At 41.3% G+C, this 60,948-nt stretch overlaps 1 protein-coding gene across 2 annotated transcripts; it reads left to right on the forward strand.

The window, feature by feature from the left end:
• Window positions 1-20,642: 20,642 nt before the first annotated feature.
• Window positions 20,643-47,898, forward strand: esrrb (estrogen-related receptor beta). Of its 2 annotated transcripts, none has more exons than XM_072365863.1 (6): window positions 20,643-21,045; window positions 26,590-26,715; window positions 32,385-32,495; window positions 32,954-33,115; window positions 41,441-41,710; window positions 44,684-47,898. In XM_072365863.1, the coding sequence occupies exons 1-6, from the start codon at window positions 20,649-20,651 to the stop codon at window positions 44,926-44,928; spliced, it is 1,311 nt and encodes a 436-aa protein (XP_072221964.1). In that variant the 5' UTR covers window positions 20,643-20,648; the 3' UTR covers window positions 44,929-47,898. The 2 variants fall into 2 exon arrangements, with proteins under 2 accessions (XP_072221964.1, XP_072221965.1); XM_072365864.1 differs by having other exon boundaries at window positions 26,590-26,706.
• Window positions 47,899-60,948: the final 13,050 nt, after the last annotated feature.

Raw genomic sequence — 60,948 nt, forward strand, 5'->3', positions numbered from 1 at the left:
ATCAAATCCTGCAGACAACCAGGTCAAATTTGACTCTTTATTACAGATTATCTTCCCCTCACACCATTACGGTACCATCCTAAGGTATGGGCCATGATGGAGCAGTTAAACATGAAAGCATAGCCGAGTGCCACTTTGATTGTTACATGTTCTCTTTCTAGCTGTTTACAGTCCATACTGTACGCCCCTTTGCTCTAGTCTTTAGACACCACCTTCTCATTAATCCTGGCTCTTGTGTCTGTATGCAGCCTGATGACAGTGAAGTCTGGAGGCAGTGTTTTTGATCATCTTTCTCTTTGGCTTCTTTTTGTGGGAGCCCTCTGGCTTTAAGGTACCACCTCATTAGGCTAATGCATGATGTAAATTTGACATTCACCTGTTTGAGTGCTCATCAGCTTGTCTGGACTTAATTCTTAGGGCTCACAGGCCCATATGTGAATAGATAAAATAAACTTTTCATTGCCTAAGGATTTTCCTTGGTTTCATTACACTCATGTAAGCTCTTCCTCACAAGTGGTGATATTCTAATTTCTTATCTTTTGCATACACGCTTCTGATATGGTTACAAGCAGCTAATATTTGTTTTCCTTTTTAAATGTTGAATGTATTTACTCTTTTTTTGAGGGGGAGGATAACATCTGCTGGATAAAGATTAGCTCTGAAGTTTTACGTAGAAAACCTTTGTACTAGCTCCTGCATTGTGGGAAAAGGGCATTGATAGGAAAGCAGATAGGGCTGATCAATATGAAGTGCAGTTTTCTCCGCAGGCCTTCTTTCATATCTCCTTCTTGTTTGTGTTTTGAAGGGGTCCGGGTAGGGTCTGGTAAAGTGGTGGCGTGGGCGGGCTTCTGCCCCTTTATCAATCAGGATTTTAATTACACACGTCTAGGGCGACAGCTAGATTAGAAACCAATCGACGCTATCGGCCACAAAATCTAATTACTGTTTATTGACAGATAAGGGCAGGCCCCCTTCACTTTTCCAAATAAGATAAACCTCCCCCCTCGTACACAATGAAGAGCAGCTCATACTGTCTATGAAAGACTATGATAAGTTAACCCCCAAAAGAAAACTCCTCTGCTCTTAGACTTTACCTGCACAGACTTGTCTGTTATAGATGGCACAGGGAGGGAGTCAACTCACACCGCTCCTTTAAAATGTGTAATTTTGTAAAAGCAGAAGCTTTTTGATAATACAGTACAGTCAGTGTGGTGACCAATAATTCCTTTCAGGGAAATTCTTGAACTCAGCACCGTAACCTTTAACCTCATGTCTCATAAACTGAAGTTTCTCCCTTTTTGTAACTTCTTCATAAATCTTTGGGGTCTTAATGATGAGTAATGGATGACCTCTAACCCATTAGTGTGCACACAGGTGAGCCAACATGTCTCCTGCAGACATACGTCTCCCCAGAGGACAGTCCATCCTCGCCTTCCACAACGTCCTCCTCTCTCTGAGCTCAAAACTGCCCCTCCACAACCCCACCCATATCAGGCTTTTTACAGCCTCCGTCACCATGTGATGCACTTTGCCTTTAAAGCCGAGAATCTGCCTCAGGTAAATATGGAGTAAATGATTGGATTATTGTTCTTTCATTCGGCTGTGTAGTAATGGCTGGATTATAAACATTGCAGAGTATAGATTTCCTGTCAGATCCTATGAGTCAGACATCCTTATCTCATTTCCAGACTGCCGCTCCACCCAGCGCGACCATCTCCCAGTCTGGGAATCTGTGAGAGAGCGGGGACCCCATATACATTCATGCACACACACACTCACATACAGAAAAAAAACACGGGCCGACTGAGAACCAGACAAGCACACAGTCACGAACACACACATATATGTAAGACAGTGAGAGACAGAGACAGAGAGACTGTCACCAAGCAGAGCACAGGCACTCCAAAGTCCATTCGAAGATTTCAAAAACCACTTAGGTCTGCTGTCCATATTTGTTAAGCAAGTAAATCTAAAGAACCACAGTGCACTGAATTCAAAGAAAGAGGAGAGCCAGCAATGTAGAGCACATGAGAGCAAGGGGGAAAGAGAGAAAGATGTCTCCGAAATGAAATTTAGGTAGGGGTGGGGTGGTGGGACAGGGGCTCTGGACCACCTGATTTGGTTTCAATTGAGAAGAAAAATGTTTGGGTTTGAATTATCCTGCATTTTTGACCACGGCTGGAGATTGATGCCTGATTTCTCTGATGCCTGGACATCATATCAGTGGTTGCGTCTGATTCGTTTCATGTTTTTTTTTCCCCCTCTGCCTGCCTCTCTGCCTCTTCACTGAGTGTCTTTTCAGTGGATTACCAACAGTGTAATTGAGTTAGGGAGCTGTGTGGACCAGCAACTGCTGCACAAACATGCTTTTGTTGGAATCCATCAAAACGCTCAGCAGCCCCACAGTATGCAAAGCCAACAAAACAACGTGTGCTAAAGCGGTATTATAAAAATGCTACATGCTCACCTTTTTTTATGTAAATATTGACTCTGATTCTAAGGCTGTGATAACAAAATGTGGAGCTTTCATTCTTTCTTACTGCTTGAGAGTTGGTGTAATGCTCCTTTTCAGAAAATTGTTGAAATATCCAACGTTTTTCTGTTTTTGACTAAATTAAAACTCAAGGATTTAAACCAGTTCTCTTTCTCACACTTGAAAAAAACAACAACATTGATTTTTTTTTTTTTTTCAAGAACATTTTTCTTAAAATGTTTGAATAGGATTGATAATTGATTACATAATCAAGAGAAAAAAATCCTTAATCCCTTGCAAGGTTGTGAATTAGCATTTTAAAATCTCAGTTTTTTAATTTTAGACTTGCACTGACCCTTGAGCTGGACTTGAAGCAGGTATGCATTCCAGTACTCTGGCCATCTTACATCAAAGTTCCAGAAGGTGTTGGATGAAACAATAGAAAGTGCTGTGCAGTCCATCGTGACTGGTTCCGGTCTCTATTTAAGCTCATCCAGACCTACAGTAAAACTGTTTTCAGAAAAAGTTGACAGAATCTTACTTTCACTATCAACAAATCTCTTTAATCTCAGACACTGAAAAAGCTCTAAACCCGAAGTGTGAACCATTATGAACCAATATGACAGATCCTTTCAAGCCTAATGTAAATCTTCACATTTGAAAAGCTCCAACCTGGGAACGGTTTGAATTCGACTTTCCTGTGATAACAAAAACAGGTGCTGATTATTAAACACTGAATCCAAGTTTAAACATCAAGCAAAATGCTTGGTGTAAAGACTAAAACAGCAACTCCATAAAGTCCCTCTCACTATCCATCTATTCACAATAGGTGATGATAAGTTTCTGGCAACCCCTCACAGACCTTACATCTTACTGTCTCATTTAAAACTCCCACTTTTACAAGAAGATTGTTTATGTTAGCCAATAGTAATTCCCTCTTTGAACTGTTAAATTTGGCGGTTTTGTCCTTTAAACACAGAGTAGCTGAGGGGTTGCTGAGAGTTGTTCATTTGTGGTCAATACACAGTGAACTGAACAGGATTGCTGTTGTCATTCCTCAGTTCTGAAGCTCTGTGCCATTACATTTATAGATTTTCTCTTTGATGGGATAATTTGGTCTTTATATCTCTCACAAATGAAGTGATCCTCAGAGCTCCGTGCACAGCTCTGTGTGCAGGTCCCATTTTCAAATACAGTTAATTGCATTTGAAAAGAATCAATGATACTTTCGCGGTGACAATATCATTCTTTTAATGTCACTTAATTTCCTCAGCAAAATGATTACATCAATAGGCTGGAACCCATTTCTATCTTTCAGCATGAATTAATCTATTAAGGACAATAATTACACGTTTGTAATGGATAGGTTTTTGTACTCAGCATTAAATGCAGTCAAGTCTCCATTGTGCACCTGGTTGTTGGCACTGTCCTGACTGTCATTCATTCAGATTATGAATTACACTATCACGCTGAGAAAAAAATAAAAATAAAGGTACCTCTGATGCAGTTCCTTTGTGGTCTAGTGGTGAAATAGCCCTCCCTCTAGTGGAGATGATAGAGTTGCTTGCTGCTGTCAGCCAGCTTTAGGCTCCAGTCCGCAGCTGAGGCAGTCAGTCAATGCTTTAGAGGAAAAGAGGACAAAGACCAAACTGTTTCAGCAAAACTAAATCTTTTTATACCATTTATTATGAAGTAAAAGGCTAAGAAGGATGGTCAGGTGCAGTGCCTAAAACCATGTATTTTCAAATTGTCTTTACATGTTCATGTTTTTGGGGGGGCTATGTGGTGCAACCACACTGAAAGTTAATCCAAAACAAGGTGATGAGTGAGGGTGGCACAGTGGCATCCACCAGGAAATTAAAGTTCACTATTATAGCGTAAACACCATTGACGTCACCATCAGGAAACTGCATATTCCCTACACAAATGTAATATATCTGCTGCAAAATCCAAATCAAGTTTGCGAAACGTGTAAACGCCTGTTACGTGATACAGTAACTGTGATCTCTGCAAACAGACGCGACGCTGCTATTGTCCTGTTATTTATTCATCAACAGTGGAAACGAGCCGGCTGCCGTGCTTTTCAGCCGTTTCATGTCTGCTATCACCTGCAGTTTCCTCAGGTGAAAGCCCACCCACCACATCCCTTGGGGTGGTGAGCAGAGAGGCCAACTTAACCAAATGGGAGCCTAACACTACTTTCAAGTCTTTAAACAGCTGCTACAAACTGACAAAAAGGGCATAAGCAGAGGACGCGCTGCCACATTTATAGTAGACTATAACTGAGAAGCAGCTAAATAATAATAAATAAAAAAATAGAGTATATGTAGCTTACCCTCAAAATCTGGTGGCATTTCTCCTAACACAGAAGAAAAAGCAGATGTTGAATTCAGACTGTTTCAATAATAACTTGTGTTTTTCTTTTTATTTCTGGCAACTTTTCCAACTTGAATCACATTTGACCTGGCTCACCGGTGTCCGGCTTCCTGCTGCCAGCCGGTGGTGGTGTTTGGTTTAGCCACAGGGCGCACGCCGGAGGAGGAGTTGATAGTGTGGCTGCGTAGAGTGACAGTTAAACGGCGCGCTCAGACGCACAGAGCCACACCACCTCCACCACCACAACCTGGAGACATCACGTCCACAGTGCGCTGTGCCCAGCCGGGGATGTGACATGACTTGTCCGAGTAAGGTACACATTCATCAGCCGTTTGTCTTCCAGTCACACAGCCGACACATAATATTCAAATTTTCTCTGTTTTGTATCTTTTGTTTTAATTCAATAATTTCTAGAGTTTGAAGTTAGTTTGAGCTAAGGTGTCACATGCAAATAACATCAGTTTGCACGCGGTTTAGATCTAAATTGAGGTATTTGCAGTGCACGCGGACGTGCAACACTTTTCTTCTGGGAACAGTGACTGAATTATGTTATCGATTAGATTATTTCTGTATGCAGTTTATGGGTTGAATATCTTGACATTAGGCCTGGCTGTTGTAAGAAGAATGTCTTGGCCAAACTGTTAAATGCAGACAGTTGTTGTAACGTTGCAGTTTTAGTCTCAAAAGATTTAGAAAAAACGCTTTTGTTGACAGGTTTTTGAGCGCTTTTATGGTTTTGGACCAAAATTGTTATCACATGACAAAAATGGTATATTGAATAAAATGGTCTTGAAAACTGAGGAGAATATGTTCACTCATAGGAACCAAAGTTTAAGGTTGTTCAGCTGCCCCCACACTGGGTAACTTTGTAATGTGTGTGCTTCTGCAAAGCTCAAGTTCTTTATGGCACTTTTGGACTAAAAGGGAAAAAAGGAGTATCAATGACACAAATAGATGCAATTTTGTATGCATGCTAACAATAAATACATCTCTAAATGAACAGTGCTGAAAGCTTCATTGTTTAAAACCCCTTAAGTGAATCTTTTTCTTCTTCTTTTCACAATCTTTTATCTTCTCTAAATGTGCTACCAATGCATGCACTGCACGTAAACAAACACAGGCACATGTGAAGTGTACAGATGAAGTAATTGCAGACAGAAATCTCAATCATTAAAAACACAACAACGAAAAACATCATTTAACACGTTGTCACACTTTGTCATGCCACATGTGATGGAATGTTTGCTTACCACAGGTCTATTAGATAATCTGATAAATGTGATTTGTCAAATGAATTGTTATCAAAATGAAAGCACTTCATGTCTGTCATGAGAAAGTACCAGTCTGCTTAGAGGTAACCAGGCATCCTGACATCAATGTGACTATATTAGGTGTGTTCTGTTTTGGTGCATTTGAGACCTATGGTACTGTTTTGAAAAAAAAAAAAAGAATAATTTTGAAATAGTTTTGATTTCTTATCAATTTTGAAATTCCTAAAGACATTTTTACAACCTGAATGATCGAGATTTAAGTGTCTATGTAATTCAGGGCGATATAGACTGTGTCATAGGGTATATCAGTGTATAAGCTTGTCTTGTTTCACCTTATTTTTTAAAAACATATCACATATTGAAGTCTTTGAGCTGTGTTTGAGTGCAATTCTATTCCCCTTTATTTAATTAAACTGATTTGTTATCAGTTTTAATTGGATTTTCATTTATTTAGCTGCTGTTTTGTCACAGAAAAGAGAGCAGATGCTGTGTGATCTGTGCCACTATGGAGGCACTATTGCTGCACATCAGTAGGCCTGTGATGATCAATAGGGACTGCGTGATGTTTTTGAATTGATTATAGAAACGTGAGCCGATGAATGGAACTGGATTCCTCTCCAGGGGTTATGCTGTTCCTGTTCAGCAGAGAAAACTGAAGAGCAGTAGAGCGACGCAGCACACCTTTTTGCACGAGTCTTGCTCTCCTACCCACTCTCTTGTATTTTTACTGAAGAGGCTGAAGAACGCTGTCAGGCACCTTGTGAGTTTCTGAGAATTGGGCAAGCTGCTGTTTCTTCTTGCTTGACTCAGCCAAGTGTCAAGATGCCATGGTAAGCTCTGTTCCTATAATGTGGGGATACAGTAACACGGAGACCCTCACTGACTGTGAAATGCTATCTGCATTCTCTACATTCTTACTGAGCTTGATCAACAGTGAAACACAGGCGGTTCTAAAGCTGGGGTTAGAGAAGACAGAGCTGGATTTTCTGCTGCTTTAGAAGCTGATGGGCTTTCAGAATATGAGTTATGGCTTGAGCTCATCCCTCACAGGTGGTGAGAGGTTCACAATGGTCCCTCACATGCAACACCCGCAAATGGAGCTAAACGGCACAGCTCAATAAATACATTTGCTGTCCTTGGTGGTTTGAAAGCTATTGCTTTTTGAAAGTGAATTGCAGAACATGCACTCAGCTGCTTGCTGGAACTTTCTGTAGTGTGGCTTCAGTTGGAGTCAGATTCAACTTTGTTATTTAAGGGATTGACAAAATTTTCATCCTACAGATGCAAATTTGTCTGTAAGTTATTGTCAATGAGGTTCGGAGTTGTAAAGTTCTGTGTTGATGTGAGAAAATATATTTTGCTTTGATTTTTCCTGGGGTTGTGTTTAGTTTATAGAATTTCCCAAAAGCTCGAGAAACTTAAAGAGATGTGTGGGTACTGGAAGTTTTTTTTCATTGTGAAGTCAAAATAAAAGATATATTTTATTATATGATCAGTTTGCAGCATCATTTCATAAACGCTATGCTACCTATTTGAATTTTTAAAATCCAGAATCATGTCTCCTTTATTTAATTGAGATGGAAACTTGTCGTGTTCTCCTAGTTGCATCTCTGTTGTTCATGTGATCGGTTGTTTTGTCTATGTGTGTGTGAGCAATGTGTTGTGCATAGCGGAGTGAGTGTTTGGATCCCTCCTCCCCGGTCCTCCGCCGGCCCCTCTGTCGCTTTAAGTCCTGCCCCTCAGAGCCAGCCAACAGCAGCTGTTCCATATTCATCAAGCCCTTGAGTCTTAAAGAGCCCTATCCCGAGCATGGAAAGAGTCATTCCTCTCGCTCGCACTCTCATGCTCTCTCCATCTTAGCGCTCATCCCGCAGCTGCCTGCGCTTCTCTGTCTCTCACCCCCCTTTTACCTCTCCGTCTATCTGTCCCACCCCCTTCACCCTCACCCCCTGTCTTTCTCTCGTTCTCTGTCATATACACACACACATTCACTTACATACACTCTGACACACACTTTCGCTCTCTCTCTCTCTCTCTCTCGCACTCATATATACATAAACACACATACACAACACACATGCTCATGCACGCACACTCAATCCATCAGAGTCCGACATACCTGTGCAGGCTGGGGGGGAGCGGTGCTGGAGGGGCTTTTCGGCAGCGTTGTCTCTGAGGGTGCTGTGCTATCATTTGGGGAAGAAGCGGGTCTCAGTTGTTTTCTCTTTCCTCTTCCTCTCATTCCTGGAATGCTAAAACTGGACTGATGGACATTTCAGAACTTTGTCTTCCAGACCCTCTCAGCTATCATAACCAGTAGGTGCACATTCTTCTCTTTCTGGCTTTCACTTTTCTTTCTAACCCAGCTGTTGTATTGCACTTTATTTCTAAGCTGTTTTCTTTTTTTTTCACTCATTCTTTCCTAATTTCATTCTTCATGCTCTTTTTTTATGTTTCTTGAACCATGCTTGACACTGAACTTTTCCCCTATTAACACTGATGTACTGTCTTTCCCTGATTTCTCCCTTCACACACTCGCTACACCAACTCTTACTCCTAAATTTGCACTTTCTTTTGTTCATTCTTTTTAAGGATTTTATGTCACAGCGGACTTGACACTAGAGCAACAGAGCAGGTGCAACTGTGTACGTGTCTTCAGTTATTATTATGCGGGCACATCATGTGTGCAAGTATTTATGAATATCATTCAGAGCATGGCTAATTGATTTACCTTGCACCTCTGCAAACTGTGTGTTTTTATTTTTCCCTAAAGAATACAGGGTACCTGTCCGGTTGGGTTAAGAGCTTGTTTGCTGATGGCTTTGTTGTTACAGCCAGTTGTCCAGACAGCATGAGAATAATATTGTGAGGAGATGAGATTAATGTGAATCCGTGGAATTGGAGAGGATAAATTGCACGGTGTAATATATATTTGTAGCAAGGGAAAGACAAGTGAGTGGACCCTGTAACCTCAGTGAGCCGATAGGTTTGTACCAGTCAGCGGCACGCCAGGCAAGCTGCTGTCCTAAAAGCCTCTGGCTGCTGGGACACTCTGGGCTTACAGTGCCTTCATCAGGGAACTTTGTAAATCGACCAAAAACTTACACTTAGCACAAAATAAATTATCTTTAGTTATGGGAAATATTTATTTATTTAATACTTTTGAAAAAAATGTTTTTGTATGATACAATATTTATAAAGACATTGCATGAAATAAAAAATTTTGGGTCACCATTATAGTTAATTTCACACTAATGTTTAATAATTTTTAATGACATTGTTGACGTGTGCAGAGTAAGTCTTTTGTGGAGAGCTTATTATGTGTTAAGAGACATTTTCAATACCTCCACTGGATTTGGACAACTTCAGTTTTCTGCATAAGAATCTGTAAAAATTGGTTTAAAATGATAAAGTCCTTTCTGCCTTCTTTCAAATGATCTCATATTATCAAGTCTCAACCTTAGTAAGGCTTCAGGTTTTAATTTGTTAGATTTTCCAGCAAAACAAACATTTAAATGCCTTCATAAAACGGTTCACTGTCAGGATGGAGAGCTGAATTCTCTTTGTGTAAACTGCTTATCTTCACACATTTGTGGAGTTGGTTGTGCTTTAAGCTTTAATCACTGCAAATTCAATAAGTCATATAAAGAATGGGTTAGAATTTTAAACATATAAGCAAATATCTTTTTTTCCCCCCTAAAAAAGTGATAAATGTTCACTTTTCTCACTGATACACCTATCATACAAAATCACACACTCAACAGCAGCTAAAGTGGGAATTTCTGTTATGTGTCAGATGGTCTGAGTTTAAATGTCTTTGTTATTTTCTTGTTTTTCTTTTTTTCTGTGACTCCTAATTTGGATGATATATCCATAGATATTTATATTCATACTGAAACAAATCTTCACACCACTCCGAAACATACAAACACTTTAAGATGTGTTCTCCAAGTTTTATTTATTATCCAACATGTGCAGTTCAAATATGTTCATTGGACACAGTGAAAAATGAAACACTGTAACTTGTGATATGTTTTAAGTTCAGATTATTTGATTTAAACGTGTTTCAAAATTCAGAAACATGCTTTTGTTTTTTTTATATTACTTTTATACCTAAAGGTAAAGCACATAATCTTAGATTAATTAATATAGAAGTTATACATTTCTCGAGGCAAAATATTTTTCAGTAAAATACCACCTTTTATGACACTGATATTTATTTTTGATGTTAGTCTTTGCCCTGTAAACATCTGATACTCATTTTCAAATTGCAGTGTGACTAAATTTAGTAAATGTTTTTGATTTATATGAAATGATAGGAAATAGGAATGAATTTCTAACGACTTCTTAAACAAGAAAGAAGTTGCATTTTTGGCACCCCGTGTTCATAATATTAGGTTTACATGAATGTCTTCATACTTTTTAATAATGTTCAACTGAAAATTGACCCTTTTAAAAGTTTCATTGTGAGCAGCTGTTTGTTGTATGAGTAACATCTGCCACTGCTCATTTGTCAGTCACTGTAATTGCTGTCAGTAGATATGTCGTATCATTTATATATTTTAAAATTATTAAAGAAAAAGGATGTCATATTTCTAGAAGTAGAAATAATTACCACTATCCAGATCACATAAATACCTACCAACTGTTTATTTGTAGGATCTCTACAGCACTAGCTGTCTGATTGAGCTGTGACTCTAATAATTGTACTGCAGCTTCTTAGTGAGAGCTGGATGATGCTTGGAACAGAGGATTAGAGGAATGTATGTGCTCCATGTAATAGGTACAACATTAAGGTGGAATCACTCAGTTTACACAAGGACACCAACACTGTCTGCGAATTAGATGGTAGATGAGTTCTTTTTAAAAAATATAGACACACTTCTTCTTGTTTCTTTTCAAACTGGCGGCAGAATTAAGCTCGTGTTAGTTTTTAGGTGTTCAAAGGTTTCACTGAAACGGTTCTTTCATTGCCACTGGATTCTTGCTCATTTCACTCTGTTAATGTTACTTTTGCTCAACTAGTTTAACTCCAGATAATTATTTGTTCTTGTTGTGAGATGAGAAGTGTGTATGAGTGTGTACGAGTGTGACGGACTCATTGTGGACCTTGTATTGTAGCGGGTGCTTACACAGTTAAGAGGTCAGTTACGGCTGCCAGAGTGAGTTTCTCAGTGCTTGCTAGAAAACAGAAGATTTGAGCGGCAGTGAATTAAGATGTGACTCTCATTTCTAAATATTCTGTCAACACCCATGCTTTCCTTAAGCCCTTGTAGAGCCACGGTAATAAACTAACAAGGCTATCCAATTTCCCTCTGTGAAATAAGAGCTTTTTGATGTATTTTTAGAGAGGCAGAAAGAAGTTAGCACACAGTGATGAATTAGATTTCAATTTATTTGACTTCATTCCCAGCTTGCTGCATTAGAGCTTGCAAACACCCATCTCTAGCTGTCCGTCCACTTGATTCTTATTAGGTTTCAGAAAACAAGGCGAGGGAATTGCATTAGTGTATCTTAAGTTAAAAGCTCTTTGCTCTTTGACCAAGTGTTTCATTGTTATTGGGTTAATCAGATTTTTGCTGTCTTCATGGAGATGCTATCACAGACTAGAGGCAGTGGTGGGTAACCAAAGCAGCCGCACACAGACACTATCCAGATGGGATCAGCTTACGGTAATTTGGTTTCAGAATACATTACCAGAAGAAGCTTCTGGCCGAGAATGGCCACCCCGCTATGAGCCAGAAGCTGGTGGCCTCTGTAGCTGCAGTGTGGAGCCCAGCCTTCCCACCTGTCTCACTCCCACCCTTATCTCTTAGAGCATTTGGGAGATGATGGGATGTGTGTCTTTAAAAGAAAACCTTTTGTGCTTAAGTTGAATTTGTTGCCCGATTCTAAATGCTTCTTCCTTGTATCAACAGGGCTTTGTTGTCCAATTCATTAGAGAGATTCCTGAGTCCAATGGCCACGCTGGAGCCCTCTCACTTCTGGTATCTAGTATGATTACTCTTACTGTAAATATGTCACTCAGCTCAAGCTGAGCTGGGGGAGCATGTTGTCCCTCTCCAGAGTGAATGGGGATGCAGAGTGTATTGGCAGTCTGTGGTTGGTCATTACCCTGTAGCTCCAGAGGTCTTCAGGTTCATAGATGTTGGCCTGGCACTCTGTCTGGCTTTTAAGGAGCTGCTGCATCAAGCACCTTACTTTGATGGTTTCCTTCCTCCAGTCATTTACTGATAAAATAATAAGTAGAATATTCAGACATATCTATTTATTTCTAGGTGTATTTGTCCCTCTGGCCTTAGACTCTATATTGTCAAAAATGTATGTAAATCTAGTCATATTGATGATCAGCTATTCCTATGCAGATAAACCAACATGACATACAACTCACTGCAGAATAGACTAACTTTTTTTTTATATTATTGGACGGTTTTGAAATATGCCAGCATTGTCATAACATGCTAAATCTAGTGAGCTAATGTTTGACCTTTACACCTCTTGGTCATTACCTGCCTCTTTAGTCTATCTCAAAGCATCTACCTGCATGGAAACCACCAGCCATCACTGCATGCATCCCTCCTGATTTCTCGTCCATGGTAACCTTGGACACCTCCACCGCAGTGTGAGAATCTGTTTAAAAATAACCAGGTCCATTAGTCTATAAGGATAATGCTAGCCTATGTGGGCTCTCATGCCCTTGTGGCAGCAGAGTGCTATCACTGACACGGTGCGTCAGCACTTCTTCCTGTTGCTTCAACATTGAAGGGCTCCTCTTCATTCACTCACACATGCATGTATGCAGGCATTCATACATACACAAACAGCAGAACACAGAAGCTGAGAAAAATAACTACTTCGAAAAAATAAAATGTTAACAGCGGTATTTGAATGGTGCACAAGTTACAAGAAAGCACAAACGGAAAACACGAAAAGTGACGTTACCCATGTTTCACGTTTCATGGAAACAATTGTTCTGTGACTCTTTGAGGCAAATTCCAGGTCCAGTAATTTACACTTGGTTAGAAAATGTGATGTAAGGTGGGTAACTATATGGGTGTTTATCAGTGAAGGCTATTGGTATTGAGCGGTCAGTTGTTTGAAGGTTATGTTTCAGAGCAGTAATTGAAATGCAAAATAACATTAGGATCGATGGTTAGCTTTGTTTATTTATGAAATCAATATTGAAACCGTCCGTCACAGTAGCAGCCCTGATTCTCACTGACAGCTTCACCAAGTCTCCTATGCATGGCCTGGGTGAGCCTCGCCTCCATTACAGCATTTAGACCAAACACAATTTTTTTTTTTTTTTTTGTCATCAGTCTTAGGAAACCCTTATTCAAATATTTTAGACTCAAATTTTAAAATACCAAGTGCATAGCTGGAAATAAATCTCTCGTGCATGATGTCATCAAATGTTGTAACAAAAAAATGTCTGATGCTGTGTGTACACTTTGCTGTGTTATAGACGTGCTTCTGAGAGGGTGTGCCCCATAACTTATCAGATTTATCCAGAGAATGCGATCAAAGATCATCCATCAACCTACAGAGGGAAAGTTCATCATTGTTTTGCCTTAGTCTGATTCCACATGTCGAAATTATTGGCTCCTCTGCAAACCTTTCAGTGGCTCAAATAAAAAAAAGTGAACTGAAAATTAAATTTCATTTCAATCAGGTTATCAGGCTGGGTTCTGACTCTCTTGTAATACAATAATTTAATCTGATAACAGACAGATTTCGGAGTATCAGAGTGTGTGTTTGCCTCTCAGTGTGTGTTCACCTGCTTGCAGATTATACAACTGTATACTTATGTGTGTGTACTTGCCCGTTGGTCACAAAACATGTTCACATTAAACTGTCTTCTTATGAAACCACCCTACAGCACTAAGTGGAATCAAATGGTCACATTGAGTGACTGGCTGTTGAACCCGCGACACTACATGTTGTGAACGCTGCATTGCACATTTAGATGGCACCCCCCACACACCCTCACAAAGGAGACACATTAATTCAGGAAATATCCCCAAAGTTTAATTATTGCTGAATGGTGTGGTGGTGGACACTAGTGTATAAATCAGTTAGGCCTACCCGCCTTTTTATGACCAGCACTATTTATGGAGAATGTGTGGCAGCTGGTAGAGATGAGCCTGTAAAAAGCTAGAGGCTATTGCTATGACTGTGTTGACTGCTGTGGCGTGTGACATTCATAACAATAGAGTTTTTTTGAGTCATATCAATTAATTGAGAAGTAGTTTAAAATGTGTGCTTCAAACAGCAATCTAAAATGTAAGAAATCAAGTTGCATTTTCAACTGGATGAACATGTTATATCATCATTTTGATAATAGTTGTGAGCCATGATGACACAGTGACTGTGAGCCTATGCAAACATTGACACATCTGATGGTGTTTAAATCATTCCGGCTGCCTGATGAACCTTCAGATTTTGGCCCGTTAATTTTGAAGGGTATATTTGTGTGCGTGCATGAATGTGCTAGCATTTGTGTCTGTCTGTTTATATTTGGCTCTTCTTCCGATGAAGAGGATAAGTTATGGGGGAGGTGGGATTGCCTCTTTGTTTTAAGCAGGTAGAGTTTCCCCCCTAAACAAGGACAGCCTATCGGAATAAGATTAATGAAGTAATTTCATGCATGGCTCTATGCCTCAGCCCCCCTGTATGCACAGTGACTGTGTCTAAACCTGTGATTTACATTGAACAGTGTCAAATAGCCTTAACCCTCTATGATAATGTTTCTTTCTGTTAGTGATAAACACTCATAGTTTAAAAAGGAAAAAAACATACAACGTACCCCCTTTAACCATCTTGGATCTGTTTTGACTCAAAAATTGCACCAAAAAATGTAAGTACTTTTGAATATTAGACTGATGTTTCCGTTATTCATCATTTAAAATCCCATATTTATATGTTAGTACTATACCTTAGAGTACATGAGATTATTTATTACATGAGAATAGCAATCTAATTGACCCCAAATCATTGAAGATATACTTATGATGGCATTATGATCAAAGACTTTATAGGAAAAGCAATGTCTTGTAAACGTTACTTTACAATTCATCACATGATTTGTGTGACTGAAGAGAAAATGACACTTTGATACTAAAATGTTATGCTGCCTCAAAAATTGAAGTACAAAACTTCAAGTTTATGTGATCTTCCTTTAGATTATAAACGGAATAGGACAAAGAGATTACCCGTCAAAAGAAAAGCAATTTAGAGTTAAAACATTTATTGTAAAGGAAGACTCCCTCTGTGTCAGTATTGCAAGGGAATGTATTGTGATATTGCTGCTAGTGTATAAGTAACTTATCACAAAACACCAGGTTGTGTCTGATGCCATTAATCACACCAGTTTTCTTGTGACAAGCTTTGGACGAAACTGTTTTTAATGGTCATTTTTGCCAGTTGACTATAATTACTTTTTGTAGTTATCAAGAGCCATTTATGTTGTTAAATTATACCATGACTGTGCCACATAATGGGTGTAATAAAAACTAATCTTTTCTAATGAAAAGGCAGAATTAGAAATTTGATCCCAAATGTACTGCATGGCAGACTGGAATTATCCCTGAACTTTTTTTAAAAAAAAAACATACAGTATGATGAACTGTCCAAGTCTACAGAGAGCTTTTCCTCTGGGTTTGCATAGACGATTGTTAACTCCTTGCTCTCCATACCAAGACAAGTCTCTCACATCCCCCACTGACAGTAGCTCTGTCATTAGCCAGTTGCTTCCCTCAACATCCTGAAATCAGCCCCTTATAAGAACTAGATCTGCCCAGTGCGGCCCAGACAGTTTACGTCAGACAAACAGCAGCGCCTGTATCACAAGAGGCCTTCTCTTTCCTGCCAGCAGCATCTCTTGAACAGGAAGGAGCGGGGGGGATCAATAGATGTGATCTGCTTCTTGGCCAGCTCTATCTTGTGGTGCTGTCGGAGCATGGGGCTCATGTTGTCATAGTGGAGTGAGCTCATAGCTTTATAAAGACTACAGTGACATAGCTGTGAAGCAGCTAAATATAATCCTCTGCTGCGGCCTGAAAAAAACTTAATTACCCAGGCTGCAGAACAGCATGCACCCCCCCCACCAAAAATGGTAACCCTGCACTAGCCCCTAGCCTTCCCCCTATCGATCTGGGGCCCCCGCTCCCCATTGGTACAATAAACACTGTTTTCTCTGTCTTTTCCCTCTCTTCTCTTCATGTATCTCCTTGCTTAATTTCTCTTCTCTTTTTCCTTTCTGTCTCCTTAACTTTGCTTTTGTTTGCCTCCATAGATCTGAATGTCATAAATCTCTGTCAGCGTGTCTGGCATATCCGTTAATAAAGAGGCTCCTCCCCTCTCTTCAGGTCCCCCCCTCCTCTCAATCTTCTCTCTGCCAGACCAGGACTAATGAATGAGAAACTCCAAAATTAGGGGCCTCTCCCTCATAGATTAGAATTGGTCCCTCTGGAGAGCCGGGCTTGCCTCCAACCAAACCACAGCCATCAACCAACTCTCCTACCCTCCCATATTTCCATCTTTCATATTTTGTCTGGTGCACAAACACACTTTCAGACATAGTGTTTATAAACTCATGAGACAGACACACACACACCCATGCACATTGACCCTAGAGTCTAGCCCCTTATTCCCCTGATGGTCATTAATCTTGAACCAGTTTCACAAAAAGCCATCCTCCATATTTTAGCCAAGTGTGTTTTGAAATCTCCATCCTTTCCTTTCTCCCAAGGGCCACGTAGGGCCTCACCAACCCCTCCCTGATCTTCAAACCTTTTTCATTTACATGTTCCCCCTGTGAGAACACACACGGAGCGCCTTAGGTGGCATACAAGCTTCTAAATGTATTTCAATGACTTTTGTGGGGCTTTTCAAATTTTGGTCTATGATGTCCCAAAAATGAGTCCCTGGCTGTGTGTGTTGGAGCAGTAAAAGGCCCCAAGAGGAGAGGTCAGCATGGCAGCTGCTTGTGGGTTCTGGATGTGGTAGGGAGGCTGAGCCGGGCTGAGAGGAGGTCTTTCAGGAGCTAATTGAGTTCGTCCTACCAGCGCTGACTCTGGGGCTAGTGGCTTATCAGGCCACATTGCCTGAGGCCCTCGAGACAGATCTGCCCCTACTGAGGCATCTGATATCACCATCACCCTGCCTTCAGATGTCATCCCCCACATCAACCCTTTCCCTGTCACTTACGCAGTCTGATCAGGTAGCAGGCATGTCACACTCTAGGATGGGGTGAGCAATTGTTGTAAAATGGTGTTTTTAGCTTCTGGTGGCCCTTTTGAGTAGAAAAAAAATCAGAAACGTACTTATTGTTGGGCTGAATTTCGAGTACAAGTTTTTTTCTTGTAACTTAAACATGAAACAGATTGAGTGCTGGAGTCACACTGAGAACAGAAGATGTCAGTGTTCTCCTGAAGTGGGTGGGTAGCTCTCAGCTGGAATACTTACAAATTGGCTCGATTAGATCCTGAATTTTCTACATTCTTATAACACTGTCAGCGAATGTTCTGAATTTTGCTTGCAGGCGAGGAAAGCGTAGAGACGAGAGAGCTCCACGGTTCTCCTCCTGAACAGCGAGAGTGAGACAAGCTGCCAGATCGTTAGGCCAGCTAATCCTGGTCACAGCAGCACCAGTGGAATGATATTAGGGATCTGAAATGCTGTTAGGAGGGCCAGGTGGAATCAGATTAAAACCAAACTGCGCAGTGTGCGTTTGTGGGCCCATAACCTACTACTCAGCATGAATTTTGATCGGTACAAAGGGAACAAAAGGAGGAGGAACAGAGAGAGAAAAACGAGAGAAGGGGAGATACTGTGTCTTAGAAGAGCACTGTTCCTTTGGGCAGCCAGGCAACAGAATATAAAAAAGCTCTTACCTCGAGGAAGGAAGGAAGAACTATAGATTTTTCAGCATCAAGTCTCAGATAGTTCAGCAAACCCTTTCCTGTCTGCTCTGTCTGTGTAGCACACAAGCTAATTAGTACCTGCCCCACATACTGAATTATTTATTGGGACTATTGCTGCTGTCAAACTATTTAATGCTCATAATTCATTTTCCCCATACAGTTGTATTTATAGATTTAAATTGGACCTGTCCCACTAGAGATTACGAATATTTATAGAAATATTTTAGACTATTTGATTAATACACCAGGTTTAAGTGGTTACTATTCCCTCAGTATCATTAATCAATATATGCAGGCTTGTTAAAAACATAAGCATAGCAGTGGTATAATGTGTCATAGCAGAATGAGTTAAGGGGGATTCTAGCCAGCGCATTTATTATAAATGACCACATTGAGCTTGAGGGGAAACAGTTAAGACATTTATGCAATTATGCTAAGTGTCACCCTGAGGATGGCCTTTGAACCAAGGTTAAGCTTACTCTGAATTTGTGAAATAAAAGCTAAATGGAGCCATCTTGTTCTCCTACGTTTTAATATATAGCCTTTAATAAGCCAAGTGCAGGTGCCCTATCGCGCAGGTGCACATATCCATCTGAAACATAGAGCATAAAGCAGATGAACACAGGACTGTGTGTTAATTTATAGAGATGCAATCTGCATTCATTATCCAGAGCAGCAAGTGCTATTTTAAAAAGAGATGAAAATTATTTACTTATTTTTGTAAGTAGAGTAAAATGTTAATCTGACCAAGTAAGCATTCTATGCATTGTAACTGAAAAAATAATCTAAATTGAACCACATTATCTTAAGCAGAATGGTGGTTGTGTTTTACTTTTATGCAGTAAAGACATTATATTGGAAGAAGAATTTCAGAAGTGCTCAGGCACTAGGGCTTATTCCACAAGGTCAATGGTTTTAACAGGGGGCATTTTTTATTATTTATTTTAGCAGTTAACCTTTTTGTGAATTTCCAGAAGAGATAGGCACCTGGAGCTCCGATGAATATACATGACAGCAGGCAGGGAAACCCTGGAATGTGATTTAATTTGACACGCTGACCCCCCCTCTCTCCACGGGCCCAGGAAGCCAGGGTAAGAAAATAAGGTTGACCCACTGACCCCTGGGCCTGAACCCCTCCGTCACCCATCCCCACAATTAAATCATCCTGAGAGAGCAAGAAGCAGCCTGGCCGACCAATAGAGGCCACTGCAGCAGCGGCCTCTCATTTCCTGTTTGTTCTGAAGTGCTCGAGATAGACAGCTGTCGTCCAATCAGACAGTTGGAGCCCAGCAGGAAATACCCCCCTCCCTACGCTGATGGTAAACTGACTTGTCAAATATGTAAACATTACCATTAGTTGGCAATATGCTAATGGAGGTAAAGCACAACTTTGGCCATCAAGCTGCTACTCTCTAGGAACCCCTGTGTCTACATTTGCATAAGCCATGCATGGCTCAATTTTGCTAATGCAGGCAAGTGCAGGCGACCTTTTACCCTTTCAGTTGTGCCTAATGCAAAGGGGTGTGTGTGTCTGTTAGTGGGTGACCTCGCCTTGACCTAAAGAGGTTAGTGTGTCTACACGGCATCCCCAATACATTGAGTAATTCATCTCTTGCTTGTTCACCAATGTGTTGAATCCAAGCTAAGTTTTTTTACCCCTCATGTAGTTCACTGGTGCAATTTCAAGTTAAAGGTTGTAGAGCAGGACTGTAATAGATTTATATGGGCATGGAAGGCTTCCGAGTGCATTTTGTGGCCACAGCCAAAAAGCTGCACTTTAGTCTGCACACGTTACAGCATTAGATTACATGTACTCCAAAATACAGTTATTAGACAGACAGTGAAAAAGTCAATATCTTGCCATCATGTTTCCTTTTGGTTGACTGCTGACTCAAGGAGACAAGCCAAGGTCCACTGTGCTCTCAAAACTATTGAGATGCCCCCCATTTTCATGTACTCAGTGTATGTGTGTGTGTCGACTTGCGTGTTAGTTTATTTGAGTGCTCTCCCATTCGCTTTCCGTTGCTTTTCCTTCTGTCTGTGTGTTTATATTGTGTGTAATGTGTGTGGTAATGAATATTGTAGTTGTGTGTATTTGTTCTCTGAAGCACTTTAACAGCTGCTGTAGTGTGTGGCTAATGAAGCACTTAGGATCCTCCCCTGGTTCGCTGGTTTATTGGGAATGTTGGGACACAGTAGTAAAGAGAACAAAAAATTGCAGTGACAGACAAAAAAACCCAGAAACTTTGAATATGTTGGATATGTATTTGAATATGAATGTGAAACCACATGAGACTTATCAAATCCCTTATCTACTATATTTTCTCCTTATTTTAAATGTGTACAAGTTGCATGATAAAATTATTTTTCATTGTAAAGTCAATTAAATAGATTGTAGGTTGTTCCTACAACCAAGCATCTTTGTTCTAATCATCATGACTGGCAGCATCGTCATCATATTTTGTTCGGAATATTTTGCAATGATATGTGGCATGAAAATCTACATGAAATTCTCTTCTAATCATCCTCGCCTTCTCCTCCTCCTTTTCCCAACAACCCTCCCCCTCCATCCCATCCCATATCTCCCCCAGGCTGCTGAATAGAATGGCCGCTGATGAACGGCATCTGCCCTCCAGCTGTGGGTCCTACATCAAGACGGAGCCGTCCAGTCCCTCCTCGGTCATCGACACAGTCAGCCACCACAGCCCCAGTGGCAACTCAGACGCCAGTGGAGGCTATGTCAGCACCATGAACAGCCACTCGAACGGCCTGGACTCTCCACCTATGTTCACCCCCAGCGGGCTTGGCGCTGGCACCTGCCGCAAGCGCTATGACGACTGCTCCAGCACCATCATGGAGGACTCGTCCATAAAGTGCGAATACATGTTGAACTCCCTTCCCAAGAGGCTGTGCCTGGTCTGTGGAGATATAGCCTCGGGGTATCACTATGGGGTAGCCTCTTGTGAGGCCTGCAAAGCCTTTTTTAAAAGGACAATACAAGGTATTTTTCTCCTCCCACATACCCCCACCAAACACTCAATACAAGTATTTCGTCCCATGTTGCCACATCACGAGACACAAACATCCTCAATACACAACACCTCTGGCCTCACAACAACTCTGAAACATAGCCAGTCAAAACAGTTCACTATGTTTAAAAAGAAAAATGAAAAAAAAATCACTGGAGTGTGGAAGATGTGTCCTTTACCTCTTGAGACCAGCACAGATACAGGAAAAAAAGTAATTTTTTTTCAATTTCATTGAATTATGCAATAGATAACTGCTATTTTGTAAAAAAAGAAAATACGCAGGCATTTTTTAAAGGGAACTGTTCAATTTACACATTTTTTTTCTATGTATTGACTGATATAAAGCAGAAACAAGCAGGATATTTTTGACATGGGATAGACAGCGTTTTAGATTATGATGGCATCATCTGTCATGGTTGGAATACGGTGAACGGACCGTCATCACTCAGAGGTCAGATTGGGTGGAGTGCAGGGATTGTTTGCCCTGATGCAGTTCTGGTGGGGGGGCTCAGAAAGATACTCTATTATTCTTGTCCCGTTTTGTGTTTGCAATGTCTGTGTGCCTGGGGACTAGGGTGGCTATCCTAAGGCATGATGTATCATAGTTTCTCATTAGAGAGGCAATGAAAGGCCTCCCACTGTGAAACTGTGCGCTATGCTCCAGATTAATCAGGAGGATGAAGATACTGTTGAGCCTGTTTTAAAAAAAATAATAATAAAAAAATCTGCACAACAGGCACAGCTGCTCAGGACTAAGCTTGGCTGGCTTAGTAGTGGAATACATGCAGTAGAAAAACTAAATAAAAGGGTTTGGGTATGGTGAAATGAGATGTTAAGGGCTCAAGAAAATATTCATTTTATAATTCAGCTCAAATTACATCTTTCATCCATTGCTGTCGGTAAATTCTCACCAGTAAATGATTGCAGGAATTAACTGGAGAACAGGCTTTCTGTCTTGATGTTAGGTGTTGATTTTGGACATTGCAGCCCTATCAGCTTTAGACAGTCTATGTACCTTTTGCAGGCAAACAAAAGCGTTACGCCAAATCCTCCTGTTTACCCATGCTGCCATCAGCAATCCTGTCTATTGACAAAAGATGAACATTTTCTCTCAAGTAACATAACTGGGCTTTTGTCCACTCAGTAGAAGTACACTGACGGCAACACAATGGAACAGAAAAGAGGCATCAGTAAAGAAAGAGACATTTTAAGTGAAGCAATGGTCCAAACAATTAAAACCAAGGTACGGAGGAAAAAAACTGAAAGCTCCCCCCCACTTTGCATTGTCGATTTGAAATCCCTCTCTTTCTCTTCTTGGAGGGCTGCCTGTAATGGAGCTAATCTGCCGTCGTTTGTCCGAGCCACAGGAGTTTTGTCAATAACAATCAGCGTTTGGAAAGTGTAATTAAGGCCGAGGCTTTTCATTAGGAGGAAGGGAGGGGGTTGTCTCTAGGGACGGGCATGCCAATTAGAAACTCAGGCACGTGTCGCCGGGTAATTTCAGGGAAAGGAAGAAAAAAAAAAAAAACAGGACTTCTTAAGATTGGAGAGGGACCCTGCTGCTCTTTCAGAAGAGAGGAGGAGAGACTTAATGGCATAATAATCAGACAGAGGTCCCAAGTAGAGGAGGCAGGGGGTTGGATGGGCTTTTTAGGGGAGGTAAAATGATTCCGAAATGATAAAAGAAACACATGCAGGATTGCTAGAGGTAAGTGGAGGCAGTAAATCGCAGGATGTTGAGCCCTTGAAAGAATGAGAGGGTTGCCGTTGATGAGAACTGATTAATTAAAGGAATAACGAGGCAGTCAAGGGTGGAGTGTGAGACGGCCCACTCTAATGAGAAGAAAACAAAGGAGCTGTCTTTCCCAGGCCTTTTTCTCATTGTTCTATAACGCTTAGGGCAAACATGCTCACTTAATGTTAAGATTGTTCACAATGATTTCTTTATCACCTTGTGCTCACCCTGTGTTACAATAGAGTATTCTTTGACTGTAGTTTCTGAATGAGTACGCAAATGTACGCGCACACTATCTATGTTGTTTTTGAATCCGTGTCTCCCCTCTGGTCTGCACTCCTTCAGCTGATGTGCCTACCTTTTCAACAAAGGCAGATGGCATATCCATCTTCTGTCACCTATTCATCCAGTGAAAAGCCCCTTGAACTCATACTTGGAGATAGTTGCATTAGTCAAGGCTAGACCCAAATTAATGTCAACCTGGATCTCCATCCATCCTAGAAATACTCCTGTTCTCATTGCTCCCTTATCATCCCCCTTCCCTGCATCTCACATGCCCCACCAATCAAAAACATAAATGCCTTATTGAACCGTGTTTTCTTCCCATTTTGAACCCAAGTGTAAAATTGCTTGAAAACCAACTGAACTCAGTGGCCCTCTTTTATATGAAGTAATAGACCTTGACAGTAAGCCTGTAAAAGTCAGTTTAGATTTTGATGAGAAATACCTGCCATTTTACTGTAATTTACTTACAAGACCTGACTTTCCCCTCTGTGCCCTGGCATGGGTCCTGAAAAGCCATAAAATAGATTGAGACAGATACTTATCAAGAGGAAAAGGAGGGAAATCTTTTTTTTCTCCCTTCACTCTGTAATGTTATTGGTAACCATACCATAACCTCTGTAAAGACAGATAAACCGAAGCATGGGCCTCAGGTTAAAGGGGTTCCTGTCACTGTGCTTCATTTGTGAAGGTGAAACTTTCCCTGCTGTTACTGTCACAGTATTTCTGGACATCATCGCTGGATGTCATTTAATACGTGAACTCCTTTAAACCTCAGTGTGGGAATCCGCTGTAACCATAAATCCACATTTAAAACAGGAATTTTGTGTCACTTTGTTTGAACGTTGTTCAGTATACTTTGACGCTGCATTAGATTCTGAGAAAAAGAACTGTTAAATTCATTCATCTATCGGTTACTTGACCCTTCTTGAGATCTGTTTTCAGTATTACTGAATTAAGTGCAGCCATTTAAGTGACATTCAGCAGAAACACTTGTTTTCATCTCTCAGGGGAAAACTCAAGGCAAGTGAGAAAACTCAAAGCTACAAAGAAGAGAGAGACAAGTTATGAAAAGCAGCACAAACATATTGCCTCTATCATACAGTACAGCTATTATGTCTGGATAATTTGACAATATAAACATGAATAACTTCATGTTTAATAGGTAGTTCACCGTAGGAATTACATGTTTATTTTGCATATACCATCAGTGAAATATTTCAAATTGTTTTGGTTAAATACATTGTAATTAAAACCAATTCTGATCTTTTGTTTTAATGATTAGTTTCCCACTTGTCTATATTCGGGTAGTAAAATGTTTACCTATTAACCAAAATCAGGAGAAAAAGAGTAAAGTGTTTTTTTTTGTTGTTTCCACATTGAAAGCTGTTATTAAAACCAAGAGGGCTTGGGAAGTCAGAGTGTATTGTAATGTCTTTAGACTTCACTGGGACAGTATGTATACTGATACCAAAACACTCCCTGCTCTAAATATAAACCTAAATGTAGAGAGAAGAATTGGTTAATCCACCCCTCACTCTTTTTCGAGCCATGAGAAGCCTCCTCTGACAGAACATCAAATGAGCGTGGAGCTTGACAGGACAGGTGGATGCGACAGTGTGGGACAGTATGTTTGTTTTTGTTATTGAAGATTGTGCCATCAAACGGCCTGCAAAGTTAGCCACCAAGTGTGGTTTGTGCACGTGTCCCTGCCACCCCTGAGAAAGAGGAGGGGAAAAAAATAAGCCTGTAAGCAGAGTGACCTCTCACTGTGTTGAGTTAGGCCGTGCAAACAAACCTGCAACACAACAGGCATGGAGAGGGCATTTTGCTGGAGCCTTTGACTAAAGTTAATATTTAAAGAGTTTTTTTTATTTCTTTTATCTTCTATGCAATCAGAATCCTTATTTATTTGAAACCTAAACAGAATTTTACATGCTGATTGGTTAGTGTTTAACGTATGGACAAACAAAGCAGACTCTTAAGCATTAAATCCTGCAGGGTGGTACTGATTGCCTCTTCCCTTCTTGTGGGAAATGCATAGAATTATTATGGTCTGTTCTGCTATGACAACAGACAAAACAGACAGAGGAAAGGCAATCAGAGCTCATCAGCCGCTCCTCTCACACCTTTATTTACACCAATCCCAGAGAGATGATGAGAATTAGCATAATGCTTTCTAACTCAGATATAAGGAGGAACTTCTAATTATTTATAACATCTTTGGACCCTCCACTTGATCTGTCCAATAATGTTAACATAATTGCATAAGTTGTCAAATAGTGTTGGAGGGCTATTGGAGGAACGCCAGTAGAATATTACACAGCTTTCTGACAGAAATGTGGAGAGAGGGTCAAAACTGTGGAGCAACTACAGGATGTCGGGATGCAACCATAATGTGTGTCTGAATGTTCATCAGTGTAAACAAACAGAAGAAACAACTTGAAGGGGATGCTAGACAGACAGAAAATTCTCTAGAATACTGTTTACTTGCATGAATTTTAGCAGATGAGAAATACTGAATATTTTAAATTAAAAGATTAATTTATTTTATGACTCAGCCATGCTTTTCACTCATACATTGAAAAGACACAAAAGGTAGTTAGGTTAGAAAAAAAGAAAAACATCAATGTCAAAAGCTTTAAAACTAAAAGCCCACTTAATATAAAGATGATTCAAATTCCTGGGCTTGAAGCTACCATTACACCAAAACCCTGTATTGAATACAGTAAAATGTAGGGAGTCGGGCAGCAGTGGAGGGACTGCCTCACATATCCTGCCCTTTCTATTGCTAATGCTGGAGTAGAGCAGAACAGGCTCTTTTATTGTGTTGCAATGAAACTCTTTTTCATTGCTTCGTCCTGGTATCAGACGCAGCAGCTGAATAATGCATAAAGCCTCTTGCCTGTACACTATGTAAATAGTCAACAATGGCAACGGTGGTAACAACAGGTTTGGGTCTGCAGGAGTATTATGTAAAGTGGTCAGGGGCAGTGTCTGGCTCTTCAGCCTGCTGTTGAGGCAGTGGCTGGCCCCTGTGAGCGCACGGGGACATGGCCTGCGCCCGGGGCCTGGAGGGGACATGCACAGAATTAATGAGGCCAATTTAGTCTTGGACTAGAATGGCATCCACTGAACGGTCCTGAAGGACCATTGTAGCTCTACCCCCACCCCCTGCCCTTTACCCCCACTTCTCCTCGTGCAGGGGCCCCCAGTGCTAGAATGTACTCACTGGAGGACACCTGAGCCACCTGCAATCCACAGAAACTGATTCTATAGGAATCCATATTTCTAACAAGAACAAAATTCCTAACTGGCAAATGCTGATTTATTATTGACCATCTGATGACTAAGCAACACTGATGGTAGTTACATCATTAGCAGCACCTACCTATCATTGGTTTCACTTTATTTTACTATGGGGAATGTTTACCTTATACCGTGCCAAACTTTTAATATGTTGTTGGTACTAACCTGTTCCTTTTGTATTTCTCCTCAGGTAACATAGAATACAGCTGTCCTGCCACAAATGAATGTGAGATAACGAAACGAAGACGCAAATCATGTCAGGCTTGTCGCTTCATGAAATGCCTCAAAGTGGGGATGCTCAAAGAAGGTAAGAAGAGTAAGAACATTTTTATTATTCTTACACCCGCATATACACACATAGGGGTTTATCATTACACATTTGCTTTCAAGATAGTTGTTTTGTCAAGTCCCAGATTGCTTCAGCAATCAGCCCCACAGTATTTCTCTTGTGCCTGCAACTAGCCCCTTGTCCTCCCCCTACCTACACAGCAGTAAATAATGTGCAGTTGAGCTGGGGACAGAAATATGCTGAATAGGTAGATCCTGCTGTCTGAGTAATAGAAATGTAACAGTATTCCACTTGGAAAGGCTCACGCCAGGTCCCTGAGCACACACTCGCCACAGTCTCAGCTCTCACTGGCATATTGATCCACTAAATGTTTTCCGAACATCTCAGCCCTCTTCCTGTGGATGGTTTTTTAAAGTCACGCCAGCAGGGAATTCAGCGACAATTAAACATGTTTCAGATGGATTTGTCTGGCCGGGGTTTCTCTCCCCCTTTTCCTCTCTCCACTGACTGAACCCCCCTGAGAGCCTGAGCCTTGGCTGCTCTACCTGGGAAGGCATCTTTCTGCTCTCCCACACACATCTGCATTAGTGTCTACATCCTCATCTGAGTCACTCTTTCTATCTCGGTCACACTTGTTGGTTGCCCCAAGAAGGCCAGACAGATGAATAATGAAAGCTATCTGGCTTCTGGATTAAGTGTTAGTTTTGATGGTTAAGTACTCACATTTTATTTTACTTACCCTAAGTGCTAATGAGTGTGTAGCCCCAGGTGGATTTGTGTTGTGCAAAGAGAAATTTTTCTTTCATAGTTGTAGAAATACTCTCTGATAATTGAAATTTTGTAAAAACTTCCACTTTTAAATTATCTGTCAAACTCTGACTAGATTGTCCTTCTTTATTCCTCCCATTATTCTCCCACTCATGAGCAGGATTTATAGATTCATATATATCCAGTCACCACCTGAAGCCAAAGTCTTAGCCTGTATGGATCCCCACACAGTAACAGAATCCCCTGGACTGCATGCAGCCAGATAAAGCCTCAGTGCCAGAAAGACAGAGTAATCGCATTACTATCTGATGAAAAATTTATGCCAATATATCATCTTGGAGAATAAGAGACCACAAAAATATGTGGCCGTGGCTATAAATGAATGACCAGTGTCAGGTCAAAATAAAAAGAGTGTAAAACTCAAATATGCAGACTTCAACTAAGCCTTAGGTCTAATGCAGTCTTCTGTGTGTTCAGCACATTTCTAGAATAAGAATGACTCTCCTCTTTACATAGTAATCATCACCATGCTGCAGCTATTGTCAGTTTTTGATTAAAGTCTTGTGCTGCTGTTATCACAGATCCCTCTCAAATGATTGATTTTTGTCGAAATTATGTAACACATTTGCCATTATTTACAGAAATGTAAAGTATGTTTTTTTCTTAAGCTCTGTCTTGGGGCTTCTCAATTTAAAAGTCACCAAGACTAAATGGAAAGAGAAACACATGGTCTGCGTCCCCTGTAAGCTCTACGAAGCCATCGGCTCAACGCTATGGTCGGCCTCAGGATGTGGAGATGACCACTGCTCATGTGACTGAGGATGCCACTTACTTTCATTACTGCAGAAAGGTCACATTGTGTCTCAATGGAAAAATCCCCTAATTATAACTTTACAGCTCCATCAAAGTACAGTGCTGCCCCCCAAAGAAGCTTATATATAACTCCATCATTGCCTGAAAGTACAGCAAACATCTTTTTAAGAAATCAAGGAGTCTTATCTCTGTTTATATTCTCAAAATCAAAGTTCTTCTGTTATTGACATCTACTGGTCAACCACTAAAGGCCACATTTTGCACTTTTTTTTTTTATCTGCAAGTGCGGTAAGAGGCAGTATTGGGAAAATGGTCTGCTGGAGATCAGCAGTACGATTACAGGAATTATAGGAGACCTGCCTAAACCCTGCGTTGAGTCGCTGTACTTTCCTTTGACTGTATAAAGGAGGAAGTGATCAATAGAAGAATCAAATGTCAGGGGCAACAGGTTTTTCCTCTGATCAATGGAAACGGATCAGAGCTTAGAGCAAGAGAGAAAACAAGATAGTATTGAGAGATTACATTGACTTCATTCAGTGGCAGTTGCTCTTTGCACTGACTTCCTCTTTCCTTGGCTCACTCACCCACAGATGCCTCCTCGTGCATGGATGTACATACTCAACCAATGTAGGAATTGGTATGAATATATAAACATATTGACGAACAGCACTGAGCAAAGACAATAGCTTTTGTTCTATTGTTCTCACCTTGTAGTTATGGTGTGTGTAATGGTACAAAGTGTCCTGTCTTCCTTGAAGAGAACAGTGTAAGTATAGTGGCTTTCTGCTGAACAAAGACTTAGAATGTGATTGCACTGATATACAATACACCTCTCACTGTTCAGACAGCAAGCATGCAAAGAAAAACCACTGAAGCATTGCACACCAACCACATTACACTCAGATATACATTCCCTGAAATACGACATATCATGTGTGTTCCAGGCCGTAACACAAAAATAATCGGCTACCAAGTTGACGTAATGGCAATAAAATGAGGAATGAGAGGCTTATTCTGTGGAAAACCTTGCTAAAATGATGTTTTACAATACTGTCATTTAGAATCTTAAGTGGGGTTTAGGTCCCATTTAGTATTTTCAATTATCGGGACAAGCAAGGATGTTAGGTTACCGTGGATATTGCAGCTAACCTGTAAATGGAGTATGTGACGCGGGTGTTAGCATGGCAGCCTCAGGGGTCAACAGATGAGGTGGGGGGCAATACGTGACAATTTTTCCGCTACCCTCGCTCATCACCACTCGTGATTAAAAATGCTGCGACACACTTGCAAGCATGTGAAGCTGGCAAAAGGGGCCCTTTGAAATAGTGCTGACGGCAATTTAGTAGGGGCGGCTTCCTTGAAAGGCAAGGTTCACCATGCCTTGCCATGTGTCCTTCTGATTTTCCCAGCTAAAATAGGGTCCGCCTAAGCCCCCCTTGGCATTGCCAACCATCCCAGACATCCTGACACTTTCCCCAGGGAGAGACACCCAGAACAGGTGAGGGACTCAAAATAAGGGCTCCTACCATGGTTGGCCACACAAAGTGAGTGAAGACAGGTCCTTTTGTAGGAGTGTGCTTGGAGGGGGATTATTATTGTTTTTGGAGAGAAAGAAGAGCCCTAGGTCAGCTGGCCCTAGCCCCCACCTCGAGGCCTGCGCTAATCCATCCACAAATGCCAGCCGCCTTGGCCAAAAGCCCCCTCCCAGAGTAGCCTTCTTTGAAGAGATGATACCCGACCTCATCCGCTGCTACCCTCGCCACACTCTGTTGTGGGCCATAAAACAGTGGATGAAGTGGTCTGCAAGTCTCTTTCCACATTTATAACAGACCTACTGTTTACTCTGCTGGGGGCACATCAGACGGGCCAGAGTCAGAACACTTAAAGTGTTGGGTGCCACCAAAAGGACACACAAACCCCACAGAGGTCCCTATAAAGACCAGGCTGTAGTGCCCGACCACATGAGTGAATGAATCTGTCTAGATGCTCTTAATCACTCTCTCTTCCTCTCTGCCTCTGCCTGGCCCTGTTGGACAGTAAAATGAGACAGGTTAGTGCCAAGCTCTAATTCCTGTCAGCATCTGTTAATTATGGCCAGGACTGTTCTAATTAAAAGAGGCACCCATCTAACTTCCATTGCTGGCTCATATCAGCAGACCTGACTCAACCGGCAAAGAGGAACATTGAGAGTGGAAGTGTAGCCACCTGGCAGAAGCCGTGCTCAGCGGAAGAGCTGGAAGAAACTGTAGAAAGTGGTGACATCTCATTCGACAATGAGAGGAATTTTCCATGCCAACAATAACAACAATCTGAGCTGAAGTGGAATTTTTTTCAGCACATGAAGTCAATCAGCTAAGGCATCTAAAAAGAACAACACCAAAATCAATTTTTTGATATGCTGGATGTAAAAATAAAATTGTGTGTGTGTGTATACACAGGTAGTTCCCTGGTTCTTGCAGGGAGTGATGAGGCTCTGTTGGGAATATGGGGTAATTAGGTTAGTAGGTTGTCAGTGTCAGGAAATTGAAAGACAATCCTAATCAGATTTGTGTTTCTAGGGAGTCAAATAATTTTTATAAGTAGAAGAAATCCTTATTTTACTGTTCCATGATAATACACTTTACGACTACCCCCTCCGTGATTTCATCGAGGCTGAAATAGGCTATGGCTGTGTAGGATAAATGGTTAAAATCTTGAAGATTTTTTGCATAAACCTGCTGTTGAATTCCACTTTGTTAAATGAAGGCCACCGCCTCTATCTTACATCATCTGATTTTCCTGTCACCCCCCCTTCACCAAGCGACCTCCTATCACTGTGCATGGGACACATCCAAACTCATCCTCTCCAAGAGCACTTGCTGATGGGCAAATTGTATTAGGCTCATTTGCAGTGGCCACACAATGCCCAGGTTTGACACCGTCCTCCTTGTTATAAAGTGATGAAATCATCAAGGAAGTGCTCTGACTGCGGGTGTTGTTCACTCAGAGGACGCATGAGACTGACAAATTAACTCCCCCTTCACCACAAGCATTTCATTGAGCCTTTTCTCATCCACCCTTTAGTATTACATTTTTTGGGGGGTTACATTATGTATACAGATTGAAGGGATTCTACCTCTTGACAGGATTACGATTTAGGCTGTACTGGAGCAACGACCCACCAAATCTGAGGATACAGGATTTAAATGTTTGCATGCAGTTGCATTAAATAAATAAACACCTGCTCAGTGGTATCAAAGGAATAGAACAGCATAGATGAAATATGTTAACAATGTAGAAAATTAATTGAATAGAAAAGACATCCAAATAGAAGTATTCTTATCAAATAATGAGATAATAAATAACTTATGTTATGATGAGGCTGGCTTGACATTTACAGTATCAGTGTGGAACCTAGCCCCCTAGGTGTGGCTGGGGGTGATAAGGCCTCTGTGCTCCTGCAGTGAAAGAGGTGAAATAGGGGTCTTTTATGGGAGAGCAATACCCAGTTATCTATCTGCAGTGTGACAGAGGATGCTTTGTACATTATGTGTGTGGCTATGTCTTTGCTTGTAGGCTGGTTTAGTTTCTGCTTCTGGACATTGAGGAGTGCACACCTGAGCACACATATGAGCAACGAGGCAGGTAGCTGGCAGCTAATTAGTATGCAGTCTACCTCACCCCAAAAGCTAAATAATTAGAGGGCCAGTCTGTGAGATCATTGACCCTGCGTTAAATATTCATATGTTTAGACCTGCTCTGGGCTCAGCTGTGTCACAGTAGACCAGCCAGGCATGGACCACATATGGGAAGGCAGCCGTGCCTCTGACACATCCGCGCACACAAAGGAATGCATGCTCACACATACTTAGCCACAATGCGGACCCTTTTTTGGATCACATATACAAGCTAGGGGCCTAAACTAATTTTTATTTTTTTAACACATAATGCATAATATGATGAAGAGATTTTTTTTGCTCCAACTGTGTTTTCTTTTAGAACAATGAATAGAACTTTTTACCTTAAATTGTTTCACTTTGTCGACCTAGTTGATCATATATTTGATATCCCTTAAATGTAGTGTGGAAAAAACACACACCCCTCGTCTTATGTCTCTCCTGTCTGTTTCACCTCAGGGGTTCGTCTGGACCGTGTGCGAGGGGGCCGACAGAAGTACAAGCGGAGGCTGGACACAGAAAACAACCCATACCTGGGCCTGACGCTCCCCCCTCCCACCAAAAAGCCTCGTGAGTACTGCCCCATCAGTAGCCCATTGTCTCCTTTCTCTGTTGCCCCTCCTCTGCCAGGCCAGTGTGCAGGTAAAACTGAGGCAAAATTTCTAGGCCACACTCATGTTCCCCTTTCTCTCCAGTGTTTGGACAGTTGAGAGTTCATTGGTTGGGAATATAGGCCATGTATTGTTCCGGTCAGAGATGAATTATGTTAAGTCTCTGAGCAGATGACCGATATTGAACGATGACAGAATGCTGGAGGACACAAGTGACTCACATTTTCACTCACAGCTACATTTCACTTGTGCAAATTTAAGCTTTGTCTGTTTGTTTCCTTTATGAAAGGACCACCCCTACTTCTGTATTATCATGTTTATCAGTGCTACACATCTCTGTGGCTCCCTGAGCTTAGTGGTGATGTGACCTCTAAACTCTGATTTTCTTTAACATCCCACTCCTTCTTCCATCCTCAGTCACAAAGATAGTGTCTCACCTGTTGGTGGCAGAGCCAGAGAAGATCTATGCAATGCCTGACCCCACCATGCCGGAGAGTGACATCAAGGCTCTCACGACCCTGTGTGACCTGGCTGACCGCGAGCTGGTGGTCATCATCGGATGGGCTAAACACATTCCAGGTAGCAAACTTTTCTTTTCTTTCCTTTCCTGCTCTCTCCTGTTTTTCAGCGCTTTTGCTTCATTTTAATTGTATTTAATCTTTCTTTGGCCCCTGTCTCTCACACACACACAGTTTGCAAATAAACATGGACACACAAACGTAGATAATTAATGAGACAGCCTAAGGGTGTGTAGAGGATTGAAGGGGTGCACAGTGGACATAACAGTGCAAAAAGCAAATCAATATGTTGCATCTAAAATCCCTGCATTCAGTAGAGATAGGACCACAGATGCAGTGCCAATGTATGTTGTAATCATCAGACAGATTTAAAGCAAAGTTTGGGGCCTACACAATCAAATGAGACATCATATTGCACACAGACACGCACATGCACACATGAATGCTCACAAGAGCAACCACACACACATCTATTGAATTATTGATGGGCATAATCATGTTTCTTCCTTGCCCCATAGACGTTGTGATAGACGAGGTGTTAGGTTATAAGAGGCTGTTGAATTAAGGATACACCATTGAGAATACACCACCTCACGTCAGCAGAGATTTTGCTTCCTTCAAGAGTTTTTTTTCTGATTTTGACAGAGAACATGTTGTTTAGCTGCTCTTTTTTTGCAAACCAGGCAGATTCTGCTTGATCTTGCACTTGACCCCTATAAGTCTATAACATTATGGTGCTGTAGGCATGGAGGAGTAACAAAGTGAATGAATGTGTCCCTCATGCGTCAACTCCATAACCTCTTCACTCATCAGCATAACTTGGACAGACACAGCTGTCAGCATACAGAAAATATACAATATCACTTCAACACTCACCACTACATCCTCACAGAAATGCACATCTGCATCGAAATGAATGCATACTTTACTATTATGTAATTTTATTCAGAGGATAATTTAAATTTCAATTCATAGATTCAGGTGGTTTATTTTCAACAAAGCCAGGCTGATTCAAGCTGACCTTTTTTTTTTATTATTATTATTGTTGTGCTGAAAAGGTATTAGACTACTTCTCAGAAGGAAGGGTATTAATCAGGTACAGATCTGATAGTAAGGAGATTAGAGATGGATATGCTCCCAGCCGCAGTCCCTTACGCATCTAAACTGTTTGGATCACTCCCCACAGGCCATGCATGGTCAGCAGCCTGAGAGTTTAACCAAGGAGCTTACTAAGGACTGGATCACAGCTGACCTGATAACACACTCCCATGGTTGTGACCCAAAAATTACACCAGCACCGCAGACATGCACAGTGTGTGACTGTGCCAGCATGGAAGCAGCATTCTTTAGTAAATAGAAAGTATACCACACTCTTGTATTGTCTCAACTCATAGAGAGTTGTATTTTTTTAAATGATATACAATATTCTTAGAAAAGGACTTTATAGCTACTATGTAGTATTTAAAGTATTTAAAGTTTTATTTTTCATACTAAAGTGCCTCATTATTGATATACATACTCACTAACTGGGATTTTATGCGTCATAGTGAGCTCTGTTAATCAGATTATATTTACACATCTTGTTCTGTGGATAAATTCATAGTGTTAATGGGATTTGCCTTGCATCATGTGCTGAAGAACTTGTCATTCCAAATGTGTCAGTAATGATCATTTCTTCCGAACCATGACGTTCGTAAGCCCTTAGTCTCGTTTCTAACTTTGAGCAGGTACATGGAACTTAAAGGCTGCACTGAATAATCCGCACTACCTGTGCGATGATAGCCTTTAAGAAGATTATTCAGATCTGCTTTTGTGGAAACAAATACACACTTGCGCTAATGCATTTGTTTTATATTTGCTCATTTAAAAAATTTTTCGTTGTAAAATCAAACAAGTTCTTTTTAGATTAAATGACAATTTAACAGAAAAAAGACTTCCACTCCAGCTAAGTGCTTGGTCTGTGTCTGTCCCTGTGGTGGCGTTTGTATTAGGACAGTGGGTGTCCTCTGGCCATGAAATGGCTGCATAATTGAGTTGTACATGGCTGAACCTGATCAGAGACGGTTCACTGGTTGAGCGAGACTCCATGCACTAACACTCTATGCACCAACGGTACCCCAGGGCAGCCTACCACGCTCAGCTCAGGCTATATTTCTCCCCCTCCATCCACTACAGGACAAGAAAGGAAAAGGGTAAAACTGCTGATTGTATTCTGATAGATTGTTGTGGCCTTGGGCAGAGGAATTAAAAAGATTAACAGTTCATTATGAAGTAGACCACATTGATTAGGCTACTGACAGATGGGCCAATAACTAAAGTCTTAACGCAACATTTTAAAGGTCACAAAAATGGGCACTTAGCTTCTTCCAATTTATTTTTAATTTCTTCTATTCTCAACTAACATTTAAAAGTGTGGGCCTTTTGAGTGTTAATGTGAGGGCAAGTGGAGGATAACAAAGCTATATCATTTGAGTAGATGATACCTTTGCCTTACAGGGTCCAATGTCAACTTTGTTGTCTCAGCCATGAAAGGTCAGTTTACACACATGAATCGCTTTTCAGGTGTTACAGAGTTTCTACTGCAGGTATTAGGTAAGAAAAAGAACACATTTAATCAAACTGATCAAGTAATCATGCAATCTCAATCTTCCTTTGATTAATTGATAATCACAGGAAACCTTTTGGACACTAGTGTCACAACTCCAAATAGCCCCATGATGCACAGTTTAACTCGGCTGTTGCCTGAGGAGTGCAGGGTCATTAGGAGCATTGTTGCGGGGATGCTGACAGATGGCTTGTTGCTCCTAAGGTGCTAACAACCTTTGACACACATAGCGGTCCACTGTCCACCCCTTCTGGCTCCCTTCCATCATGTAAAGCTGAATTTCACTGTGTCCATGAGATTTCAGAAGGAACAAAGAATACTGACAGCTTCAGTGCACCAAAACCTGTTAAGCACCTTGACACTGTTGCCTTCTTTAAGATTGTGACAGCATGGCATCCAACATTCCCGCCCCCCTGTCAGTGGGAATGCAATGCTCTCACATGTAAAAACTGCCGTGCATGCCATTTACACATGAGGTGCTCGTTGTTCTGCGTTTTCCAGCTACCATCCCCGCTTCAAGGCCTTCAAGTGTTTTCAGCTGTGAATGCTCCTCTCCTGTTGCTTTGCACCTTGACAATAAATCTTTTAATTCTGACAAGTTGCCCGTAGAATTTAAAATTAGTTAAAAAAATCAATTGAAATCTGATTGTTAATTTACATGAAAACATTTTAGAAATTCATATCTCACACAGCCGTGATTCTAACATCTTAACATATGTTTTTTTCATTTTTGTATACAGTTCAGGCCAAAAGTAGCTAATGAACCAGGCTTGTTTGTATTGTTCTATTAATCGCTGGTGTTTTGGGAATATTCATCATCTGTGTGTTATTGAATTCCAGCTCATCAGCCCCGTGTTTGACAGACAACTGGCTTGCGTGTTAGTTGTTAGCATGGAGGCAGCGATGTTGAAAGGAGATCACGCCTCTTGTATGTTGTCGTGTTTGTGTCAGCTCAACCCTCCACCATAATCACCTACCCTCCTCCAGCCCCCTCTGGGCTCCTGTTTTCTTTTTGCCATTAAATTGTGAAATCTACTTACTGTGTTGCCAGCCTGATCCCACTCAAGCTGCGTAATCTCCCTGTAATAGAGTGCGAATACTGCCCAGCAATAAATCAGCACCTCATCAGTGCACTTTATTAAATATAGACACCAACAGACAGCTCTTAGTATATTCAATTTACCCTCTGACGTAGGCTTCAACACGGGAGATAAAGATAGATTGAGCAATCAGGTGGATGCTGAGGCCTGAACCCGGGCAGGAGAGTGGGAGGAAGGCGGAAAAGCTACAGGGAGATTGAGATGGGTGTATATTGGAGGCAGACAGGCCCTCAAGAGTATGCAGGGCCACGAAGGGAACGTCTACCAGGCGGCCTGGGGGAGGGTTGTGTTTAGTTATCATGACATGTGAGCTGGTGAATCAAGCATTGCAGTTATATTTGTGTCATTTATTTGAATCTATGTAAAAATGCTCAAACTGCAGCATCTGTGAAGAACTTCGGTCTGTTTTATGTTAAATATGCAATCTTATATGATGATGTGCCTTTAAGTGATCATCAGCAAAGCGCCATCCCTCATTAAGCAATGTTACTTGATGGCAGCGAAGATAAATTATGTGCAATTATGGCGATGATTAAAGCCTGATTCGTCCTGGACTTTGGGGCTCAACAGAGATATGTAAAGTCAGTATTGGCCAGTGGGACTCTAGGGAGGGCTAAAGACTTCTCTGCTAGGGTCAGGAGGTCATAGGGTACAGATTAAAACAAGGGGATTACTGTATTTAACGTTCCTCAGCCTCATAACGTTCACAGGCTGCTGGTCAAATCACCCATTCCCTCAGCTACTTAGAATAGGATGATAGCCTGGTTATCAGGTCGAATCAAGGCAGATAGGTGACTCTCTGAAAGTGAGCTCTGGGGCATTTAATTTTCACTCATCTACCTCTTCTTCACCAAGTCAATTTAGTTTGTATTGGCACAATTTTGTCCAATATAAAACAGCATTTGTGTCATCCAATCAGTGTCATGGGACACCTTGCAGCAAACTGAGCCGCTTGTGTTGTACATGTGGCTGAATTTCAGGTCAAATTATTTATGTCAAGCACAGCAATTTATGACCAAGCTGCTATTGATTGGATCCTCCCGATGCTGTCATGTAAATTCAAGAAGAATCATGGTCTGCAGCTGCGAGGTACACACACACAGAGCCATGCAAACAAGCCTGCGCATGCACATCTTTATGAAAAAGCTTAGAATTGCCCTTCATATCTGTATTGGTTAGACATATATGGTGTCTCGCTTTCAAATTAGAAAAATCTGTACAAATCAGAAGGGGCATATATTAAATCCCTTGTCCTTTTGTCTTTTAATCTACCATCTGAACTAGAAAAGGCTTTGATACCAAATAAGCTTATGGCAGTATGATCATTCAGTCCAGTCAGAAGTTAGGAAAAAAGCATACTGAAGCTCTGGGGTCCAGTTAGGGGCAGTTTTACTCCAACTGGAGCCCAGAGAGCACTTGACTTGGCTGAGGTGAGACTGCCGCTGGGCAGAAGTCTTCAGGGCCTGCTTGTCCTTCTGATAGCTGGCCATGATAGATCAGCCCCTGTCCAGCCAGAATTACTCTTTCTTTTTTCTATCTCCAGCTTCCTTTCCCCCTCATGCTTTGGTCCTCTTTCACTCTCTTTTTTTCCTTATCTCCCTCCTCTCTGGCCCATATCTTCTCGTCTCTTTTATCCCCCATTTCTCTGCCTCTTTCTCTTGCCATCTTTTTCCTTTTCTCTCCCTCTCTCTGTCTGCTCTGTTGTCTGATTGAGGGTGAGTTACGAGGGGGCTGCAGCTGGAGGGTACCGCCGTGCCTCGTAATTACATCTCTTTTTATTACTCGCGCTAATGGCCCTCGGGGAGAGGGAAACAATAATAAATTAATAGAATATGAACTCCAGCTCAACAGAAATCTCCAGCATTTCATTTTGGACTGTCCTGTGCTCAGGCAGATGAAACTGCGCTCTGATTAATCTCTGCGAGGGGTTTGAAGCAGCCGTCTGTGGATTTGGACTGCCCCCTCCTGCTCGCAGCTGAGGGCTTTTGGGAAGATAAAGGGAGAGATGATGGTTTTTGCTTCTATTGTTGGTCTTTAGTGGTTTTTGTTTTCATTGAGCCATTAATGATGATGTGCGGATGCAATGATGTCGTGTGGTATTTTTGTCACCTGTATTTAGTTTTGCCTTTTGTCTGAATCTCAATTACAGTTATGCTCATGGAGGGTATTATCTGTCACCAGGGATGTTTGAAAGTTAAAATCTCTTTGAAACATAAATGTATGGTCCTTATTTGTTTGGGATTCTTAAGTAAAAGTGAACGAAGAAAAACTCAAGCACTGCATTGTTATTATCTCTCTACCTGCACTGCAAAGAGTTTCAGACAAAAGCCTGCCTGTGCATGCAGCAGTGGAGTGGAAAAGGCCCTTCAAGCGCACAGAGAGGCTTGTCTGATTTGTTCAATATTGTGTCATGTTTGGTCAAACCCCGCCAAGGCAGTGGGCTGGAAATGAAGATGTAAATATTGATATTTCATTAGAGGAAATCACCCACTCCAGCGGCACTTAACCGGGCCACCTTCAGAGTGCGGCGGCCAGAGCGCCGTGTGACCTGCGGAGTCGGGAAGTCACTTCATTACTCGATTAAATTGAGTGGAAAAAGGCGAGGCAACGACACGAGATCCCATTTGGAGTGATAATTTAGGCTTTGAAGAGAGGGGATGGAGCAGAGGAAAAACACTACCTCTCCATCTCACAACACTGGATTAAATTCAAGGACTTTTAGCGTCAAAGGTAATTGTAGGCTGCTGGGCTGCATGTCTGCATATGGCTGAGAGGTGTCTGTTGTATCAGAACAACTCTAAAGCCACTTCTGCAAGCCCTGAACAAGGCCTTCACACGAGCTGTCACATCGGAAGCAGCGCTTTAGTTCCGCTTCAGTCCTCCTTGGCATTAAAAGGCTACACAAAGCATCGGCTATGATTGTGATGCCAACCTGATGCGGCAATCAACACCATGTCCACGCTTGCATGACAATTTCTCTCCGGCCAGTCCACATTCTGTCCAACATAATGACTATGTACGCAGACAAGGAAATAACACAACAAAGCATTTTAAGATAATGGCACAGCCGTTTATGAAAAAAAAAAAGGCTTATTGCCTTCACTGATAATAGTCAAGTGTTTTGAGTACTCATGGCAGTTTTCCTTGTTGGGTCTAATTTGGGCTCTGACCAGTCTACCCGGGCACTAGTACCTTTCAGTTAGCACTCTTTTCTACTGACTATTGATTCCCCTTCAAAATGTGACGGCCCTCACATTCTGATCACAATCTGTTAATTAATGTATCCTCCGGCTCTTCCCCTGCCGTGGTCATCATCACGATAAGGGAAATTGAACACTCAGGTACTGCTCTCCCTGGCTCTTCTTTCCCCCTCCACCCTTTTTCTTTTTCACTTTCTCATACACTTCCTCATTTTGTCTCTTATTCTTCTCAAGCTGCGTTTGTGTGTGTGTTTGTGGCGTCCCGGCAGGGCAGATAAACATCAGGTTGGTGGCTGCACCCTAGTTAGATCATTTATGTTTAAGAGAGAACGTTCAGTGTGTGCCCTGGTCAATACTGTAATCTATTGCCTTTACATCGCACAATGGCAGGTAGTGTGACAACAGCAAACTTGTAAAAGCAATCATATTAATCAGGGGCGGAGCTGAAGAGCCTAATATGCTGTCAGAATGAGCTGCCTGCAGGGACGCCGACCTGGAGGGGAGGTGGGACAATGAGGGGAGCGGGTGTGGGGAGTGCTGGGGGGAGGCTCAAGCAGTTTATTGACAGCTTAAGGGTGGTGCGAAGGAAAAAGGGATGAGATGGCTATCTGGCCATCTACTCCTCACTTCCTCTTTTTCATCTTTTTGGCTTAACTCTCTTTATTTTGTTTGAATTTCTCACAGCTCATTTGTGGGGAATTTAGCAGTTTACTTTGGAGAAGAGTGTTGGAGAAGAAATGACAGCAGTTTGATGCAGAATCAGACCCTAGGTTGAAGCAGGTCTTTGAGCTGGGCTTGAACCATGTGACCCCAGTGATGTGTGTGTGTGTGAGTGTGTACTTTTATGTGTATGGATTTATGTGCATACATATAGATGTCATGATCCCGATGTGCACATGCGTCTATTTGTTTTCCTGGTTGACACGTTTGTGTATCCATGTTCATCCGCGTGGGTGTGTGTGTGTGTGTGTGTGTGTGTGTGTCCCCTCATCACCTTCTCCTGTTACACAGTGCATGTCATGTCCTCAACCCTTCCAATGAGAATGTGTCTTGGTGCTAATCCCCCTAACACCAATAGAAGAGTGACAGGATACGAGGGGTAACAACATGGCTTTGTGTATCCCAGACCTTTGCACCGATTTACTGTCCTCACTTACAGTAAAGCCCACTCAAGTGCTCTGACACGGGCATCAAAGAAGACCTTCCACTGTGCATTTAAAATTAAGCACATGCCTTGGCATGCACTCCTGGCTCCTGTGGTTTGACAAATCATGTTTGTTTTACTGGTCAACCCCAAGATCACATGGCTCTTGCCCTCTTTCCACTATGAAATGCTTACTTTTAGATACTCGACTTTTGTTGAATCGTGTAAGTGGTTCAGTTGCCTTTCTATGCCTTGTTAGATGCATAAATATCTGTTATGTCATCTATTTTTTCCCAGTCATTTTGTCCTCATATAGTTTCCCTGTCTTCCTGTCCAGGCTTCTCAACTCTCTCTCTGGGAGACCAGATGAGCCTCCTGCAGAGTGCCTGGATGGAGATCCTCATCCTCAGCATTGTGTTTCGCTCATTGCCGTATGAAGATGAGCTGGTGTATGCCGAGGACTACATCATGGATGAGGAGCACTCGCGACTGACAGGCCTGCTTGACCTCTACGTCTCCATCCTGCAGCTGGTCCGTAAATACAAGAAGCTCAAAGTGGAGAAGGAGGAGTTTGTCACCCTCAAAGCCATCGCTCTGGCCAACTCAGGTGGGTTTTCTTCAGCACGCTGACACATCATACATTAATGTTCAAATGAAAGTGATTCTTTTTGTTAATTCTAAAATACTTTTGTTTCTATTAGTTACACAACAAAACTTATTTTATCAATTATTTTATTTACAAAACACCAAAAGGCATTTAATAACTAATACATTTGTTATGACATTGTACCAGAAATATCTTATTAAAGCATAAAACATCTTTTTAATAATAAAAAAGTAACTCTAATTGTTTATAATATATTTGAATTAATTTAAATTCAGAATTATCTTGAGGCTCCTTTTTGATGATGAATTATTTTATTCCACAATAATGTTTTTGTTTGTTTGTTTTGAGAATGTTCACCTATTTCCCCTCCAGTGTCTCCAATAAATGTTGCTAAAATCGTATGTTATATATTTAAAGGAAAATACTGCACACATTGAAATATTCTGCCAGATATGTTTTTGTTATACAATTGTTGTACAGAAGTGCAAAGCTCATTTGACATAAACCAAACAATACTGAACAGTAAGAATACAATTTTATGCTTTTTATTTAGTTGTTAAAAAACTAATTAAGCACATAATATATCAGAAGTACACATTAATAAAAAGTTGGCTCTTAGAAATGTTGATGTCACATTCTTCATCCGTGTTACTCAGGACAGTAGACGGCGTACTATCCAGAAACTGGGTTTTATCTAACACTGTTTTAGAAATGTCATTTCTTAGCTATTCGAGAGTTTTTCAGTGTAACCTTTAGTTTGGGGCATGAGATGGAGAGATGGAGAGAAGATAAGGCCAGTGTGCGAGACAGGAGGAGTGGGCTTTTTTTCTTTTTTTTTTAATTAATTGAACACCTTCCATGTTGTGGTATTTCTCTAGCGCTCTTTCCCTCCCCCTTCTCCATCTCCATAACAGTAGCTGCAGGGCACAGCAGCCATGGGAGATAAATTTAGCATTTCATTAGGAGCACAGGGGCTGTCAATAAAATGTGTTAAGTCGAATGGAATGAGTATCAAGGAGTGATAGGCCTCGTTTGTTCCAATGCGAAGACGGCACGCTGCTATTGACAGGCACCTTTTGAGGAGGCAGGACCTGTCCCGCTCTGATCAATGCACGCCTGGGTCACCGGGCCGCTTTCCCTTGTTTTGTTCGGGGCTGAAAAATGAAAATGCTGATGTTGGGACTTTGCTTTCAGACAGCAAAGCTTTTGGGAGGGAGGTAGGGTGGGGAATTGAGCAGAGATGGGGATCGGGGAGAGAGGAGGAGGAGGAGAAGGAGGTTGTCCGGAACGTTAGAACAAGGTCTCTGGGAGATCGCTCTCCCGGGAGCCCCTCTGTCTGACAGCTGTGAAAATTCATAGCGATTGATTTTGTAATTAGCAGTTTATCAATTGGATCGACGTGGGCTCACTGATGGATTGCAAGGAAATTGTTTCTTCAAAGTTGTTGTTTTTTTCCATCAACCCCTCCTCCACTGACTGCAAGCCCTCTTTTCATTCCCATCTGTTGAGATGTCTCCATCTCTCTTTTTATTTTCTCCTGTCTTTTCCCCTTGCTGCAAAACCTTCCATTAAACTGCAGCTCAGATCAGCTTTATTACAAAAATGTGTGTCTGTGTGCATGTCTTTGTGAAATCGAAAACAAAACATTGGTTTGATTTGAAAAATCGCAGCCAGTTCGAGTGTGAACACAGCCTCTGTGGATAGAACAAGAGATAATTATGTCATACTACATCCTCATCAGAGATTTTCTTCTTTTTTTTGCCTTTTGTTCTTCCATCCTCTCTCTGTCGCCCCCCCCTCCCACATTCACTTTACAAAACGACCTACTTCATTTTACCACTGTGGATTTGAAAACCGTCAGGGTGAGAAATGTCTCAAGGTCTTGGGAATACAGTTGTTCCAGTCAATGAATTTGGGGCGAGGCCTGAAATCTGTTTTGGCTTTTATTGTCCCGTGTGGTAAAATATGCACCGCCAAGGTGAGACAAGTCAGGCAGCCAATGACATGCTGTCTCCGGAGTGCAAGATGCCAGTTAACCAGTGAAAGAAAGTGCGACCCCGGACTCTCCCTGGGAGAGGCAGGGAGACAGAAACAGGAGCAGCAAACCACTAAAAAGAGAGGGAAGTATGGTAACATGATGTGCAGTAGGATCAGTGAAAAAAAACAAAGGGAAAAAAAAACAGTGTCGCGAAACGTTATAGGAGCAAAGAACACCGGAGGGAAGCCAGACTGAAACTGCAGACTGCTCTAATATCAGCCCAGGAGATAGAGCAGATTTGGGCAAATGGCATTTGAAACTGAGTCAGTTTTTGTTGTTCACAGGGCAGAAAAACAATCTAGACCTTGTATGAATATGGACAAATAAAACATAAAAAACTTCAGGGTGTCGTTTTCTCTTTTGTATTTTTTTTGTGGTTCGAGGAAGTAGGAAAGAAATGAATCAAGAGTAAATATTAAATTTACCTCACACTTGTTTGTGGTGTCCAGTTTTTGAATGGAGCCCCCCTTTTTCTTCTTTTCTTTTTAAATCAATCTGTCCTTTGGAAAAAGGAGGTGTTTAATGTGTACTTACACAGCAGAGATTGGGTGCAATTCATGGCATTGTTACTAGAGGATAACATTGATTTTCAGTCCCACTGGTCAAGGGCCACATGAATACTCCACCTTGTTCAGCAAAGAATGAATTTATAAAATAATAAAGATTATGTTTTTGTTTCTTTTTTGTTACATGATTTTTCTTTTTATCTTGTCAGGATGTGAGTTATACTGATAATCTGTTTTTTACCCCACTACTGCTGACAAGAGCAGTAAAGATCAATCATGAGATTTAATTTTGTTGTTGAAAAATCCATTTCCCACTTTTGCTGTTATATTACCAGGGGCTCCAAGTTCAAACTATATTTCTCTCAAGTTCCCTTATTCTTTTGAATTTGGAAATCCGTCATGCTTTTCTCTTTGCTCTCGTCCCAGCAGACTCCATGCATATAGAGGACATGGAAGCGGTGCAGAAGCTTCAGGATGCTCTCCATGAGGCCCTGCAGGACTACGAGAGCAGCCAGCACCCAGAGGACCCACGGCGGGCTGGAAAACTGCTCATGACCCTGCCTCTGCTGAGGCAGACAGCCACTAAGGCTGTGCAGCACTTTTACAGCATCAAGGTGCAGGGAAAGGTGCCCATGCACAAACTCTTTCTTGAGATGCTTGAAGCCAAGGTCTGATTTGAGGGTGGCTGATTGGCCTCAGCATCAGTGGAAGGCTGCGTTGAGGAAGCGGAGAGTGACTTGAACCAAGGCTGAGGGTTCTCAGGAGAGGGAGAGGCCCACTGAGTGTGCAGGACAGAGACTGGCCTCTCCCACATCTCCACTTCCTGGAACCCTGGGACACTTGATTAAGAAAAAAACAAAAAAACAAATGCAAAACTTGGTTATTAGTATAAATATAAAATGATGCAGATTAATTTAAAATATATAAGAAATACTATGTACAGTAAAATCTTTTTTTGTTAATTGTCAGTGATCATGATGTATATAAAGAAGGACCCTTCTGCCCCTCAGCATCTTCAGAATAAGTAGTTGCCAGATCTTGATAACAAGATGATTCTTTTTTTTTTTTTTCTTTTCTTTTTTTTTTCTTTTCAGAAAATGAAAAGTTCCTAAAAATTTTGTTTCTGAAGAAAGCGAAGGTGTCAACAACCAGCAGAGGTTTCTGCAGACTCACTTGTCTCACAGTTGTGTTTTTGCCTGGACTTGACCAGGACATGTAAATAGTTATTATTTGGAAGGCTGAGTGTACAGTTCAAAGTCTGGTGAACTCGGTGGCCATTTTCTCTTGTTTTCCTCCTGGAAAAAAAATTAGCTAAAACAAGGAAAGTTGTTCCCTAAATGTGAACTTTTATGAGTTTAAATGTCCTTGGATATACCTCTCCAGAGCAGTAAGCAGTGTGATCCTTGTGGATCTGTCTCAGACTGGATGACTTGCTGGTCCCATGTTTAACCAAACTAGCATAGGCAGGTAAAATAGTCAATCGTCTTATTCTATAGTAACTCAGCAATAAAAGGAGCTGTTGGGAAGCCGGGTTAATTTCCCATTTTTCATGTTGCTTAATGCTGCTGTTGCTTAAAGACCATGCCTGTAAGTATCTCATTTTCACCGGTGGGTCACATCGCTTTACCCCTGTTACTCTTCTTCTGAAGTGGTTTGTGCTGGTGCAGTACAGAAACCCAGATTAGTTTGCTGGTTAAGCTTATGGAAATTGTCCCTTGACATGCAAATAGATGACCTGGTTCAGCCTAGGTGAAAGATAATCAGCGGGTCTGGTGTGACAGTTTCAAAGGATTTATACCTTGTGGCAGAAGTTGATGAGATTCTGTGCTCAAACAATCAGAGGCCCATATGTCAAACGGCCTATTTTCGGCCCCTTTAAGCCTGTAGCAGAGTCATCCCATGCACAGGGAGCAAGGTGTCCAGCATCTGCTCTCACCATTTTAGACACCTCTTGTCTTTTAATAGCTGTGCCTGCATTTATAGGGCTTCAACCAAACTGAGGTAAATGGCAGGTGCAGGGCAGGGGTGGTGGCACTTCACACTGGGTTTATTTTTACCCAGCAGGAGACTGTTGTCTGTGCAGCTCGCGCCAGGAGTACAGTAGACACGTGGAACACTTCTTCTTGACCTCATGTTGACACAGTGGCCGGTGCAGGGTAACACCCTTCCCACCGACCAGAAGGCAGGCAGGCAGGCATCTGTGAGGAGAAATCAGGATGCCCAAGTGTGTGCATGTGAATAGCTATGCAAGAAACAGAGTCCCAGCATGCCTCAAAGAGTAACAGCAACCTGACAGAAACTCTGTCCATGGCATGTTCTGTGGTGGGAGGAAGATCTTACTCTCCTTTTTCCTCGTGTTTAGCTACAGGTCCATTATGCTGAGTGGGAGTAATACTGCAGTCCCATCCAACAGAGCCACGCCACCGCTCTCTTTGTGTTTGAGGGGGAATGCTTGTACTGCTGTAGGATTTTTATGTGATGTGATAAATTGTGTCTCTGTCACAACAATATGATACTGTGATCAAAGGAATCCCTGACATTGCATAGGGTCGAGTTGCCGCCATGCTTGTGATATCACAGACAGTGTTTGAGCGGCCGGCATGCCTTTTTATACTGCAGTCCGATTGGCCACTTAATGGAGGATGACTATCCTCTCCTTTTCATCCTCCCGTCCCCAACCAGTTTCCAGTTAACAAGCTCCACTTTAGAGGATGACATTATAACTTGAGTTGTTTTACTGTTGTGCAGTACAGCAGGGACCAATTCTGACTGAAGCCATGCTAAAAGCATGCTTTTACTTAGATTTGGGAGAATTTGTATGCTATAAAGTGACATATTCTAAACCCCTCCAATCAGAATAATGTATCCTGTATATCAGAACTATATTTGATTTGCTCTGGTTTCAATAAAAGTGCAGTACAAATGAAAAAGTTTGCAAGAAATCTTTACAAATAGAATTTTGTAGAGGCCCAAGATGATCAGCTAAAAGACTCACAATGATTTATTTTTTATCCTTTTACCCTGCGATATGACACTGTCCTAAGTAAAAGGCAACATGTCTTACATTGCAAGCTGTGTCTACATGTGCACTGTAAATATATCAGCATCGATACAGTAGGTTGCCGAAATACCATGGAAAATAAAGTATGCAGCGCCCTGCTGACTACTACCTCATTATCATATTGTCAATATTTCTCTGAATCAACACTTTCTGCTCTATATTATTCTCACATCTGTGACATACCTTTGCCATCCTTTTTTTTTTTTAAACCCCCTGCGAAATAAATCTCTCTCAGTGGTCCTGCCAAAAACATTTGTAATTGTAGTTATGGATCTTCTCTCATTCATTCGTCACAGACCTGTTTGTAAAGGTAAAGCATGCTTCATGTTGACCATACGACTTGGTCATCGGTGGGTGTGACTCCCATTTTGGTTACTAAGCAGGTATGTGTTTATATGAACATCAGTGTGTCAGAATTGGTCCCTTGATGACAAGTTGCAGATGGAGGCAGGTAAATGAATTCCTGCTTCTGTGCTACAAGTATTTATGGTGTGAAATATATCATTTGGCAATGGTGTACATTGATATCTCTGATCGTTGAATCACCAATAACTGTGTAACTTCTGTTTTGATTTTCAAAAAGGTAAAGGATCAATGAATTAAATACTTACTGAACTCTGTGATTCTTTTGTGTTTTAACTAAAAAAATATATATATATATAAATCAAACTGATCAGTTTCAAGTAAAAAAAGAAAGAAAAACTGAACTTAAAGAAAACTAGCAGCTCTGAGGCTAGTGAAGCATCTTCATTATTACGGTTCGCACATTTGTTCACCAGTAGTGTGTCTACTTAGTTCTTAATCCAGTGGAGCAGCTCTTAACCTAACCCTGTTCTCTTCTTAGCGTAAATACCCATTCTGAAATTTCCACTCACACACACTCGTACACACACTAAGTAAGAGTTCTACAATGTGACGGAACAAAGAGAAGATCGGAGCTCCCAGAAGACCAGAGACTGGTGGCAGCAAGTGAAGCAAGCTACTGAGAGATTCACTCAGGCCCACACAACCATACCAGCAATCATCCATAGCCACTGCAGGGCCAGGGACTGTTGAAAATGGATCCGTCACAGGAAAGAGGCAGACAGAAACGCTAACACTGATGGTGGTGGGGGAGGTGAGGGGGCTAAAGCTCCATTATTTCAGGAAGCTGATATTCCAGGGAGTTAAAGTATTCCCTTCTCTATATAATTATGAGAGCCAATTTCCCTTTTTGAAATAATGTCTTGCCAAGCAATTAATTGTAGTAATCCTTAATGTGGAAACAACGGCGTCACAAGACAAGAAAGGAGATGAAGTGAGGATGAAAGGAAAGAAAAAAGGCGATCTAGAAACTGGCAGAAATGACATCGAGAGCACACTTATGCAAGGCGCTGTGTTTTTAAAAGAAATGTGCTCCTTGTTTCTCATGCAAATCATCCAGTTGGACCAGATATTGCCATCAATAAGTTTCTCACAGATACAGTAGCAAGGCAATCATTTACCTCCATTGACAGGTCAAAACACCTTTCATTAGAGTTACGAGGCATCTCATCAAGCTGCGGCCTCGCTCGCAGCTGTATGACTGCTGTGTATTGCTTAAGTGTGTTTCATTATTCCCAAAGCAACGTTGATGATGGTGAGGGAAAGGATTACACGTCAGGGTGAATGATTGGGTTTGAACAGAGCTGCTGCATACACTTTGTATCAACCCAGAGCTCAAATTACACTTAGGTTGAAAACGGAGCACGTAAATGCCCAGGAGAGCTTGTGGCACAGAAATGAAGAGTGGGCCACCATCTTTCTCTCTTTGCTTCTCTCTAACACACATGCACATGCTTTTCATCTCTTTCCTTTGTCAAATTTTACTTTGACTCCCTCCCTTCACCTCCCCGTGCTCTCCTCCTTGTTTTTTAGGCACAACCGTTCTTTATAGGCATTCTTATTGTTCCACTGATTCTGTTATATGTATTTATTGCTCCATTTGTGAAATTGGAGGCACCGGCCGACAAGCCTATTACTATTCAATAACAGGAGCTGGGCATTTTCACAACCGTAGAGCTATCAATGTCCCAGACAGAAACATTACGTCACATCAATTTGAAAAGGCAGACAGTTTGCTATATTATTGTTGTGTATTATATCGGAGAAGAAAATTCGGCCGTCTTGGCAGAAGAAACTGTGAATGCCAGCAGTCAACAGCATGTCTGATCTTCAACAAAAGGACAATGTAATGGGCTCAAGAGTAGATCTATTTCCTAATAGATCCTGGTTACTGCTGTGCTGCACCTGTCCCACTAGCAGTTTCTGAGCCATGCATCCCCACACCTCTGACCCTGCACAAGACTGATCAATAGCCTGTCAAAGTGCCTAGCAGGCACACATACCCGGCCATCTGAGATTTCGCCCTCTCATTGTCCATCTTCAGTGTTTTAAGTGCATTTATCAAGTTACACTCCTTCACCACTTAATGCATGGATGAGCTGCCGTCTTCAAAAACCCAATAGCCATCACCAGACCTTTGTCCCAGTTTGTCAAATTACTCTAGTTAATTTTTTTTATTTTTATCAGACCAATATGAAATCATACAAAGAAAGGAGAGACATGTACATACAGGTGCTGCAGGTATTTGACAAAAACCTGAAACAATAAGTGAAATTTTTAAGTGATTGTCTATTTCTGGACTACAATTGTACAAACTACAATTCAGGTTATAGGAGCAAGTTTTACTGTATTATCCATTGCAGAAATTAAGCGAAGCCACAAAATCCCTTGAGAGCGCTTCCCAAAGGATGCAGAGCGAAGACACCACACACGGCGAGTTAGCATGAGGCTGCACTGACCCACAAGTGTTGCAGAGAAAATAACTAAAATTAATGCTCTTGTGTTCTCCAGCACTTAAACACTGTTGGAACCCAAGTGCTGTGAGAGAGCAGGTAGGTAATAAACTGGGGGGAAAAAAACCACATACACAGATAACTACATGTGAAGGGTTTTGTTTCTTCGTTTGAGATTTATTTACCCTACTGTACCTTTATCTGTGTAGCTCACTGATATGAAGCTGTGAGAGAGCAGAAATATTTTCAACTATCTGCAGAATGTATCTTCTTCCACCCAATGAAATCACTGTTGTGAGTTTTGTGTGTGTGCGTGTGAACAAAAAGGGCTTTTCTCCTAACTGTTTTATTGCTTCTGCCATGTATTCACACGTTCTTATGGGCTTTTCCAATTTAACCACTGGTTTGGAAATAATGAAGGGAGATAAGGAACACTGATAAGCATGGATACGTCCATCAATTGGAGAAAAACTCACACGGGGTGCTGTGTGTGCTCACTTCACAGGTTATAGTGTTATTGCCTTATTATGTCAGGCCTGTGTTTTGAATTGTATTAAGACATATGCTTCATGTGAGTGGTACGAGAGTGATCATTCTGTGTTTTTAAAGCAAACAGCACATATAAGGATTTTGAGTTTTTCACTTTATTAATCTTACTTTATTTCTGAAGAAATATGCCATGAATGCAATTTTTTTTATGAATTGCCTAGTTATTATTATAAAGGTACATCCATTTACATTATGTTGGTATAACCTGGGAATCATGGTACAAGGAATTTTCTGGGGTCCAATGACCAGGGAGGTAATGGTCAGGTTAAACCTCAGAGGGACGCCATGGATGGGCTTGACCTTTTCTGTGTGTCAAGCAAAGGTTAGAAATCTCCACTGGCCTTAAAGCAAATGCACTTGTTTGCCATAATGGAGGAGGCCCCTGCCTTTTTTGAGCCAAAGACCAGGTCTGGTCCCAAGAGGGTTTGCACTGATGGAATTCTTTCTTTTTCTATACGCACTCACACATACTCAGTCATACACACACAGTGAGACTACTGTCTTCACCACTGCTGGCTTTGCCATAAAATTAAATTCGAGTGAGTGTCAGGTTTTCTTGTCGCAAACAAACCAAACCGGGTGTGTTCTATAAAGATAAATTAGATTTCACATTATAAAATTTGCTGCATCATATTTTACATTATAGCCATCCTTATTATCACTCTCATGTCACTTCAGCAGGAGATGAAAGGGGAGTCAAACAGTCAACACCATGATAGGAGTGCATGTGAAGTGAAAAATAGATACATGATCAGCCTCGTAAGACCTCAGCATGGAAATCACCCATTCCTTACCCTCATGTGAGATGTTCTATAGAAATCTCATAAATATTGGTGGGGCCTCTAGACATGTTGTACACCATATAACGCATATGACTGCTCATAATTCACTTATTTATATTCATAAACCTGATTTTGTATTTAAAATATGACTCATAAAGCTTGATATATGGAAACAGACAGATCATGTGATTCCTGAATTAAATATCAAATAGATCACATGTTTTATGTTCTTTTCTCTCTATGCCTGAGAAGGGAGCCTTGACCACGCAGGTAATTTACAGTGTTATGGGATGAGTGCAAAACATGCTGTAAATAAATAAGACTCGACCCATTTCATTTTAGGACAGAGGGGAGGTTAGCCGCTACCCCCCTCTGCACCCCACTCTGCAGCCCCACTGAAACAGTGATGTTCCTTCACTGGGTGCATCTGTATATCACCCAGAGAAGAGGAGACTGCAAATGGGGCAGCAAGCGACACTGCGCAGTCCATTTGCTAATTTCAATATGGTGTCCGTCTGCGTGGGTATGGCCTTGGGCACGGTAGCAACCCCCCTCTTAGTTTGCCAACCCTCCCCCGGCTTCTCCCCCTGTGTCCCTTTGACCTTGCACTCAATCACAAACAGACCTCATGTACACATATCAACATTTTATGAAACTATTCCCAAATCACATCTACTTTTCAAGCTTTGATATATTTCTTTTGGAAAAATAAATCAAATAAATGTTTTTTCTGCAATTTTCAAAGTGCATTTACTTTAAAAAAAAAATTCATTTAAGGTTAGGACAACATGTTCAGGTAAAAAAACAAAACAATGATTTCAGTGTGTAGGTACAGGATGCCTCCAATTGTCTATGTGCTGTATAAGCCTCTATATCTGCAGGCCTTTAAAGACACTTTTCAGCGTAATTAATGCTGTCAGTGTGCTCTATAGATTGTCTCTTGGACATACGCTGCATATAGCCACATTTGAATTGCTATGACTTGTCCAATAACTCTCCACAGTGTAATGGCTATGATCATTGGCCAGCTGCACAGTGTAATATCTAATGAGCAAATTAAACGCACTTTCATTCTAATTTTTTTCGCCCATATTACCTGCCAGGTTCAGCTAAATGGCTTTTTCTTACAAACTTGTAGAAACATTGAAAAATAAATTAATACTATGAAATAAACAACTTTTTTGCTCTCATTTCAGTGTAACATTATCATTGTTTTGTCCTAGTCCAGCACATCCGACAGACTGCTATTTAAAGGTTTACTGTCCCATGAATGGTGATTAAAACATCTCCTGTGAAATGTTTTATGGTTGTTGCAGTTTGTGAATATCCACAGCCTCCTAACATTTCTGTGTCTTCTCTCACCCTCCCTCTCATTTTATCTTTGTGCACATGAGTGAGAGTGCGTGTGTGTGTGTGTGTGCATGCGTGCGTGCGTGTGTGAGGGATAGGTGTTAGAGCACAAGCAGAGGGAATATTCCACAATCCTCTGTGCATTATTGTAATTAGATTTCCCAGGATAGCTCAATTAAGTCATACTGCTCCAGGGACCTGGTGGTTTGTGGTTTGACACTCACTCACAAGGGGTCCAGTGTGTTAAGTAAGGCAGAGAAACACAACTAAAATGGACACCAAGTCAGACAAAAAGTTAAATTTTTATCAATATTCCTACTTAAGATAAGCGTTGTGTTTGCTTGTTTATACAGAAGGCAGTTAAAGATAAAGCCTGTGAAACCACTCAGCTTTTAGGATGCCGCTGCAGAATGAAGGGCAGCACAGTTACCCCAGGGTGGCCTTGTATTGTCATGTAATGCATATTGTAATGAGAAGAGCTCCATCTATGGACCACCTGTTGAACTGCATTCATTATGAATTCCTGTAAGTCCAGCTGAGAAGATGCTTGTTACTCCTGTGCGTTGTAGAAAATGCTTGAGGGTGGTAAATAATTTAAAAGCTCTATTTTTAGTTGCCACAGGATAAATCTGATGGACACTCAGTTACTGTAGAGGTCAGCTTTTAAAGGGCTGTCCTGGCTTTCTGTGATTATTTATTTGTATGAATGGCAACAAACATGAATATGTTTGAAGGAATTGCATGTCATGTGTGGTGACAAAGGGAGATTCAGCAGTTTTGATGATATGTGGTTACATTACTGGTCTCAAGGCTGGTGCCGAGTTTAAATGCTCCAGTAACATTTCCTTTTATTTATATCCGCAGACCTTGGCTGAAATAAATGAGTTGAGACAAGTGTGAGGGGACGATGTTACGAACAATTTCTTCCTGACATCGGGAAACGGGTATGCGCAAGACATTCAACTCTTTCACTGCCAGTGGCTGACAGGCCGTCCCAGCTCGGCAGCAGGAGGCCTCTTAAAAAGATTCAATGTCGGCATCAACGTGAAAGTCGTTGTGTCATTATCTTAAATCTTAACTATCCAGCAGGATGAAAGTGTGAGAGACAACCATATCTGTCAGGGGTCGGCAGGAGATGTTTTATTCTCTGTGTACAGTGAGTGCCCCTCTCACACGCTGAGATTAGCAGTCCCAACCAAGGAAGTCACTCTATAAGGGTCATTCTGCAGTCTGTCTTCGATTTACAGCCACTTTTAATATTCTGTCATAGTTAAAATTTTTACTGCACTCTTTTACGACCATATCCTTATGTCCCGTGCTTATGAACTTTTCTATGCAAATCACTCACTTGAATCAAAAATGGAGCTGTGTGCTCTTTGTTTTCAGGCAGCTGAGACATCAAGAAAATCTGAGGCCTCTTATGTCGCATCTATGCAACAGAAAATCCCTCATTTCTGATTGCATGTGGGCTGCTGGATGGAAGGGGACAGCTGTAGAGACAAAACAAGCAAAGAAAACAGCTTCAGATATTTGGAATTCAAAAATGACGTCAACTCACCGCTGTGTTTTCTCCACGTAAGAAAAGAAAGTGGGTGAGAACAAACAGCACATCCTGAGCTGAATGTAATGATTCCATCTAGTTTTTTTCTCAGTAACACAGCACATGGACCGACGGGGGACTAGTTCCTCTGAACTCAACATCTGTACTTGCTTCACCTCACTGTATTTTCACACTCCTCTTGTTCCCTGACAACTGCCCTGTTCTTGTTTTTGCTTCCTTTGAGGCTTGACAGGCCAACGGGCGTCTCTGCCTCTCAGAGAAAGAGAGGAAAAGAGTAGAGGAGGATGTGGAAAGACAAAGAGCCTTTTAATATGGATCATCCAACTAGCCAAGTGAAGAAAGAGACTCCCACTCCTAGACAGATAGGTAGATAGATAGATAGATAGATAGATAGATAGATAGATAGATAGATAGATAGATAGATAGATAGATAGATAGATAGATAGATAGATAGATAGATAGATAGATAGATAGATAGATAGATAGATAGATAGATAGATAGATAGATAGATAGATAGATAGATAGATAGATAGATAGATAGATAGATAGACAGATGCATCTTCGTGGTTATCTCTGTTGCCTTCTGTCTGCTTCTCTTTCACTAAGGTGCAGGAGAGGAGAGGTTACACCTGAACAGGGTGATGTGTGGATGTGCAGGAGGCCTCTAAGTGTTCCTGAATGGCCCTAATGAGGGAGGCAAATGGAGACATAAAGAGAGAATAGGTACACTTTTCACTTTTGTCTGACATACCGTTGCTGCCCCCCAAAGCCCTTGAGGGGGCATTTGTAGAAGGTGCGACCATGCTTCAAATCTTTCTCCTCCTCCCCCTCGGACTAATTGTTGAGGATATTGACCTTGGGAAGAAGGAGAAAATGAGGGAAGGAGGGGTAACTGGGTGAAGGGTTGAGGTGGCTCAAAGTTCATGCAGGTTGCTTGACCTGCACACCAAAGTGGCCCACACAAATACACATCAGTCTTTATGCTTTTAGTAAATAACTTGGAGGTAAAAAGGATCAAAACGAGTGAAATGCAGTTCAAAACAAATCAATGAATGTGGCATCATAACAGCTGGAATTAATCAATCCAACTTCTGGCCTCATTTTCAACCCATGTCATTGATTTGGAGCACACACAGCACTATTGGATCCATGAGAGAGAATACGAGGGTCTCACATGCAAACATCCCCATCCTCTGTCCCTTGCCCTGAGCCTGATCTGTGTTAAACAAGTTCACCATCCCATTCTTCCTCAAGTCCGAGTCAATGAGTGTCGATATGCTGGATTGGTCAGGCGACAGGGGCCATTGAGGGAGTCGATGCGGGTCTGATAAGCAGTGAGAGGCTGCTTTGTTTTAGTAATGACGGCTTAAAACAGACACCCACCGGCCCTTCTGTTAACCCACGGCGTCACCTCAAACAACAAGCTTTCATCAATAATGAAGGCACAAACACAAACTGTGGACCTTCTATTAGCAGCATCTACACACTTCCCACACACCTCTTAGCCTCGTGAAAATATTTATGACACACACAGAAAAAAGAGCAATCCCAAGATCTCACCCCAGATAACATCTCCATCAGTCTTAATGGGAGTCAAAAATTATTTTATGCCACTTTTTCAAACAATCAATGTTTTTTTTAGCAGAAATATCAAGATTGTGTCATAATGAAACATATTCCTGGAAAAGGTGGGGCAACATGTACAATTGGTATAACTTGGTCCATGGGGTCTCTTGCTGAGACAAACACTTTGGATGAAATAGAAAGCATAACGTCCTCTAAATATTAAATCATTTTGATACTGACTTCTTTCCATCTCTTATAAACCTCGAGACTCTGTAAGGTGATATTATGTTCAGCAGCATCAATAACACATGATTTAACTGATGGACTGCCCTAATTTCTTTCAAGCTAGTTTTTCTTCATAGAGTGAGTCTAGCCTTCTCCTGCTTCTCTGAATTTATTCAAATTTTTATGACTTTGTTTCAAATATTTGTCATATTTCTTATTGTTATTTTGATACAATCTGAAGCATTAAGACAACATTTTACAATGTTCTCAAAGGTCAAAGGCTATGATGTTGCTGTGTTTAATTTCACAAAGCTCATTATTGTAAAGAAATTAGAGATCTATAGATTTTGAGCCACTAAAATCCTTCTTTTTTATTTTTCAAGCTGATTAATTGCCAGTTTAATGGCATTTTATAATGTTACATTAACACTTTAACGATTTAATGCTCTTGGTTCTGCATTGTAATATCTAAAGTTCATTAGAAGTAAATCCTATCTCATTACTGATGGAGCTGTGGTTACTTGAATTGTAATTCTGATTTATATCTAACCAAGATATATAGTGTGGTGGAAATTCACGGATGCACATGCAAATGTCTTATCAGCAGTGACAACCCACGAGAATGCACATACAGCACAGCATGTATGTATCTATGTATTCATATCATATTAATTTATACAAGGTTGCCTATAAGGGTGCACGGTTCAGACAAAAGTCAGTGTTGGATATGCTTTTTGCAGGCAGGTGAGGATGTCTGTCAGTGTGGTCAGTAGAAATCACTGACACAGTTCACTTCTCACTGCACATCTGCTTCCATGTTCAGCTTACAGGTTTCTCAATATAACATCTCTGCTGCAAAGTACATTGTTTTGACTTCAAGCCCCTCTGCTGTAAATCAACTATTAATTGTCATGCTACATGTTAAACTGACTCATATACTTTTGCTCACTGTGTTAATTTTACAGTATGTAGACATGCTTTACAGATGCGGGAAAAAAAGCTAACATAAGACAATCACCGTTATAAATTTACAACATTAATATGCGAGTTGGAAGAGTACAAAAGAGTCATGTTTTCAATGGACCATTGCCCCTGTTAACATTTAGCATGAAAGGCTGCTCCCTTATTGCATTGACCGGTTGCTGTACTGTCTGACTGCAAACAAAAGCCTTTTACAAGAAAGCCCTCCTCCTCTTCTATGACAGGCTTTTTATGGTGTGACAGTTGCACTATACCTCCGCAATTACTTTTCAATTAGCACGATGAACATTTCCAACACTGCAGTGCAATTATTTTATAGCCCAGTGTCTTAGCCCATTAATGGTGCTACCAACAGCACGGGAAGTGATAAACCATCTGGCCAGGCTCCCAAAGAGATAGAGCACACTTAATGGAGTGAAAAAGTAAAAGCAATTAATGTCACATTAATATAATGATAATAATGCCTTCCCTTGCAGCTCTAGCAGGCAGAGCAGGAGACTGGGACAGGGCTGTCGTGAGTGCTGCTAAGCTGAAGAAAGGAACTCTGCCGGGACTCTGCACAGCCCCAAACAGGAAGAACAACCTCAGTGCTGAATGGAAACACTATTCCATCCAGGGAGTAAACATCTGAATGAAGACCGAATTGGATATGACAACAAGATGATGTGTCATACAGCTAGTTCTTGTAGTTGAGAAGAGGGTTTGAAAAGTGATTCTTAACTGCTACTTACACCACAAATGCACCACAGATTATGTCTGTGTGAATATATTTGGTTTACATTTGTCAAAGATGACATCTTCTGGCATATAGGCTGACTTAATTTAGTGTATGTTACTATGTGTGCCTGCAAATGCATATATGTAAATATATGGGGTGTGTCTGCATAAGTAAGTGAGTATGTCTGCCTGTGCACATGCTAAGAAACATTGTGTGCTTGATTTTATTGGCGGCTGAATGCGTGTGCATGTATGTGTGGCAGTGCCTGTCTCAACAGTAGCTCCCCTGTCCTATCTCCTGACCCCTCTGTGTTCCTGCTGCCCTGCTCTGTTTGTGTTAATTCCTCTACATCTCCAGGGTGGCTTACATTAGAATATCTTAACCACTGGGCTGCATTAGCATAGTGTGATGGATGCCGCTGAATCTCCATGCCAGATAATGTCCACATTTTGCATTTTAAACTAAGCTACGCTATGGACGTGCTATCCATTTTCACAGGGGGAAATTAGGTCCTGGTGGGAGAGCGCCTGGCACTCTGTCATCCCAAGCAAAGCTCCCTGCTCGGGTTTTATGACACCTCTGGGGCACCATACAGAGACAGGTTGAGGGTCATTGTCTAGCACTGGTCAGCTGTGATGTCACATAAGCACTTAGTAAACTTGGGTGTCAGCTTACTTGACTTGTTTTTTTAAAAGCTTTCCAAAGTTGGGGATGGAGTGTATGTGTACTTTGCAATATTCATGTATTTCTGTACATCCACCTGTCCAGCAGTCCCCCTGCAGTAGATGCTGTATTTCTTCTCATGGACTTACTTTCCAGTGAAGTGTGATAAATCATGCATAATTTCCATTTTAATCCTTATAGCCCAGCCGACAACTTGTGTGCATATGTCTCGGTGCGGTCAGACTGCTTTGGCTGCGAGGGGGTGTTGATTTTCGTTACAAGGCTGTCTTGGCCCCCGGCAGTTGATCAATAGGAATAAATCAGTGGGCTCCTTTATGAGACGTGAGATAGTTGTACATTTATAAGCCTCTTTATGAGATAAGATCTCAACACTCAAGCTTGCGTCACACACAGTGACACACACTCGCATGCAGAGCCAAGTTGTGGATGCTTATTAGGCAACAGAATAACAGCATGTCTGTATACTTCGCTCGAGGTGGGATATTCCTCAATAAATATCCATAGACAGGTTATTATTTTTTATCCTTATTGACAGTAATAACAATACTCAGATGGGGAAGTGCCAACTTCTAAATCTGATTGCGTTGTAAAGCAAATGAACGGCAAATTACATTGGTACTATAATTTTAAAGCATAATGTTGTTTTGCAGTAAAACAACTGGAAGGTGTGCTTCTGTGTAAATATAAGTCATATCAGCTGAAGGATTTGCTCGCTGATAAGTCATCTCCTCGCATTTTCCTCACACAAGCATGAAAGGCATCACTGTGCAGCCTAATAATTCTGTAATGTTCTGCTAATTACGTTTGACTAATTATGTATCTTTTATGTGGTAATTTAAGCCGGGAGTTTCCCCTCCTATTACAATATAAACTCTTGGCTCTGCTTCATTGATCATGATTGGAAACCAAGGCCTTCATTTTCTGTTTATTTTCTAATTAAATATTAGCTTTAACCATGCAGAGGTGAGGGGGAGGGGGGTAATTAAACTGATTCGCCCCCCCACCCATTGACCGCTCCAGAATGTGATCAAGTGAGACTCAATGTTTAATTAGATGCTTGGACATTAGTGGGGTTTTTTTTTTTTTTTTTTTTCAAGTCGGGTAAACCAGGCAGGATGCTTTCAACACCAAGCACATTGACTGAGCTCAAATTACATCCGCCTTTAAGTAGTGGATTGATTGGGGAAGGGTGGACTGCCTTTACGAGCTAAGTGTTTCTGAATAGAGCTGTAGCACATACCTCCCTCTTTTGTCCTCTCACGCGCCCCGTAAAGAGAGCTCCACTGGAATGGAGTGTGGAGTATGTGAAAAACAGGAGAGATAATTTAACAACACATGTGTAGATGAAAAGGCGGGGGCCGGTGCTGTGGCAAAGACAGGATGTCTCAACACTGAGAAAGAGAGAGGAGTGTGCAGGGAAAGGTGTGTGTGTGGGTGTGTGTGCACGTGTGTGTGTGTGAGAGGGGGGTTGTTGGAGGTAGAAAGCAAAGTGCCACTGCGCTCTTGTTCTCTTTCTCCACAGATGATGGATAGCAACAGTAGGGAGAACAAAACCAAGCATTCCTCATGCTGTCACCACAATGAAACAGGGACATAACAGGATTTGGTCACAATGCGAGTGGAGCACTTCAGAGAGATGCCTGGCCATCATGCCACTTCTACTAGAAGTCAAAGACTCCATCCATCATGCATAACGTCCCTTTAGCATTTGACTGGGGCTGCTGCTGCTGTCTTCCATGGGACTTCCCAGTCTAACTCATGAGTCTGTGATGATTTTTTTCTCACTTACCCATTGTTTGTTATTCCATTGTGGAGCGAGCTTTGAAGGGGGGGCGGTGAAGAACATTTTATATAACTTCTCATTCAGAAAAAACACATTTACTGGTATAATGAAGGAGCTCAGATACAGTGTCATGCAAAAGTTTTGGTACCCCTACTCGTTTTTCTAGTGATTTCAGTTAGGTGTGTGGGGCAGTAACTGTTCTCAATAGGCTGAAAGTAAAAAAAATGAAATGCTCTTTTCAAGACGTTCACAAAGTAGAGATATAAAGTGGAAATGCAAAGCACATTCAAGAATCTGTTTTCTCATCTAATTGAGATCTAAAGACCAAGAAAACTTCCCCAGAGAATTGACTGTAGGTTTGCTAGAAAGGGACTCAAAGTTTTACTGAAAAAAACCCTTCTGAAATATTCAGAAGAACCTGGAGAAGTGGAGCCCAGAAGGTAGATGGGATAGGCTACATCCACCCTGAAAAGTATAAATATAAACTTAAAATGAAAGTGTCTGAAGCTAAAATAGAACATTTTGGCCACAGTTGGTAAAAGTATGCTTGGAGAAAAGGGGATGTGGAATTCCAATAAAATAACATGTCTCCAATTGTTAAGCACAGCGTTTGGTTG

Source organism: Leuresthes tenuis, unplaced genomic scaffold (genome assembly GCF_036924035.1).
Source record: "Leuresthes tenuis unplaced genomic scaffold, fLeuTen1.0.hap1 SCAF_15, whole genome shotgun sequence".
Classification (NCBI taxonomy): Eukaryota; Metazoa; Chordata; class Actinopteri; order Atheriniformes; family Atherinopsidae; genus Leuresthes; species Leuresthes tenuis.

Bases quoted from the DNA above. Each gene is read 5' to 3' on its own strand.
- esrrb (XM_072365863.1), top strand. From the start codon at position 20,649: ATGGCCGCTGATGAACGGCATCTGCCCTCCAGCTGTGGGTCCTACATC. The intron at 21,046-26,589 runs GTATTTTTCTCC...ATTTCTCCTCAG, and splicing joins TTTTAAAAGGACAATACAAG to GTAACATAGAATACAGCTGT. The intron at 32,496-32,953 runs GTGAGTACTGCC...TTCCATCCTCAG, and splicing joins CCCTCCCACCAAAAAGCCTC to TCACAAAGATAGTGTCTCAC.